The 52,524-nt window shown below is 45.5% G+C and overlaps 3 protein-coding genes, 1 non-coding gene and 1 pseudogene across 11 annotated transcripts; 3 read left to right on the top strand and 2 right to left on the bottom strand.

Moving 5' to 3' along the window:
* Window positions 1-5,401: 5,401 nt before the first annotated feature.
* On the bottom strand, window positions 5,402-5,510 carry LOC136514580 (small nucleolar RNA R71). Its single transcript, XR_010773735.1, has one exon. It is a non-coding gene; the product is annotated as a small nucleolar RNA R71 (small nucleolar RNA).
* Window positions 5,511-13,783: 8,273 nt separating this feature from the next.
* LOC136512844 (E3 ubiquitin-protein ligase MBR1-like) lies at window positions 13,784-21,774 on the top strand. Of its 8 annotated transcripts, none has more exons than XM_066506855.1 (8): window positions 14,608-15,444; window positions 15,538-15,714; window positions 18,914-19,029; window positions 19,156-19,797; window positions 20,437-20,906; window positions 20,988-21,086; window positions 21,182-21,328; window positions 21,454-21,774. In XM_066506855.1, the coding sequence occupies exons 3-8, from the start codon at window positions 18,948-18,950 to the stop codon at window positions 21,598-21,600; spliced, it is 1,587 nt and encodes a 528-aa protein (XP_066362952.1). In that variant the 5' UTR covers window positions 14,608-15,444; window positions 15,538-15,714; window positions 18,914-18,947; the 3' UTR covers window positions 21,601-21,774. The 8 variants fall into 8 exon arrangements, with proteins under 8 accessions (XP_066362956.1, XP_066362953.1, XP_066362952.1 ...); XM_066506858.1 differs by having other exon boundaries at window positions 15,538-15,722; window positions 19,177-19,797; XM_066506854.1 differs by having other exon boundaries at window positions 15,538-15,722.
* A 995-nt stretch (window positions 21,775-22,769) lies between these two features.
* On the top strand, window positions 22,770-24,108 carry LOC136512846 (fasciclin-like arabinogalactan protein 11). Its single transcript, XM_066506860.1, has one exon. The coding sequence runs from the start codon at window positions 23,098-23,100 to the stop codon at window positions 23,887-23,889; it is 792 nt and encodes a 263-aa protein (XP_066362957.1). The 5' UTR covers window positions 22,770-23,097; the 3' UTR covers window positions 23,890-24,108.
* Window positions 24,109-25,313: 1,205 nt separating this feature from the next.
* On the top strand, window positions 25,314-29,647 carry LOC136513353 (PHD finger protein ALFIN-LIKE 1-like). The gene is made up of 5 exons (XM_066507348.1): window positions 25,314-25,558; window positions 25,644-25,676; window positions 25,767-25,989; window positions 28,830-28,959; window positions 29,037-29,647. The coding sequence occupies exons 1-5, from the start codon at window positions 25,441-25,443 to the stop codon at window positions 29,292-29,294; spliced, it is 762 nt and encodes a 253-aa protein (XP_066363445.1). The 5' UTR covers window positions 25,314-25,440; the 3' UTR covers window positions 29,295-29,647.
* Window positions 29,648-30,846: 1,199 nt separating this feature from the next.
* On the bottom strand, window positions 30,847-37,340 carry LOC136513352 (arginine--tRNA ligase, cytoplasmic-like; annotated as a pseudogene).
* Between the last annotated feature and the right edge of the window lie 15,184 nt (window positions 37,341-52,524).

The following is a 52,524-nucleotide window of genomic DNA, read 5'->3' as shown; positions in this document are numbered from 1 at the left end:
GCTCAGGGCTTGTCTTCTTGTTCCTAGGCCTTAGCTGTCGTTGGTGGTGGGGCAGGAGCTAAGGGCCAGAATGGAGCGTCAGCATAGATCGGGTGCCTTAGGGCTCAAGCGAGCCCCCAAGCCCTAGGCAGAGGTCACGGCAGAATCAGGCCTGCCCGGGTTTCTTCTTAGAGGGTGCGCATGAGCATACCCGATGGGTATAGCCCTTGAGCCTCCAGGCACTCCTGGAGGGGTCAGTCGAGGGGTCTTCTTCGTTCGGGAACCATTGGACCCAAGGCTTAACATACCCATATATTAGGATCTCGTCACTATCCTACTAAAAATGCAAGCCACCTACCAACAATTATAGTTAATTATGATCACTCTGCACTCAAGGGATATGTTGCTACTCTCTACACTAGTTGAGCTAGCTAGAAACTAAATACAACTAAGAAGCTAAGCTACACAACTAGCTACAACTACCACAAGCTCTACACAAAGTAAATACACAATGTAATAAAAGAGAGTGGTAGAGGAGATATACCGCTGTGGTAAGTGATCAATCAATGAATACCAAAGAATACCAAGGAGACAATGATGACACAATGATTTTTCCTCTGAGGTTCACTTGCTTGCCGGCAAGCTAGTCCCCATTGTGGTGATTCACTCACTTGGAGGTTCACACGCTAATAGGCATCACACGCCTAACCAGCAACCAGGTGCCGCACAACCAACACAAGATGAGGATCCACAAACCATGCGTAATCCACTAGAGTTACCTTTCGTGATCTCCCACGGGGAAGGCACAAGAACCCCTCACAAGCTCAATGATCGGAGCCGACAACAATCACCAATAGCCGCTTAACGATCCACCAATCACCGGGCCATCTAGGTGTCAGCAAACACCAAGAGTAACAAGTTCTCCACCAGCCCAAATGGCCCAACTAGTGCCACAAGATGCTAGAACACTAAGCAATGCACTAGAAGCTCTCCAATATCACTCAAAATGATGAAATCAAGTGTACGAGTGGAGTAGTTTGCTCAACTCCCAAAGAGTGTATGCAGGTGTTAGAAGTGCCAAGAGAGTGGCCAAGGCCGGCCACCACCTCTATTTATAAGCCCACAAGCAAATAGACCCGTTACCCCTTTGGAGCAGCTTCTACGAGGTCACTGGTGAAAGGTCCTTGTTTTGGTTTTCGTAAATTGAGTGATAACCTTAGGTGGACTAATATGTGTTTGAGTAAGATACACATGGGTGATTAGTCCACAAGTACATCATGTGTGAGCAACCTATGCCATAGAGGTGAAAATGGCTTGGATTTGTTACAAGGCTCACACATGTGATGAAGGAAGCTCATTGCATATAAGACATGACATGGAGTCATAGTGACTAAGGTGGAGAAGATTCAAGACAAGACTTGGCTTGATGGACCGGTTGCAAGCGTGAAGGGCAAGTTAGGGGCTTTGGAGCGATGGACCGCGTGGCGGTGAAGCTTGAGCAAAACTTGGCGCCAATGGACTGAAGGCAATGGTGAAAAGCAAGTGAGGTCAAGATTGATGAACCAACAAGATCACAGTGATGATATGAAGTGGATCATATCATTTGTGATTGGTTGGTGCATGTGTTGCATCAACATTGGTGGAGATGGAATGGAATGCGCAAGGCAAAGGTATATTTATAGGGCATTTCATTTCATCGGTCATAGGTGTGTAGAGAAGTTTATGACTAGGTTTAGGATAGATGGCCGTACTATCAAGAGAGGGCAAACTTAGTTTGCATATTAGGTCATCTAGTGCCACTTGAGTGATCTAACTTTGCGTTGTTGCTAGGATCGAGTGGCGTGGTGAATTGAGTGATTAACTCCTTAAAAATGGTTATGAAAATGCTAACACACTTGCACATGATTAGTGTACACTTGGTGATATTGGCATATTTGCAAAGGAGAAGTTGATGGAGTTGAATTGGATCAACTTGGAGAAGAGAGAAAGGTTTTTCAGTATGCTCCGAACTTTGTGATGGTCCTTGGATTAGAATTCTGCATTGATCCATTATTCTTTGGATCAAATATGCAAGTGGGATGTGTATCCCTTCGAGTAAGCTTTCCAAAATGTCCAAGATCATCGAAATCGGACTCTAGAGCTAAGAGTTATAGCTATTTTAGTGTTGAAAGGTCTGTGACCGGACTCTGCAACCGAACGCGTCTGGTCAACACCTGTGAGTTCGGTCACAGAGTCCGGTTAGTGTTTCTTTCATGTGCAAAAGCGACTGGATGCTAGGAGAGTCCGGTTAGTGATGACCCGACACGTCCGATCATCAAAAGAGCTCTCTGGAACCTCTTTGGAAGTGACCAGACTCTAGGAGAGTCAAGTTCGGTCATAGGAGAAAGGGGAGTCCGACCAGTTGTGCAGAGACACGTTGGTGACCGGACTCAGTCTCGGCACGTTTGGTCGCTGGACCTAGGAGCGTGCGGTCAGGAGTATGTGCGTGTGAGAGCTAGCTATTGGCGAGCAACGGTCATCTTCGAATGGCTAGTACACATGGCCCATGAGCAGCGACCGGACTCTACGACCTGCACATCCGGTCACTGCAGCAGCGAGTTCGGTCAGTACAAAAAGTACCTAGTGAAGGGGGTAACGACAATTGTAGCCTTTGGGGAAATAAAAGGAGTGTGTGGATGGCTTTGGCACATGCTTGGCAACCTTGGGACTTAGTGTCCATGCTTGGGGAGTGCTAGAAGAGCCTCTAACTCACTTGTGCTTGCAAGAGTGCGAATCAATTGCGAGGGAGTGATTCTAGCGCGATTGCATTGAGAGATTGCATCGAGTGGCACTAGGTGATTGAGTTGCAAGCTGGTGGTGCTTGTTACTCTTAGAGGCTGCCACCTCCTAGATGGCTTGGTGGCGGTCTCTGTCAAAGCACGCAAGGAAGATTGTGCGGTGCTCTGAAGAAGGGATTGTGAGGGGTACCGTGCTCACCTCACAGGAGCCGCGAAGAGTAACACTAGTAGAGTGTGTCATTGAGCTACCTTCACTTGTGGGTAGGTTCTTGTAGTGCCCAACGTGTGGGCTTGGTGGGTGATGCCAATTAGCCATCGAACCACCAAGTGAGCGATCGACACAACGAGGATAAGCGTGTTGGCAAGCACGTGAACCTCAGGAGAAAAATCACCGTGTCAACATTGTTCTTCCCATTGGTTTGCATCCCCATTTCACAAGCTTGTATTTACTTTCTTGTACTTTGTGCTTATGTAGTTGCTCTTGTAATTAGTTTGCTTGTGTAGCTTGCTAGTTACCTTCTTGCTTGTGTAGCATAGAAGTAGCTCCCATGCGCAACTAATTTGGCTTGAATAGTCGTTAGTTGCATTGTGTTGACGGTCACTAACACCTATTTTGACCATCAACATTCCACACAAAAGCATGATACAAGTGATGTAAATCATCATCACATGTGTAGAATTTTGTTTAAATTTCACCTAGTTCCACTTGTGCTTATAGAATTATTTGTATGCAAGAAATATGGCAAAAATAGGCCAAAATGGTGATAAACATGGACAAAGCAAGCAAGTAGGACATGGCAGGGCCTCCTAGGCCCACAGGCTAGCGCCGCCTGGTGCCACCTAGGCACCGCTCGGCCCCACCAAGTGCCAACTTATCACTTTGCCATGTCACCAATCCATGGCAGCTCCTCTAGAAGCAATACCAAGCGTTGATTCAAGTTGGTTCCAACCAATGGTCACGATGAAGAGGCCATGGATCCATGGGCCCATTTTCATAGATGTGGAGCCTCACCAACTGACTTACCGGCCAAGTTTCACCACGTGTTGTCTTCACAACCGTCATTGAGGAGCAACCAACACCCTTGGATGCAAAGGTGGTGCATCTAAGGGCCAATCGGCACCCTCCTAGCGCCGCTCAGCGCCCTAGGTCCTCCACCGACCTTGCCACTGCCTACAAATACCCCCCATGCCTCTCTACACTATAAATAGAGGGTGTGGAGCTCGGTGGAAGGATGCCCCATTCAATTCCAAGCTCTCCAAGCTTCTCTTAGCTTTCTTGCTTAGCATTAGCTATAGAGTAGTAGCCTAGTAGTGGAGTAGAGCAAGAGGGAAGTTGCTCTTAGAGTCTGAAGAGTCTTCTGGGTCTGATATAGCTCCTTTGTAATTCTTTCATTTCAGCATTTACTTTATTCAGTATTATTTAAGTACTTTATTCTAGTATTATTACTTTGCTTTACTTTAAGTACTTAGTCATTAGTGTTCATTAGTGAGCTTAGGTGCTTGTTGTTTGATATTAGTAGCATAGGTTATCTTATAATTAGTAGTCTTTCGTTAGTACTGGTTCCACCGTCTGGTTAGGGTGCTTTGATCTCATTTCATCGGAGCTCGGATCGAAGTAGTAGTTTATAGATTAAACGTGGTGCTTAGGTTATAGATTACTTGCGGATACGGCTAGGCCTTAGGAAGATTGTGGTAGGTGACAAGTGGTGATAGCCTTGTCCATCCTCTATATTCCACCATGATAGGTCTAGTTATTAAATCGTAAGGGCAGACCTTGTCTATTTAACTCTCCTAGTTGGTAGGCGGGTTGTGCCCGAAGTACTATCACATTTCTCCTAGTCATCTGTTTACCCTTAGTTATTAGAAAGATAAATCGCTCGCTCTCCCACCTAGCTATCTCTAGGTTAGCTTGTATTTAGTAGTTTAGTTTAGGTAGTTTACATTCATCCTTCACTATCATTCACCTATCTAGGATTAACTTTAGCCTTCTTTTAGCAAATCCTAGTTCAATTATAAATTTTAGCCTTCTGCCTTCCTATGGGATAAATTATAAATTCGACACTCGGTACTCACCGAGCGAAGTGCTACGTGATAGTTCTGTGCGCTTGCAGAATCCTCCAATAGTCGTTAAGAAGTATCAACAAGCATTTCTGGCGCTGTTGCCGGGGAAGACAACTGGCCTTGAATTTATAAGGCTAGATTTGTTAGCTAGGTTATTTTTAGTTATCCTAAGTAGTTTATCCTTTCTTCCTCAAATCCTATCACTACCCTCTACGACCATGGGCGACAAGTCCATTCATGATTTTTTCTGCACCCTCGGCTGCTAATGTAGCCACCTGACCCAATGTTATCAATGGGGACGCTAACTTTGAGCTTAAGCCAGTGTTAATTATGATGGTTCAAGCTAGGCCATTTTGTGGGAAAGCCCACGAGGATGCAAATGCTCATCTCCAACATTTCTTGGAGATTTGTAGCACCTTCACCATTAAGGGAGTGAGCCAAGAGGCTATACGTCTTCTGCCTTTTGCCTTTCTCTTTGTTAGGAAAGGCTAAGCAATGGTTTTACTCTAACCGCAATGCTAGTAGATACCTAGGACAAGTGTTCCAACGCTTTTCTAGTCAAGTTTTTCCCTATGGAAAGACTAATGCTCTACACAATAAAATCTCTAGTTTTCAACAACTAGCAGATGAATCGATTCCCAAAGCTTGGGAATGAATGCAAGAGTACGTCTCTACATGCCCACACCATGGCATGGAAGACTAGCTTTTGATCCAGAACTTCTACCATGGATTAGTGTCGTTAGATAGGAGCCATTTAGATGCTGCTGCTGGTGGATGCATTCTTTTCGCTAAGTGTTGCAGATGCTAAGACGCTGATCGAGAAGATGGTCTCCTACCAAGGATGGAGCGACGATCGACTCCAACCCCATAAACTGAGGTATGCATTCAATTAAAGAAATTGACATGCTTGCAGCTAAGATGGATCTGCTCGCAAAGCGAGTAGAACATTATGAGAAGGTGAGTGCCCAAGAGACACTTAAAGCCATGGATTCCCACATGACTTGCGAAGTATGTGGAGATGTTGGACATTCGGCAATTCCTAGCCCCGAAACTCAAGAGGACCTCAACTTCAGTCAACACTGACAACATGGTTCCGTCCACAACATCAAGGCTAGAATCAGCGCTCCAACAATCAGGGAGGTAACAATTATTACTCTTCGTCTCGTTTGAATAATCAAGGTAATAATAGTTATGCTTTCCTAAAAGATCTTGTTTATAGCAATGGTAGAATGACTGATAGTATTAATAAGAAACTACATGCTTATGAAAAGATGTTGGAAAATATAAATGCTAAATTGGATGAATTTTCTTCTATCTTAAAGAATCAACTTAGTTTTAATAAGATGATAGAAACCCAATTAGCTCAAATTGCTTGCTGCTATCCCATCCTATGAAAAAGATAGAATTCCTAGCAAACCTGAGGGAACAACTGGAAACAACCAACCTTGTTACTGCAAAGTATGGCTATGCTTTAAATTCTTAGGGTTCCTATTTATTAGATTCCCCATTTACCATTAAGAAAGGTGATCCCGGCACCCCCATGATTACCTGCTCCATTGGAACTCATACCTTCCATAATGCTCTGTGTGATCTAGGCTCTAGTATTAATATAATGTCAAAAGAAACATATGACAAATTGTTCTATACTACCTTAGCGCCAACTTCAGTTTACCTACAGCTAGCCAACCAATCTATCTGTTATCTCGAGGGAGTAGCCACTGATTTATTAGTTAAAGTTAGGAAGTGCCTATATTCCTACATATTTTATGATCTTAGACATGGGCAATGCCGAGGATACACCTTTAATCCTTGGTCGTCCCTTCCTTAACACTACAAATGCTTGCATATATGTGGCTTCTGGGCAAATCCAATTCCACTTTGTTGAAAGAAAAGAAATATTTGCTTTTGCCTCTGGACAACCTCTATTTGACGAGAAACAGGAAAAGAAGAAGCATCCAAAGAGAATCAAGATGAAGAAACCAAAGCCGATTGAAGAACCAGAGAAACCTATCAAGAAGAAGAATAGAAAGAGATGGCGTAAAAAAAGATATGTCCTCAAACTCATCATCCCCTGATCCTAACAAGGCCTCCGAGGTGGAACAAGAGGAAACACCTCCGCCCGAGAATGAATGACCTTGAGCCCGTCAAAAAGGTAAGTTCTGTATCCCTTGCATTTATTTAACGCATTTCACTAGTTGCATCTCATATTTAAATTTCCAATAAATTTGCTTTACATTGCATGATAGGTTAGTTGCATTTAGCTATTCTATGTTAATAAATAAAGTTTGTAGTAGCTAATGCCTGATAGGATAGATTTGCATTTAAAGCAACATATAAAAAAAGAAAAAAATATTAATCATAATGAATAAAATTCAGTAGCATTCCTATTGAATAAGTTATCTAGTAGTTATAGGTTTAGTTAGTTAGTTATTTATGCATTTTAGTAGTATTAGTTAGTCAATAAAGAAAAGAATCAAAAGAGCCGCCAGAAGACATTCCAACCTATGCAAAAGGCAAGCTTGGAGGAGATATCTCTCCCCGCTCAGGTATGAAGATCTTAAACCCTCTCTTTACATTCATATTTGCTTTACATTTCAATATTCATGATCATAGAATGTAGAGAGGAGTGCCTTTAAATTTATCTCGTGAGAAACTCTGCTCTAATAACATGGTGATAGAATTAATTGGAGATGATGAATAGTTGCTCTATGATACTTTGCAAAAGCTTGTTATACAACCTTATACTTCTTAAGTTTTGAGCATGATAAACTTAGAGTTCATCCTAAGTTAAATGCTTTTGTGGGTTGCAAATGCTAGAACCAAGAATAGGCTTTGGTAAGATCTTTGAACCTATCTGAGGAATGGTAAAAACAACCTAGAGTTTTGTTTTGCCAAGAGCTAAAACTCTTTTGCTAGAAGTTCCTCAATGGTGATAAATTCCTACCAAAGCCAAATAAACATCCATTCATATATGATAAAGCCACCATAAAAGCTGCTTGTTTGTTTTGAGCTTTTTCAAGCCTTGTTGATCTGAGTAGAGAAACTTTTCATGCTTTTTGATCAAGATCACGTACACCCACATATTTATGCTATTCCTACACTAGAGATACGCAACCTCATATCCTTTCCATTCATTATTGCTTTATGAGAATCAAAGTTACCTCTCTAGCTGTCTTACATAAAAAAGAGAGGCACGGGCTACAGAAAAAAAATGAGAGAGAATAAAAAAGCAAAAAGCTCTAGTGTTCAGTAAAAAGAGAGAGATAGAGAGTGAGAAAATGAAAGTAGCCATGTCCTCTCAAAAAGAAGCTAGAGAAGGGAAACTTCTCAAAGAGTACCACTTCCATCAAATATACCACACACATGCTCCTTGTGATCCAAGTGTTTGACTTAGCAATATATTCAATTCAAGTAAGCTATGCTTTTAACCCTACCTTGAGCTCCACATAAGCTTTAGGGTAGAAATTAAGGCTCAAATTCATGGTCTTGGTGAGGATTTCAAACACCATTGAGTGACTTCAGTGTACCATCTGAGGAACTTAGGCAAGTTTTCTTCTCAAAATTGATTGAAAACCTCCAGGAAGTTTGAGCTAAACCAAAGTAGGCAAAAAGTATCTATCTAGCTACATAGTCTTGCAATTGCTTGTGTCAAGGTGAAAGCTATAAGTCCCACATTGCTAAGACTAATGGTGAAATTTCTAAGTGCTAACATGTTCAACTCAAGAGATAGTATTTGTTTGTATACAAGTCTTTGCAGGGCATTACATAGTATGCAACTCCTGATCCAACACCTATTCCATGCTAAACTCACATCTTTGCTGAGGACAACAAAGGGGTAGCTTGGGGGCGCTTGTTGACGGTCACTAACACCCGTTTGGACCATCAACATTGCACCCAAAAGCATATACAGTGAGGTAAATCATCATCACATGTGTATAATTTTGTTTAAATTTCACCTAGTTCCACTTGTACTTGTAGAATTATTTGCATGCAGGAAATATGGCAAAAATAGGCCAAAATGGTGACAAACATGGACCAAGGAAGCAAGTGAACGTGGTAGGGCCACCTGGGCCCACAGGATAGTGCCACCCAGCGCCACCTAGGTGCCGGCCGACCCCACCAAGTGCCAACTTGGCACTTTGCCACATCACCGATCTGTGGGAGCTTCTCTAGAAGCAATACCAAGCGTTGATTCAAGTCGGTTCTAACCAATGGTCACGATGAAGAGGCCATGGATCCATGGGCCCATTGTCATAGACGTGGAGCCTCACCAGCCGACTTACCAGCCAAGTTTCACCATGTGCTGCTGTCTTCACAACTGTCATTGAGGAGCAACCAGCACCCTTGGATGCAAAGGCGGTGCATCCAAGGGCCGCCCGGTGCCCCCTAGCGCTTCCCGGTGCCCTAGGTCCTCCACCGACCTTGTCACTACCTACAAATACCCTCATGCCTCTCTACACTATAAATAGAGGGTGTGGAGCTCAGTGGAAGGATGGCCCATTCAATTCCAAGCTCTCCAAGTTTCTCTTAGCTTTCTAGCTTAGCATTAGCTATAGAGTAGTAGTTTAGTAGTGGAGTAGAGCAAGAGCGGAGCTGCTCTCGAAGTCCGGAAGAGTCTTCTAGGTCTATTATAGCTCCTTTGTAATTCTTTCATTTCAACATTTACTTTATTCAGTATTTATTTAAGTACTTTATTCTAGTATTATTGCTTTGCTTTACTTTAAGTACTTAGTCATTAGTGTTCATCATTAGTGAGCTTAGGTGCTTGTTGTTTGGCGTTAGTAGCATAGGTTATCTTATAATTAGTAGTCTTTCGTTAGTACTGGTTCCATCATCCGGTTAGGGTGCTTTGATCTCATTTCATCGGAGCTCAGATTGAAATAGTAAGTTTATAGATTAAACATGGTGCTTAGGCTATAGATTACCTATGGATATGGCTAGGCCTCTAGATAGATTGTGGTAGGTGGCAATGGTGATAGCCTTGTCCATCCTCTGTATTCCACCATGATAGGTCTAGTTATTAAATCATAGGACTCATGGCAGACTTTGTCTATTTAACTCTCCAAGTTAGTAGGCGGGCTGTGCCCTAAAGTACTATTGCATTTCTCCTAGTTATTTGTTTACCCTTACTTACTAGAAAGATAAATCGCTCGCTCTCCCACCTAGTTATCTCTAGGTTAGCTTGTATTTAGTAGTTTAGTTTAGGTAGTTTACATTCATCCTTCACTATCATTTACCTATCTAGGATTAACTTTAGCCTTCCTTTAGCAAATCCTAGTCCAATTATAAATTCTAGCCTTCCGCCTTCCTGTGGGATAAAATATAAATTCAACACTCGGTACTCACAGAGCGAAGTATCAACACATTGCTTAGTTTGTGTAGCTAAGTAATTTGCGCTCTCTAATTTGGCTTGTGTAGCCTTGTTTTTGAGCATTGCTAGTGAGCTTAGGGACTTCGTGCGCTTTGCATCACTAGTTGTGTAGGAGCTCTCTCGGTTGCTTGAAGTACTAGTTGCATAGGTTTGTGTGATCTTGTAAGCTAGAATTGTTTAGGTGAGCTCTAGCTAGCCTATCACCTTTGTTGTCTATTTAGGATCTTTGTAAGGTGCTTGAAACTTAGATAGTCTTGGCTTGACCGATACTTTTAATTCCGCATTTGTTTCGGTTAGCCGACGCGTTTAATTTTTAGAAGGTACTATTCAGCCGTTCTAGTCCTCCATCTCGACCTTACAACCGGACATGGCGGTGAGCCATCGAACACGGGGTGGTGATGACCACTCGGCCAACCCCTCGAAAACACTAGTCTCTGGATAAAAGGGGCGGTGCACCGCCATGGGGTGGTGGCGACCGTGGTGGTGCCTAACTCCAGAAACCCCACTCTCTTTTGAAATAGGGCAGTGCCACTAGACAGGGTGGCGGTACCCTCGGCGGTGCACCATCGCACCTAGGGCGGTGCACACTGCCATGTGCGGTGCCAGCTCCCACGCACTTGCTCGCTCTTGGCCGAGTACATGTGGGCACCGTCCTAGGTGTGGTGGTGCCATCGGACAAGGGGGCGGTGCCTGCCCAAGCACCTCCCTCTCGACCTGGCTTAGCCGGTCACTACCATAGGGGTTGTGGTGCACCAGACAAAGGGGTGGCGGTGCCCTAAGGCAGCACCCCGAGCCAAGTTTTGCCTCCTTTTCTTCCCCTTTTTGACCACCTTTGCAAATGTGCTAACACTCCAAGTGTTTCACCATCACGTACAATTGTGTTAGCATTTTCACAATTACTTTTCAAAGGTTAATCACTTTTCTCACCGATTGTGCACTAGGCCTAAAATACATATGCAAGTTTTCCAACACCTAGTGTCACTAGATGATCGAGTTGTCCGATAAGAGCTTCCCCTCTTAATAGTACGACCTATCTATCCTAAATATGATCACACTCTCTATAGTGTCTTAATCACCGAAAACAAAATGTCCTCTATGGATATCACCTTTGCCTTGAGCCCTATTTTGTTTTTCTCTTTCTTCTTTTCCAAATCCCAGAGCTTGATCATCATCACATGTTCCACACCACCACCAAGGACTTCATTTCATGTGGCCATTTCCATCCATGAGTGCCACCTAGCTCCTTCACTTAGGTTGGACAAACCTATCTCAAATCCACACTTAGAGTATAGGGTTAGTCCAAATAGGTTTCATCAATTAACCAAAACTAAACTAGGGCTTCATCACGTTCAACCATGACGGAACCGACTTGGGAAGACTCTAGAACACTCCAGAATGCAACCACTGCAACCTAGCCTGAGCCTCTGCCATGTGGGGCCAGCCAGCCCCACCTGCAGGCTGGCCGGCCTATGGGGCCCCTATGTTAGCCTCTCCTCACTATGTCGGTTCTCCACCGCCTTAAAGATCAAATCTGTGCTGTTGCTCAAGGTCAATTTGATCCGAGGGTCCAGATTTGACGTTGCCCCCTATATATACGCCCATGTACCCCCTCCAGCAGAAACATCCTGAAACCCTAATTCATATCCTCGTCATCAGGATCAGAGTCAGCAGTCAAGAGAAGATTAGTCCTCCAAGATAGGATCTAGTCTTGTAAATAGAAATAGTGAGATAGAGAGTGAGGGAAGAGATTGGAGGAAGCCTGTCGGTGCTCTCTCTACGGCTCCTTGGTGGAGTCAAGTTCTACTTGAGCTTACTTCTGAGTTTTCTCTAGTAATCAACTTCTAATTCAAGTAAGTATCGTATTTATATCGTTCATCAGGTTCGTGACTCTCTTTTGAGTTCTTTAATCTATAGACGCTCTAGGTTAAAGTATTAATCGTAAGTATAAGCATGATGCTTAGACTTGGGTTAATCATGGATGCACCCTGCATTCCGGACTGGTGGTAGATCACGAGTGTGACACTCTCGTTGAGTCCTTTGCAGTCCATCTCCCGTCTGTAAGCCAAGTAGGACCCGGTTACTACGGAAAGCATCCTCTATTGGCGTCTTTCCTTAGTAATATCCCCAATTAAATAGTAGAAGACATAGCTTACCTAAGTTAGAACTAGAGAACCTTAGTAATCCTCTCTACGCTCCTGTTTATCCTTAACCTTGTTGCTACCCTTAGTTAAGTTAGACTGTAGTTAATCTCACACATTTCCCTATGGATACGATACTCGGAATACTCCGGGTGAAAGCTACAGTGGCATCCGTACGCTTGCGAATTTATCTGTGTGCATCTTAAATATACCAACAGTGTGTCGGCTCGTCTGATTTGAGAGTTGAATTCTCGTTTTCAGCTTTTCCCTCACTTAGCTTGGGTGCCCCTTTTCGTTTAGTTTAGGTCCTGTTTGGCAACGCACTCAAAGCTAATTCTATGCTAAATCCAACAAAAGCTCTTGCAAACAGTTTTTCAGAGAGAAGAAATTCTTTGCTCATTACATGAAGTGATTCTCTAGAGCTGAAAAAAGTAGTTTCTCTTGATTCTGTGAAGTGATTCCTCATTGTGATTCTGAGTTTATGCTAAAGAATAAAAAAGAATCTCTTTCAACCACTTCCATTAGAGAATCAACTTTCATAGAAATCAGAATTAGATAGAGCTCTAGCAAACAAACCCTTAATCATCACCTACATTGCATTCTAGGTGTATAAAATTTACTCTCCTTGAATGAATGTGTGTTCCACCTGAAATGCATGATCATTTGAGGTGTGTATTTTTTTGTTGTACATATATAAAGCTTTTAGTTCCACACTTCCACTTAAATTGCATGCTTTCTTCGAGATGTACACATTATTTGTTCCCCTTTCTAGAATTTATTCCACATGGACAACATTTGTTTTAGCCAAACAATTTGTTCCCGAATGTACAAATTACTTGTTCTCCTTGTCTAAAATGTCATTCCACCCAAACAACAGTTAAGAAGAGCTTGCACTTCGGTAGATCAGAAACCGCCTGTGATCCGGCAAGTGAAAGAGACATGGATCATGAGACTTATCCTAAGTCAAATAATCTTGTGTTTAAGTTTAACCAAGTTTATACGGATCAAAAACGAAATGTCACTCTTTGCTCGACAGATCAGTGAACGGAATAAGAAATAGTACTATAACAGTATATGCAAGGGACGACAAATTACGCAGCGCACAACCTTCCAAAGAGAGAAACGTGAAAGAATAGCAAGAGCACAAGGAACCGTGCCGCCATGGTCTTCCTTCGGTGCACAGAGACCGCCGCCGAGGCCACGTTGGCCGTGTCCGGTGCGGCACGGTCGCGGTCCCACCGACGTGGGCCCCTCAGAGCCGACCTAAAAGACGCATCGCTTGCCGCCTTTTGAAAATCTCATCTCATCAAAAGACCACCGAAAATGCACCCACGTCCCACCGACCGATGGGCCCGCCGTCCGTCCTCGGCCCACAAACCCCAATCCCGCACCTCCAGCTCCGCCTTATAAATAAGCCCCCCCGCCGCCTCGATCCCCCTTTCCTTTGCCCCCCGGAAGAAGCCTCGCCAAAAGGAACAATTCCTCCGCTCTCTCGAGGGCGGTTGCGTGCTCGCGCGAAGAAGCCCCGAGCCCCGGAGCCCTCCCGCTCCGACCGGTGGGGGAGCGCCGATTCGAGCCGCCGATCGGCCGTCCGCGAAGGTATACCCCTCCGATTCGGCCCCCAGCCCCCGCTTAATCTGCGTGGTACTCGTATGCATTCGACGGTAGCGGCACTGTGTGGTTTGATCGGCCTTTTTTTTTTTGGTACAACCCATCCTGTGTGCGGGTGGGATCAGTGGGCGGATGCTCGTGGATTTAGGGGAGTTGCAGTCGTTGCACTAGGCTGGGGTTCTCCCTGCTGGGTCGCGGTCAAAGTAAAGGGGGATTTGGGGTCGCTGTTCGCTCGTCGCCGTCTTAATTACCCGGATTAGTGCGATTTGAGCGGCACGGTGCATCGATTCTGCGTGCGGAAGCGTGGCGGTTGCTGTGACATGGATGTGCCCCTGAATCTCCTAATCCGTGGTGGTCCCATCACTTCACCTCATATTGTCTGATTTGTATTCTAGCTGTTCGCTTCATCTCTATCACCAAACCCGGAAACCCCTGTTCTCTCCGTAAAAGGAATAGTCCCACATTTCAGCCTCTTATTATGTGTTTTCAGTGAATTGATTGTTACCCAAATCCATCACTTACTCCAGCTTCTACAGATAGGTCATGGTCTGAATCAGTTGGGCTCTTGAGCTATGTCATTTAGGCTGGGAAACAGAGTCTCTGTAAATGGGGAATGCTCCTGATTCGGCAGTATGGAAACTTGTTTTATGTTAGGGTACCCTTTATGGTCATGGTTGGGTGTGTCCAAACAATCCCTACTACCAGGTGATCAACATGCGTCCAACATGTCTTGGCTATCCCCTTGTTATCATCTGTTTTGATCATTGCCTCTTTCATGTCCCTTCTGTTAATTGACCATTCTCCATTTACAAAATTATGTTACTATGGTTCAGCTTATATCTATATCCTTCTTCAATTGAAGCTCTCTGACAGGTATGGATGACTAATTGGTGTCTAGCAGTTTGAGGAATCATGTTTCCTGTCCCAGTTTACTTACTCTGTAGCTTAGGAACTCCAATCCACCTTGGAGCGCATTCATGACTGATGCTTTTGACCTTTGAAGCTTATGAGTGGGTAATTCTTTTCTGTATCCCCCTTATTGTTTATTAGCTGGTAGCAGAAACCGACAAATATGTATCCATACTACAGATCTGAATCTCGTTTATCTCCACTTGTCAATCTGTGATGCCAGGATTTATCATTTTGTTTAACACACTTTCTCATAATTTAAAAGCAATGCACTAGAATTTCAGGTTATGCAATCTCTTAATATGTTTGTTCACAAGAAAAAAAATATCATATGCATGACTTGTGCTATATCTCAGACTTCAAATGTACCTTCTCCCTGTGACACTCCTACAGCCATTAAATTATTGAAGGTGCCCTTTGATGCTTCAATCTGTATTGGAAATATCTAAATTCCATCAGACATAGAACATATAAGTTCTACACTCAGTTTTTCTTTAGAAGAAGAAGCATTGAATCTGTTAAAGGTACAACACTGTTGTCCTTTGATTTGATGGTAATGCATGAAATTCAAACACCGACGTGTCTTCTGCGTCTTCAGGTATCTTTATTGGTATTTAAAGACTATATTATACAGTATTCTATTTTATCAGAAATGGCACAAAAAAAACTGTTATTTCTTATGGGAATGCAGGTTTAGTGAGATCTGGCCTCCGCAATAGTCACCTTCTTGAAAGCAGATGTATAAGGCTTATTAGAGTTGGAGTTCGATCTTTGGGGACATGAATTGATTCTGTTATTTGTTTGACTCCAATTTGGGGCAATCACGGGCTTTAGGTTGGGTGAGGAATTGTCGTTTCAACGAATTCAGGTACTCAGGTTAGTGATAGTTTCAGAATATTGTAGTTACATATTTGTGGCGGTGAGTAAGCTATGAAGTCATGATGAGAACCTTAATTCATTGGGTACCACATTCACTCCTTTTTTTGGGAAAAATATACATTCACCCCCTAGCTTAATATGAGCATTTCCTTCTCTCTAGCTCTTCCATGGTCCAACTAAACCTTGGAAGTTCTTCTGGAGAATTATCTCAGTCTTTTCAGATATTTGCATTTATTACTTCAATCATTTGAATTGTTCGACTAATGACTTTGCAGGTACTATTTGAACACTGCACTAAAAAATGGAGTTTCTTTTCTTGTTTGACATCTTGATGTGCCAAAATCAAGCTCGCATTAAAGGTCAAACAAATGGGCAAAATTTGGGCTCCTTGATTAGTTTTATCATTTGAATTATTCGACTAATGACATTGCAGGTACTATTTGAACACTGCACTAAAAATGGAGTTTCTTTTCTTGTTTGACATCTTGATGTGCCAAAATCAAGCTCTCATTAAAGGTCAAACAAATGGGCAAAATTTGGGCTCCTTGATTAGTTTTTTCAGTGTTAAGCGATGAATCTGCTTTGGTAAATGGGAGAGCTGATCCAGTTTGTCCATATGCCTTGTGAGGACTATTTGTCCTCAGTAAGAGCATATGTTCAACATCACTGTTGGACTTCTGTTGCCCTTAGAATGAGATGGTGGCTTCTCTTACAAGATTGTAACAGCCTTTTAACAGCCCAAGAGACAAGAGAGGCCCTCCAGTTGTGAGTTTTTGGAAGAGCCAATTGCTGCTAACTTCATATCATTCTGAGGACTGGAAAAGGTGGACCAGTGCCACTCTTAGCATCTACCACCTAGAACTTTTAGCCCATTGGTGGTTGTATGGTGAAGTTCATCAAGTATAAAGGCGAGAAGGGTAGTTTCATGGCCCACTGTTAACTTATAGGGAGAGAAATATTGAGGTTTGTGGAAATATTGGCTGGAGCAGCATGATCACCCACTAGTCCTGATTTTGGATGGTAGATTTAGGTTGGCGTAAATGTGGGATAAGGAACTAACAGTTGTTTCACACCAAATTAGTTGATCTGAAGATCCTTTCCAAGTAAAAAATCAGCTTACCATGTAGAATTGGCTACGGCGAGGGTAGCTTGGCCCATGAAGTAACAATTCTTTTGATCACACTGAGAGGATGCCATTTGCAGATAGCTATTCAATGTTGTTGGAAGGAGAAAGATGCTAGTTGAAAATAGGTGAATTGATGATGTTGGAAACAAGATGCATTTATTCATAAGACGAACAAAAGGACAACAATTTCGAGGAGGAACCTTTAGCAATCTTGTGTGTGCATCTGTTATTCATACATGGGCATGTGTGTACCTGAAATGCTAGTGCTATATCTACCTGCCTTCATATTTCCTCGGGCTTCTGGAGCTGATAGCTAGTGCCATACTTTCTGCCTTATATGTCCATTTCCTTTCTGTTTAACAGAATTATGTACAATTTATTATTAGGTTCTCTTCCCATGACTAAGCTCGTTTGACGGGCTTTTCATTCCATGTAAAGAATTAGAAGATTCTGGCCAATCTTCTTATGTTCAATAGAATGTAATACGAACTGTACTGTTTGATAAGTGCTGCCATATAATTTAGTTGCACACTGTTTCAACTTCTTTGGCTATTACTGTATTCCTGTTGTTACAGATGCTGTCAATAGGTTCTTTGCCTTTTAAAATTGGTCCTTTCACCTGGTGTTGTACAGAGTCCTGGTGTATACTGCTTTACTGAATTAATGTGGTAAGGCTAGTGTCTTTGTAGGTTAGGTATTAGGATTTTATACTTGATACTGAACTATTAAAATATCATCTGTAATTTGATCCTAATATCAATGGATTGTATAGCTGCTTATCTATTATTTTCTATCACTTGGAGAGAAGACAATGCAGCCTTGATATGCTGCTTGTAATTATCTTGTATAAAGCCTGTTAAATGTAATCATATTTAATGGTGCAGTATCAAACTATCGATTTATATATCTACTAGCCTCTTTGTTATCTTCAAACAAACATCCTCTTTTTATACTGTTCATGAACAACAATACAGCAATAAATATTCTCCAATCCGGGCCTGGTGCAAGCGGTAGAGTCTTACCGCCTGTGACCGGAAGGTCCCGGGTTCGAGTCGCGGTCTCCTCGCATTGCACAGGCGAGGGTAAGGCTTGTCACTGACACCCTTCCCCAGACCCCGCACAGAGCGGGAGCTCTCTGCACTGGGTACGCCCTTTAATTGACCGTGCTGCATTTCTGATTTTTTTTTTTTTTTGTTTCTTTCATCTTCCAATATTTGAGTGCAAATAAACCTTTACGGAAGGTAAAATTTGTTAGTGCCAGGCACCATAATGACATGTATACATAAAGATTCTCTTCCACTTGCATGTACATTATTGGCATAACATAGGTATCCTCTAGCTGCTTGGTGACCAAACATTAGAGAGTAGTATTTTGTTGTTTTCAAAAGGTTAGAATTTTGAACTATTCATCATATGGGAAAATCCTATGCTCTATCATTACTTACCAGGCCCAGTTTGGTGACCAAACATTAGAGAGTAGTATTTTGTTGTTTTCAAAAGGTTAGAATTTTGAACTATTTATCATATGGGAAAATCCTATGCTCTATCATTACTTACCAGGCCCAGTTACTGCCATCACCAAAGCTATAAAAGTTTCTGATTCTTGTATTGAGGTCTAAAAGTCAGGTTTCCACCCTATATATTTTATTTTGTAGCAGACTATTATACAAGTACGATGATGATGCCTTCTCTAGTTTAATTTATAAACTAAATACTGTGGTCAAAACATTTTATGTTTGCTTAGTTAATTAAGTCGGCATGGTTTCTAGTCTTCTTGGATATGACGAGGATTTCATTTGTGTTGTGTGTGTTGTACCAAAGTTAAATAAGACACTGGATATGATGGAATCTTTGGGGTTTTGGCACTGGCAGCTCTAGCCTGTGTGATTGTAATCTCACATCTTGCGGTTCTAAGGTTTGAATGATCCTTTTTAATTTGTTCTGGAAGTCTTAAGTATTTGTGATTCTCTTTATATTACATTTTCTTTTCTAAATCTACATGTATATTTGCATCTACAATTTGTTTTTATAGAATACTAATGCCGAGCCTATAATTTTCCAGGTTAAGCAAAATCAAATCCCTCTGTTCATGTGTTATGGCGGGACATCATCATAATAACACACATGCCTCCAGGATGGATCATGTGAACAGGTTCCAGAGTGAACCACAGCCTTTTGGTATATGGACTTCCACAAACATACTAACTTATTGTTTATTGTACATTTCAATTATTGTGAACTCATCCAATTGCACCCCTGTTATGCCAGGTCCAAAGTTACTTATGCATTCTAGAACTGATGCAGCGAATGGAGCTCTATCAACAGGTTATGGGGGCGCACCAATAAGATCAAATGACATTCCATCCTCAAGTCACACTGGGCAATCTCATATTCAGCACAGTGATGCTCCTGGAACCATGCTTGCATCCTATTCTGGCTATCCTCATGCTGGAAGCTCCAGTAGCATCTATGCACCACATAATACTCATCATCCGCCTTCTTTGAGTTATCCACATAGGTCTGAGGATAACTTCATTCTGAGTTCCCATATGGATGACAGAAGCGTTACACTGAAGCGGAGAAATCCAATTATTCATCCAGTGGATGGAGTCAATATCGGGAGCTGTTATGCTGGCAGTTCATCTAATCCTCAGTTCCCTCGCTACATTCCTGCTCCTGAATCCTGCCCTCCTCGAGTAACTTCAAATATGGGTTCAAGCTACTGGAGTGATCATCCCTTTGGTAGCCATGGAGGATCTCAGAGGAATGTGAGAGGACGCCATGATCACAATCCGATCCATTTGGGACACAATCCAGGTGTACCTTGCGCATCAAGCAGCACTCATGGGCCACAAAACCATACTAATGTAATTGGTCCTCCTCGAAGTACAGCAGTGCCACAAGATAGAGCACATTTTTCTATACCTCCAAGAGTGACTGCCCCAGGTTAATTTTGATGCCTTTTCTTCTAGTAAATTTCATGATTGATATTACTTTCAAGTGTTTTGTTGCTATAAACTGTATACTACCTCCATCCCAAAATATAGCTACTTCTGGGTCTGTCTTTAAGTCAAACTATTTAAACTTTGACCAAGTTTCTAGGAAAAATAATTAACATCTATGATATCACATAAGGACATTCTGAAAAATTAATTGATAGTTGATCTAATAACACTATTTTAGTGTCCTAGATGTTGATATTTTCTACGATAAATTTTGTCAAACTTATCACATAGTTTTGACTCAAAACAAACCTAGAAGTGGCTATATTTTGGGGACTGAGGGAGTAACTGTTTTATAGTTCTATTATAGTACCATCAGTTGCAACATAGCAATTTTCAATTGCTTTTTAGTGCTGTTGTTGTTTGGGACTTGATTGCTTCTGCTGGGTTCACGTGCCTAAACCTTGATTGCTTCTGCTGGGTTTCAACTCTAGCCTACCCCAACTTGTTTGGGACTTAAAGTCTTTGTTGTTGTTGTTGTTGTTGTTTTTAGTGCTGTTCAAAATGAAATGATAGATTGCCAAGCACCCCGTTTTTTCAAATTTTGTTGTTATTCAAGAAGTTAAAGCTTTCTGTTCTGCAGGGACCGATGGAAACTCTAGCATGGCCTTCAGGGAGAGGCCATACTATTCTGCTCCGCAGAGGACCAACATAAATGCCCCCCCTATCCCAACACCTCCTGGTTCTTCTTATAGTCTACATTTTGTGCATGGTGGGTATGCCCCCAGAGCAGTCCCCCCTAACAGCATCAGCCCATATCCTGCCCCAGCTTTTGCGACTTCGAACAACTCGGTGACAGTCACCCATGAGCCTGATATCTCTAGCTATCGGCCTGCTGTCCCTGGCTACCAGCCTGCTGTCCCTAGCTACCCGCCTGCTACCTCAGCAGCAGCATCAAGTGTTCATGCTGAAGCTGCTGCATCTTCAAGACATCTGGGGCATGTGGCTCTTGGTTCCAGTGGTAGTGCAAGGAGTAGAAGTCTGAGGGATTCATACCATGCGTTCCGTCCACTGATTATTGAAGAAAATAACTTGAGAGGACCAGCAGCTGAGGTAGATGGTGTTGATTATTTTCTCATAATTACACTAACATGAATTCTTGCCCTGTAACTAATACAATTGCATTCTGTGCAGCGGGTTATGATGCTGGATCAGTTAGTTATCCATGAGTCAAGAGAAGATTCTGATCCTCACTGGGACATGAGGCTGGACATTGATGATATGAGTTATGAGGTAGTAAGAAAGAACCTACAGTCGATAATTATTATCACAAATCAGCACAGAATGTGTTCTGTAACTAATATAACTTTCTATGCTGTTATCTGCAGGAGCTGCTGGCTTTGGGAGAACGAATAGGCAATGTCAACACTGGCCTAGCTGATGAAAAACTTTCAAGCTGTGTGATGGAGATAACTTGCTGCAGCTCTGCCCATACCCATGGTGACACTGAGAGCGCAAGATGTGTAATTTGCCTGGTAAGATTACACCCTTGCACAACATCCGGTTTAATGTTACACTTGCAATTCCTGTTATATATTATCTCGAGCTGTTATCTACTATTTCAAGTCAATGCTTATCAAACACCGGTGGCTGGCTGCAGGAGGATTACAAATTCAAGGACTCTGTCGGAAAGCTGAAATGCGGTCACGACTACCACGCTGACTGCATCAAGAAATGGCTGCAGGAGAAGAACGCTTGCGCAGTCTGCAAAGCTTCTGCGGCAGACGACAGCCGAGGCACCGAATGAAGTGGCCTCCTGATCCCGCCCCATTCACCCTATCTCAGGGGAAACTGTATCTATTTGCTGATCTGGTTCTGCTGTGTAAATAATGGTCCTGAAGTGAATTATTTGTGAGCTGAATTTGAACTCCGACATCTAAATCTATCCTCAAGCTAGTTGCTAATCGATGGTCCATTGATTCACATACCGGTTTGATTCTGCGGCTGTCCTTTTGCGCCGATGGAGGGGCCGGCCGTTAAGAGGTGCTTCGCAAGCCAGCTTGGCCTCTGCTCCATGGATGGTTCGGTGTTCATGTCAGTGATAATACGTGCGATCTCGTAAGTTGCTTGCCTTGGATAAAAAATCGTCCCATGGTGTATGAACAGTTTTGTTTGCTGCGGATGGATGCACCACCCTACTGATCCAGATGGTTGGATGCAATGTTGGCATCTGCATGTTGCTGGATCGTGACTAGCAGCTGTATGCATGCTAATCGCAAATTGCTGTCTCTGTAACCACTCTTTAAAGGATAAAAAAAGACTGCAGTTGAATTAATTTCATTATTATAGATGATAGAAGTTTATATAAACATAACAATAGTAAAATACGTTTTCTTTGGCCCATTTGGATGTAAGACAGGATTGGATGAAGAATTGCATTTAAGATGACTCCGAAGATTTGTTTAGACAATACATGATAGTTTATTGATGATTTGAGAAATTGTTCATTCTCTTCCCATATACTACGTATATTCGGTCTGAGGTCGTGCTCGAGAATTGTCCCATCGTGAAGGAGATCGCGATCTGACGGCCATGAGGAGCTAGCATCACCACGTACGTGAGGCACCATACACACAGTGACGGAAAATCTTCATTGGTAGTAGCAGTAGGCTCCATTCCGTTGCTCCACCTTATACGCATTTTCCCTCTGGATCCAGCATTGCAGGCAGCATGTCTGAATATCTCGATTCCATTCACCTTCACCATGCATGTACAGCTCGGACCGAAAGCTCCACCGATGGATGCAGCAGGTTGTTAAATGTTAGCAACTCTTTACCCGATCACTGTCCCGATTTATTTAGTTAAGCCGTCTTTACGACGTCCATCTCCACCTAATTAAATTACAAAAAATTCTCTAGCTCTCACTCGCGCACAGGAGTCTTAGAAGACGGAGAGATCCGATCGATCCCAAATTCCCAGTGCAACCCTCAGCGGAAACCCCACAATGCCAGTGGAGTTGCTGCTCCTTGAAGCAAACCACCACGCCACCTGCTAATCAACGTGCCATCTTCCAGCTCGACGTCTAGCTAGCTAAGCTAGCCCCCTCCATGGCAGCATGGCATCCCACCATTTCTCTCTCCATCCCCTCGCTCGCTCTCACTCCGGCCTCGATCGGCAACCTCGCTCCTTGTATATATATAACCCACTGATCGCCTCCATTGCAATATGCACATATCAAGAATCCAACGCTACACTACACACAAAAGCTAGTACTCCTAGTCCTAGCTAGTACAACTAACCCATCATGGCGTCTCGCCTCGCCTCCGCCCTTCTCCTCGCCGTCCTCATCGTGTCGTCCGCCGCTCCGCGGGCGCGCGGCCAGGCGGCGTCGGCGCCTGGCCCAGCCCCCGCGGCGCCCAAGACAATCACGGCGATCCTAAGCAAAGCCGGGCAGTTCACCAAGTTCATCCAGCTGCTCCAATCCACGCGGGAGGCGGAGCAGATCACGAACCAGCTGAAGGGCAAGTCCTCAAGCGGCGGTCTCACCGTCTTCGCGCCGCCCGACAGCGCGTTCTCGGCGCTCCCCAAGGGCACGCTCAACTCACTGTCCGACCAGCAGAAGACGTCGCTGGTGCAGTTCCACGTGGTCTCGGCGGTGCTCGCCGCCGCGCAGCTGGAGACCGTCAGCAACCCGCTGCGGACGCAGGCGGGGGACACGGGGCGGGGCAAGTACCCGCTGAACCTCACCGCCGACGGCACCAACGTCAACGTCTCCACGGGCGTGGTCAACGCCACGCTCGACGGCACGCCGCTCTACGCCGGGGACAGGCTCATCGTCTACCAGGTCAGCAAGGTGCTCCTGCCCTGGGCGCTCTACGGCCCGCCCGTCCCCGCGCCGGCGCCCGCGCCCGCGGAGAGCAAGAAGAAGAAGAAGGCCGCGGCGGATGCGGTGGCGGACGCGCCCGCGGCTGAGACCGCGGCAGGGACCACGACGACGGCGTCGGCGGCGACGCGCGCGCGCGGTGGCGTCGGAGCTGCTGTTGCTTCGTCCTGCGTGGCGGTCGCCGCCGTGGCTGCTTTGTGGTGGGCCATCTGACCACCACGTACAGTAGAGTAAGGATCCATGCCATGCGTGTCTTTGTCGTCGTGGAGCTTCTTTTAAATTTCGGGAGAGATGTTTCTAATTCATCAATCAGTTGTTTCCTTTTTTATATAAAAAAAATGTATTGTGGATGTATTTGGTGGCGTTTTGTAATGTTTGTGTTGTATACTTTGAACTGTACATGATGTTGAGTGGACGTATATTGTTATCCAATTGTTTAATTTGGACATTATAATTTGCTTATTATTACACAACACTTTACATTGAACCCAACACGTATGGGATTGTCTTTTATAGCGATGCCCCACGGTCCTGGGTGATGGGTCATCGCTAAGACAAAAAGTTCGTTAGTTAACTTTTTTTATATAAAAAGTACTCCTACATTCATGTCCCGTTCATTTCTCTTATAATCCGTCTTTTTCAGGCTTGTTTTTTCAGTCGGAACAGTGTTTTTCTCTCACAACAAATCAACCGGAACAGTGTTTCAGCGTTTTTTTAGCGAAGCAAACGGGCCTCAAAAGGAATAAATTTTCTTCCTCCTCAAAGTTAAGACTCATCTAAGTTGTGAGCGGAGCTCAAATATCAGTTTACTTCTACAATACCCTGGAGCTCAAAATATTAATTTATATATATGTTTTTCGTTGTCTCTTTTCATTTTTCCCCTATTTTCATGATCTATTAGACATACAAAAAGAATTAATTTAACTAATAATAGTAAAAAAAATGTGAACCTTAAAACAACTTATATGTTTAGATTGTAAAAAATAATCATATAGATATACCAAAATATACTAGAAGTTCACCTTATTTATTTCCTTCTATATGCAAGAAAATTATAATCTCTTGGAAAGAATTTCCTCTTATAGTGTCGTTGGATGACAAAAAGTTTGTTACCATACAAGATCAGTAGACGACCAAACGCCATATGTGCCACACGCAAATAGAAGAGTCTTCGTGTAGAGCCAACACTAGATCCAAGAATATTGCAGTCTCATAGATTGAGTTTCCTCTCAAACTGCGCTAGATGACAAAAAAAAAAAAAGGTTTGACATTTACCGTTGCGCTTAACGAAGAATCAAACCATTGCAGTAATTTTCAACAAAGCAATAGTATTTTTCTCTTACAACAAATCAGCCTCAGCAGCAGCCAAATTTAGATGAAAAGGGTCCTTAATCGTCTTGCTGTATGACTTTATGATATATATGGATTAATAAGGAGCCTGATTTTACTATTCCGGTCACAATACCATCTGTACCTTTGTGGCTTTTATCCTTAATAAGATCCTAATATGATTGTGAATTTGTGATCCCACCGAACATTCTCCGACTTGATTTAGCTCCCGTGATTTTGAACAAAAAAAAAAATCTTTGTCCAAGCTCTCGTAGACTTTAAATAGATGATGAGGTTTGCTTCCATCGTAGGACAAAATAAAAATCTAGACATCCGCAGGGGCTCCCGACCGCATCGCGATCAGTCATCTCCTCCCTTCCCTCCTGCGGTCTCGCTCTCGCCGGAGATCAGACGCACACGCGCCGCCCCGGGCCGATGGACGCCTCCTACCGCCGCGCCGGCGCCGGGAGCGGCTCCGCTCCCCGCTCCGTCGACGACATCTACAAGGACTACCGCGCCCGCCGCTCCGCCATCCTCCGCGCCCTCACCCACGGTACGCCCCCGGGGCTCCTGCTTCCCGCCACGCTTGTGAAGGTTCCAGCTCTAACCCTAGCCCCTCCCCTCCTCTCGCTTCGCAGACGTCGAGGAGTTCTACGCGCTGTGCGATCCAGGTCAGTCTCCTTCCCCTCGCGATCTCTGGCCTTCGATTTGATCTGGGTGCGAGCTGATCCGGTGTTTGGTTGGGGGTTGGGTGTCGGTAGACAAGGAGAACCTGTGCCTGTACGGGTACGCGAACGAAGCGTGGGAGGTGGCGCTGCCGGCGGAGGAGGTGCCCACGGAGCTGCCGGAGCCGGCGCTCGGGATCAACTTCGCGCGCGACGGGATGAACCGTCGCGACTGGCTCGCGCTCGTCGCCGTCCACTCCGACTCGTGGCTCGTCTCCGTCGCATTCTACTACGCCGCGCGGCTCAACCGCAATGATCGGTACCACACCATTCCTCCTCCATCTCCCAATTTTCGCCTCTGTTTCTCAAGGTCCGAAGCTTGCCTTGTTGCGGTCGCCTGCTCCTCTTGGTGTGTGCTGTCTGTGCTCATTGACACATATGACATGCATATACATGTGCTGAGGCTGTCTCAGGAGTATTCTGTGAGTTGAAGTGGATGTCAGGGTATGCAAGGTGTGCTGTGCCCTCTGTATGCATGTCCTGGTGCTGACGTGTTCGGATCCAACATTTGATTTGACAAGTAACTGTTCAGATTTGGGCCTTCTGGTTTCGTGGAATTTGCCAATTTTCGATTTAGAAAGCAAATGAGTTTGTTCCCATGTAACAATTTAAGGAGCTGCTCTGTTGAGCAAATGAGTTTGTTCCCATGTAGCAATTTAAGGAGCTGTGCCGATGAATTGTTTACTATAATCATGCGAATTACTAAGTTATATTAGCTTACAAAGCAATATTTTGCTGAAGTTGGGGAGGATATCTATTATCTGTGCTGTAGTTAGTTTGATGTAAACTTCTGAGCATGTGTGTGTGAACTGAAGTTTTATTCTTCCCTAAGATGTTAATACTGCCCTAATGAAAATTAGTGTTGTTTATTCATGTGGAAAGCTTAGTGGAGACCCTTCCTTGCCATCAGAATGTTCATATTTTGCTGAACTAAATATGCCTCAGAAATATTCAAATGCTTAAAGCCTGCTCTGTCGTTTTAAGTAGATTCCATTTTTGGGAATGAATTTCTTCCATCATGTATATAAGTTATTGCAGCATAAAGATATGAAGATACCTCCATGTGAGAAATTTCCAGCTTGTTATTCCTGAAAGACTTCTTGCTCTGACTTCAAGGCTTTGAAACTTTTTCTGTGATGGTTATACTTAGTTACTTACAAACTTTTTAGTTAAAAAGCATGCAAGTGTGAATTCATGATTACGATCTCTTCTGGCTTCCACTTGTTACTCACTGAGATTGTGCTTACATTTGGATTTGGTGGATGGTTCTGATTTTGTGGTTTGCTTAAGTACTATACTTCAAGCTTGTACTAATATTTCTGCCGAAGTAGCTATTGATGACCGTGGCCAGCCTTTTAGTCCCGAGCAGGCTGGCACAGGCTAGAGATGGAACCCAGCAAGAGCCATAGGAAAGTGCAAAAAAGAAAAGAGGGATTAGTAAGAGGCACAGGCCAAATCTGGACTAACTGCTAACTAGTATGATTTGACAAGATTATCCTGTGGTTTGAAAATGTGCAGCACTGCAATATCTCCCATGCTAGACTGAGTTAATTGCTCATTGTTAAGATCATTTGTTAGTCTCCAACAGTGGAAAAAAAGATTGATGATGAGTATAGGGAGAGACGATTTTTTTTTTTTGAGGTTGGGGGGGGGGGGGGGGGGTACAATTGTATGAAATCTGTCTTATAATATATGTATTTTCCCATATTCAATAACCACTTCTAGAACTAGAGCAAGCCCTCCTGATTATTCATTGCTATGATATATAATGACTGCAGATTACTAAACAAGAGACACAACTATTAGGTACCTGACAACATATTGTATTGTTTCTTATAATCAAAATCATTGCACATGTAATCACCACCTTTCTATACAACCTGAATGCATACTCCATTTTGTGTAAAGGACATGGATACTGACTGAAAATTGTTTGGACTTGATGTCATATAATACATCCTCATGTAGGTTGTTTGGAATAGGTTCCATTTTCTTATGTATCTCCAAATTTATTGTCCTATGAATTAGCTGATTTCTGATTAAAATCTGGAAAGGTGGTGGTATCATATATGGAGTTGGTAACTGAAGTTTGTTTGGAGCAAAAGCAGCTCATCCTTAAATTGCTTTGCTTACTAGTTCCATTTGTACACTTGCTTTTAGTTTGTACTCCAGATACATTGACATTATTTAACTTTTGGACTTGTTGTCAAACTGCTAATATTTTATAGATTTGTTTGAGGCAACATTTTCCATGAGTATTTAATGAGTTAAGTGTTTTCATCTTCACATGTGCAAGCTAGTTTGGTCTTACTGCTTTATATCTTTTGAGGACTTTGGGACAATACTGTGCACTCAAGTACTTTCGTAAATAGTATATAGCTCCAACTGCTCAACTCCTGTGCAATGTTGCCAAATTAAATTTATGTTTAGCTAAACTTCATGATTTTAAAAATATGTAGGGTAGCTTGGTATATTTCCAGCACTTTATTTGTTCTTTCCCAATGATACATTCTTCATTTGAATAATCTTTGTTGTAGACCAAGGGTTTTTTGAGAGCAGTCAGTGATGAGTACAAGTGAATTATTTCCTTTACAGCATGATGAGTATTGGGACCTTAGTCACCCAGTAAAATCACTTGTAGTTGTAGACATTAAGACACTTAAAACAACATTAAGGCCCCGTTTGGTAGGGCTCCTCTCTGGCTCCGTCTCGGCTCCTCCGGAGGAGCCCTACCAAACGGTTTAGTAGGAGGAGCTTTTGGGGAGGAGCCCTCCCAAACACACCCTAATATTGGCCAGTTGCAACTTGCAATCTTATAGTTGTGGCATTGTTTTTTTCATAAAAAATGTTCTTACAGTTACCTTTGGCTAGTCAATCATACTAAGTTAAAAGGTATTAAGCAGCCTTGACTTGAACTACAATGGAAGTGAAACATTTCATATTCCACCCTGCAATTGTTTTTGGTTGTTGTAGCAGGATCCAGTAGCCCATGACACAATAATAACAGATGTTACTACAATCTATATAATTTAACTGCCATTACAGAAGTTGATATTGCGGTAATCATTTGTGTAATGCTTTTGCTTTCAAATTGAGCAGGAAGCGTTTGTTTGGCATGATGAATGATCTGCCAACTGTGTTTGAAGTCGTCTCCGGTGGTGTGAAACAATCTAAGGAGAGGGACAGATCCGGTACTGACAATAGTGGTAGAAATAAACTGTCAGCAAAGGTAACAAGAATCCGCCTTTGTTTTTACCACCTCTTCTATTGTCATGTTATGATGTTGAACTTGATCTGTCTCTCCAGCAAACAAGCGAGCCACGATTAGAAAATAATGCCAGGGAGCCTGACGAGGGCTATGATGAAGACGACGGTAACCACAGCGAAACCTTGTGCGGGACATGTGGTGGAATATACAGCGCAGACGAGTTCTGGATCGGGTGCGATGTGTGCGAGAAGTGGTACCACGGCAAGTGCGTGAAGATCACCCCCGCGAAGGCGGAGAGCATAAAGCAGTACAAGTGCCCGAGCTGCTGCAATTCAAAAAGACCTAGGCCGCTCTAGGCCTGTAGCACCGCCCTCCTCACGGGGAGGACGACCATGGATGGAAGACTGAACGAGCAGGGAGGTCATAGCTGTCCTCGCGCAAGGTTAATACCGCCTTGCGATGTTTACTGTATCTTTTCGATTAAGCTTACATATGACGAAACGATGGCGATGCTAATGTGGGCGGGAAGATCACACATATTGATTATAACCTTGTTGTGGTTTCTCCATGCCATGGAGAGTTATGGTAGAGTTTGTATGTTGCCGGAGAAGGAATAGGGGCAGAGGAAGCCTTTGTAACGTTTATAAAGGTGAATTGGTCAGCTTAATAATCCGCGAGGTTTATGTTAATATATTTTATTTACTACCAAGACTGATGGTTTGCGTCACTAGACATGTGTGATTACGTAAGCTACCACCCACTTTGTGATAATCCTCGTCATCCGCTTCAAAAAGAGTAACAAACAGATGCACTTCGACAACGATTTACTACTAGGCTAGGCAATTTCCCTTAATGCGGACAGCTTTCTTATATTTTGTTGCCTATTTGACCAATTGTGGACAACATTTGCTTAATCACCCTCTTAGTGTCATGTTTTAAAAAATTAGCACGGGATGGTTTCAGTGAATTCTGGTCGACTATCACAAAACAACTCCTTAGTTCTTACAACTTGTTAGTACTTACAGGGGAACTTCTCCAGAAAATCAGCTGCTATTGTGATCAATTTATTTATTTATTTTTAGCAAATTGTGATCAACGTTCATGGCTTACTATAGATTGTTGTTTCATTGCATATGGGTACATAGCAAGCTACCAATAATTCTCTGGAGACCGCGGTTATCACTACCTTAGTCAGACAGAATAGCTACACAAACATTTGCTATTCAAATTCAACTTGTCATATCATTTATCACTTGTAACATCCGCTTCCTCTGTCCAGAGAAAAATCACGAAAGTGCTCACTTTCTGTGGTTTACAGTGACACAATGACCATTCTGAATTGATAGCATCAAAAGAGATGTGCAATGTGGCTGGCAAATGCTATGAGAAAGTATGAAGCCAAACCTTTATATATGTGCGGGTCCTGGTACAGATAGCCAGCAGGTTCAGGTTCAGGTTATAGCCATCAGGTCAGGTGAAACTTCCAACTAGCTTTTGCTGTTTTATTTCATAGTAATCCAACACTACCAGGAACAGAAATCATAATAGCAATTCAACACTAGGAGGAACAAAGATATCATACCAGTAACTCAACACTGGGAAATCTCCAGTCATCAGGATATTGCAGGTTAAAGGACCCATTCTAGTCAGGACAATGACCCCAATCCGCTATTTTCAACTTGAATAGAGAATATTTTCGAAGAACCCGAAATGTGAACATGTTGTCTTCTGAAGAATTTGGAGTAGCCAAACCCAGTTTTACCTCAACAGGGGAGCACACAGAACAAGGGTGGAGTAGACAACGGAAGATTAGGGTTTGCGGTCTAGGATCATAACCTAAACTTGCCTACCGGCACGCTTGCCATACAGCATTGGCTGATAAGCTGCCACGAGGGAAGACGAAACACAAAATACATAATGGAAGGGATCAATAGAAACTCTGCAAGCATATTTTGCTACAACCTTTTGACTTTGAGTATGTTAGCTGCCTCAACTAGGTTACAAGACCAAAACTGCAACCTTCATGAATTGGGGTTTCTAAGTAAAGCGATGTTCGACATGCAGCCGATCACAGCTTGTAGACTGGTGTGATCCCGAGCAGGTTGAAGCACTGTCGCATGACGACAGCAGTCGCTTGGCAAAGCAACAAGCGGCTCGTCTCCTCCGGTGACCCGACCACCTGTTGGGATCAATGCAGAGTGAGAGTGGTTAAAGAGCATCAGGTCATCAGCACAGTATTACTGTTGTATGGAAATAAACGGGTCTTTTTGCAGTTTGTTTGAGCTGATGCTAACCTAAATAGTAAATACCCAAGAAACAGTGTAAGGTTCATTTGAAGAGAGGAAGAGTGATGCAAATGGAAAGAAGTATACCTGGCAGTTGGTATAGAATTTTGTGAACATTTCAGATAGATTGTACAAGTATTCACACACAACATTTGGAAGTAGATTCGTGCAGGCCTCTTCAACAACCTGAAACATATTGCAGTGCAATCAGAAAAGGCAAATTGTAGTAATTTCAGTTAAACTAGATTGCACCTGAAGCCAAACAGAAAATTGTTCTTGGAGTATACAACAAGAAAAAAAACATTCTTGCAGTATCCAAGAAGGAAAATCATACAGCAAAAAGCCAAAAAGATCCCAACACCCAAATACGCCTTATAATTACCATGTATGCTCTTCAGATCAAAACCAGAACTGACCAGCGACTCAACATTGGCATTGGTATCCTGACTTCCACAAACTTATATAAAATAAAGTTCACTAATAGTGAGGAAAGGTACCTCTGCAAATCGGATAAGATATAGCCCCAACACGCGCTCATCTGGATGGTCGAGAGAAATGGCTCCGCTCTAGAAGAAAACAGTAAGAAATTTTCAGCTCATGACTGATAGCAAGGAGAATTGGTGCTAAACCTTCACCAAATTAATGATATCTGCACGAGTAAAACATAAAGCTTACCATCTTCAGCTCTTCCACATCCTTGTTGGATTTCCGAATAATGGAACAAATACGAGCATGTGCATACTGAAGGTACACAGCAGTATTTCCCTGTTCACATGGAAGAATGAACATGAGCATAATGATGATCATGTCAACAAAATTTCCACAGTGCATTCTATGAAAATAGTTTGAGTTTTACCTTATCGCTCAGCATCTGTTCAAAATTAAATGTGTAATTAGTCAGCCGATTATTTTTGAGATCAGCATACCTGTAGTAAAGTTACAGAAATTCATTATGATAAATTGGATTATCCCTAAAATACTTAGTTATTTCTTAGTCAAATCAAGAGATGCATCTTTCTAAAACAAGACATTTCTGAACATACTTCACAGCACCATATCCAACTGCCTCTGAAGTTTGCTCTAATTCCTCATCCGTCCAGTCAACAATTTTGCCTGAACAAAAATAATGATCATATTTACCTGAAGGATAACAATAAGGTTCCGAAATAGTCCAATTTACCATTTTCATTGAGCCGTTGTTGTAGTTCTGATTTGCTCCGAGATTTAGCCTCATCAAGTAGCTCTACCAATCGAACAACCTCAGTACTGCGGGTTCGGAACCGCTTGCCATCTGAACCAAGAACAAGACCAAATCCAACATGGCTTGTTTTCAGAAACTTCTTTTCACTTGGATCTGGGAGCCAACCGGCCATCTTTGCAGCCTGTAGAAAGACAGTAGAAGATTAAATAAAAGCACAGAAAATGGATAACACCTTAGTGCTACTCCGTGCTTACACTGAAAAACATGTCAAAGTGCTGCTGCTGACCAACATCTGTCACATATATGATCCATTCTGCCTGCTCAACATTGAGCCGATACCTCCATAAAACCATGGACAGAAAAATATTAAATCCACACTAGATGCATCAATTACACAAATACATTCTGTTTGCTTCAATAGAGAACAACTGAATGAACCCTCAAAAGCACAAGCACTTACCAAAGAGCAGCTAAGTCTGTTGAGGCATAGTTGAAGCCACCATCACTCTTAACCACTATCAAAGGGATTTGATGACCTTGAATAAATATAACTCGGGCACCCTCACTCTCCTTGATCAAGCCTTTGTTATTCAATTCCTCCAGCACTTGAGGAATATAAGGATTATAGAAACTCTCCCCCTGAAAGGTGCTACATTAATTAGCCTAAACCAATAACCTGGTCAGCTGCTTCATTGAAGAGGCAAACTAGCATAAACATTCAACAATACCAATTCATCAAACTTTGATTAACAAGGGATACAAATGCTCCAGTTAAAACGCAGATATGCATGTACTTTTTCTGTGAAAAATTGAACATGGTAGAAGTTGATGTGAACAGGAATGCTGCCAAGACAATGCTAGAAACCAAAATTTAGATGTGAATCAAAGCCCAAAATATCCATGAGTAATTTCACCTCACACCTAAATTCTGTTGGCAACCAACCTTTCCATCAAAAATATACTCCCTCCGTTCCTTAATATAAGCCATATAGTTTTTAGCACCAATATTAACGCACGGCTTGGGGAAGGACGTGAGACCGAGGAAAAAAAGGAAAATCAGGCCATCTTCTCTCTTCCAATCAGATTGCTTCCTAAATCTAAGGCATTGGTTCGGGCATGTGCTATGTACGGTGGGAAGGTTTCCAAACTAATCGGCGTGGGAGCTGATACGTTCCTATATTTTGGAATTTTCTTTAGAAATCTATATGGCTTATATTAAGGAACGGAGGGAGTATGTTTCAACTACAATGTATCGTACCTTTTCTTCAAGCACCACATTTAGGCGCTTGTAGACCAAGTCAAATTCGCTCCTGCTAATGTCACAAATCTTTTTCCATGCTTCTCGATATTTTTCCTCCCCTCCCTACAGATAATACAACGCTTGGATGAGAACATGTCAACCTTCCCAGAGTCGACATCCAAAATGATGCTCTCACCTGTAGCCGAACAACTCCTTGTTGAGCCCTTGCTTTAAATTCTGCATCTGTCAAACTTATGCTTGGATGCTTTATAGAAAATCTGTGTCATATAACCAAAGTTAAAATGTTAAAATGTCAGTCCCAACAGCAGGAATAAGACACGTTGTCATATGGCAAAAAAAATTGCCAATTCCCAGCACTTATTTTAAGGGATCCATTGATTTTGAAACACACAAGTGCTTTGATGGACTATGAAGGAAAACAGGCAACCAACTATGAAGTAGGTAGAAGGATGCTCAACTTATAACAAGAAACTACCAACAAAAAGAAAAATCCAATGTGCTAACCCAGATACACACGTTGAGGAGATAAATGTAGTGGATTTTAGAATGACACCACAATACAATCACAACAGTAATTTACTAATTTATGACACTGACAAGGCATAAGCCACCACAGCAATAATACTGTGCATAACAGTTGAATAAGCCTAGGGACTCATGGTGGGTTTCAACTCTAGCCTACCCCAACTTGCTTGGGACTGACAAGCTTTGTTGTTGTTGTTGTTGTTGAACAGTTGAATAAGCATTTGGGTGTGGTATTCACAAGTGCTACCATGAATACAGTCAGAGCCTATTAATTTTGACCAAAGATCTATTGTTAAGTGATTGGATATATGGTTTGAGTTAATATTTCACAGAAATACTTTTGTCATTTTATCCTAATAACTTTTTTAGTATATGACAACAAAACTTAGTGGTCAACTTGGTATCGAATTTGGCTTTCATGTTTGCATGTTTTGTATGCAGAGAGCTAAGTGATAAATAATTGCATCATTGCACTGAACGTGTTACCTGAAGGTCCCCAATGGCCTGGCTACCTATCTCCTTCCAATTTGGAAATTTCTCAAAAAGATATTCTATTAGCATCCCGAACTGCATGAACAGAAACAATAGTTAGCATGCTGCATGTGCTGCAGTAAACAGTCTCAATCTTTCAGGCCACCTACAGGAAACCAAGACACAAACTTCTCCAACAGCCCAGCCAAAAAAATCTTTTAATCTAAGCATGATTTTACTTCTTACAAATGAAAATGTGTTAATAGGAAATCCTGGATACAGAAATTACATGGCAACTACTACACATATAAAAAAGGTAGTCACAATGTTAAGGAAAGTGTGGTGATGCTTCCATAGATATAAATAAATTGCCAAAGTGGAAACAGACTCTGGGTATCCGGTTACAAAACAGAAGGTGATTAACACAACACCAGCAGAACCGGTGCCAACTGAACCTTTTGGCCAATGAAGACATAGACAATTGCAGATGTATTAAGCAATGGTAGGCTATTAAGTAGGTATAGAAAAGGTTGGGTACCAGAGAAAGTATTTTCCACAAGAATCAAGTACTAAAGCAGTTCAACCATAAATATGTAAAAACATTTTGTTTCACCAAAAGCAAGTAATAAAATGTTTAGCACACAATACAAGGCCTGTTACCTGTGTACCCCAATCTCCCACATGATTTCTTCGCAGAACATCAACATTCGAGAACTCAAACATGCGTGCTAATGTATCTCCAATAATTGTAGACCTTAAATGTCCCACGTGCATTTCCTTTGCAATATTAGGTGATGAAAAATCAATCACTGCCCTCTTTACTGGCAGAGTTGGTGCCCAAGTCTTGATACCATTAACAAGCATGTCTTGTATTCTCTGCAATAATGTAGCTCATTGAAAATTTGCGGAATAGATAATGGCACTGCTAATGCTAGCATAACTTGTAGATAAAAATCTCAGTCAAACCTGTGCAACCCAGCGGTTTGATAAGGTAATGTTCACAAAACCAGGTCCAGCAACAGATGTGGATTCAATAATATCAGAAGAAGGCAAGTTCTTGGCAATGGCCTGAAAAAATGTGAAGAGAACAGTATGTCGTTAATGTTAAAGAGCTTGAGCATGCATGAAAAAAGTGAAGCGGATCATAAGGAATATTAGTTCCAAATCTTATGAGAAAGTTCTTAACGTAAGTCTATAAAGAATAAAGATAGACAAATACCTGCCCAATGGCATTAGGGTTTTTGAAACTTGTTCCAGATCCTTTAACCTTTGACCATAATCCCATAGCATTGTTGCTGCACATGGTTCAGCAAGAATCAATCAATCAATTGATGAGAACTTGGAAGAATTATGATAACAACTAACAAAGGACCAACAGATACTCAGATTGTATGAGGGATTGATGCAGCAGGTAAGGCAACATGCAAACAACGTACCACTGGTAGTCAGCAAACTTTGCTGAAACTTCAACCATTGGTTCTACCTCCACATCAGGCACGGTAGCCCGGAGGGATGAAAGGACCAGCCTGGAGAGCTGTTGCTTGACACTCCCAGCCCGCTTGTCATAGTCAAATTCAAATCAAGCAGGGAAACTGGAAAAAGAAATTAAGCGATGCAATCGTCTTCAGAGGCAGCAGCCCACTCAAGTGCACTCACCACAGTGGAGTCCTGCTCCTGGGGGGCAACGGAGGTTGAGGTCTCATCTCCCATGGTGGCTGGCACTGCACGAGAACCGCACAAGCCTGGAGGAAGAAGCGGCTCTACAATGACCTGGCTAGGTAGACAACACCAGAACAAGAAAACAAGTCCAAATTAATCAATTAATCAATGCAGTGAGTCTGAACTGAAAAGGAAGCATAACAAGTGCAACGCTCCTGACAGCGAATCCTAATCCGCTAACAATCCAAACCTAGTGCCCACACTGGTTAATTTGAAGCAAATTAAGAAATCAAATGAGCACAAGTAACCGATAACGTACGAGAAAGCAAGCCCAAATTAATTAATTAAGCAATGAAATGAGCATAAGTAACCGAACCAAAAGCGTAACAAGTTCAATGTTCCTGACAGATAATCCCAATCAGCTGATGCAGTCCAAATCTAGCGCCCTCACCACTCGCCAGTTATTAATAGTTTTAAAGCAATGTTGGTGATGAACCTAACAATTTATTCATCCAGAAAAAGCGCACGTGAGCCCTGACGCTACACTAATCTCCGCTGATGCAACGGGGTGGAGAGGGTGAGCCCCAATACAGAGCAAATCTATAAACCCAACCTCACCCAACATCCAAACCTCGAGCCCCCTCTCAAAAATCCACGGGAAACCCCACCACCATCCCTAACAGAATCTAACGCCACCCTGACCACCAAACCCTAAACCCCAAACCGCGCGTCGCGCTCACACCCAGACTGACCCTAAAATCCCCTCCCTCCCTGTTTCTCCGCGCCGAGCAGAGGCGGTGAGAGCAGCGGGCTCGGGGAGGAAGGCGTGGCGGGGGAGCGAACTCACCGGAGCGCGGGGCGCGGGGGAGGAGCGGGAGACGGAAACGGAGGCGCGCGGGGGTAGGCGCCGCCACTGCAGTTGCTGCTGCCGCGAGAGCTCGCATCCTCGGCCCGCCGTTAGTTAAATACCCCCCTCCCCCTCTCACGGTCACGCGTGGCACGGCTGGGGGAGCTGCAGCTGCTAGTGGGGAGGCGACCGCAGCAGGTAACGTAGGGTGCGCGACACCCAGGCACGGCACAGACACAGAGGCTGTGTTTAGTTGGCAGAATTTTGGAAATTTAGCTATCGTAGCACTTTTGTTTTAATTTAATAATTATTATTTAATTATAGATTAATTAGGCTCAAAATATTTATCTCGTAATTTCTAACCAAACTGTATAATTAGTTTTTTTTCATCTATATTTAATGCTCCATACACGTATCATAAGATTCAATGTGATAGATATTGTAGCATTTTTTAGAAAAAACTTTTTGAAACTAAACAACGGCAAACATAGACACAGACACAGACCCCCCACCACGACAGGGTTTTTTGGCTGGAAGGTGAAATCCTTTTTGGCTTGTCCTTTTTTCTCGTTTTATCTCTACAACTAAAAAAATAAAGCGTAGATTTTTTTTTGTGCGATATTTGTTTTGAATTATCCATCTGCCAACGCGTGCAATCCCGCGCCCGTTGCTCCCTCGGTCTGCCTTCCCCTACGATCCCCTGCCGCTCGCTGCGCGACCGCGTCCACGCCGCATCGTTTTATCTCTACAACTAAAAAAATAAAGCGTAGATTTTTTTTTTGTGTGCGATATTTGTTTTGAATTGTCCGTCTGCCAACGCGTGCAATCCCGCGCCCGTTGCTCCCTCGGTCTGCCTTCCCCTGCGATCCCCTGCCGCTCGCTGCGCGACCGCGTCCACGCCGCACAAAAGGGAACCGCTCCTGTGATTCAGCCTCGGTCTCATGATTACTCCGCCCGCCTCCCCATCGTCGCCCACCCGCAGTTGGCCGTGGCGCCACCGCACCCACCCGTAGCCCGCGCACGCCCCTCCTCCAACGCCGCCCCATTCGTGCCCCTTATCCCACAACGATCAGGTGAGGTGCTGGCATGGGCAGGGAGCAGGAGCTCGGCATGGGCGCATGGCCTTCAGTGGATCTAGAGTAGGAGGAGGAGGAGCACAGCGACGGGGGGCAGGATGCACGTGTTCGGTGGCCGGTGGAGTCAGGCGTCGGCCGAGCGAGGCAGGGAGCCCTAGCGCCATGGGAGGGGCGGCGCAGCCACCACGCGTGCATCGTCCAGCTCTGCTCCTGCCTGTACGCACTTCTCCCTTCCTCCGATCCAACCCTGTACGCACTCATCCCTTTTTATTTTCAATCAGTTCTTGATTTATAATCGGGTCTAATTGGTTGTGAACAATGGCGGAGTTCCATTTCTCGCCGCATCATGGATAAATTTTCTTACAACATGTTCCTACATCTGGCACACGTTTACTCAAGTGTGATGGTTCCCTTAAGTGATTCTGCCCTCCTCCTACATGGGAGGGGCGGCGCAGCCACCACACGTGCATCGTCCAGCTCTGCTCCTGCCTGTACGCACTACTCCATTCCTCCGATCCAACCCTGTACGCACTTATCCCTTTTTATTTTCAATCAGTTCTTGATTTCTAATCGGGTCTAATTGGTTGCGAACAATGGTGGAGTTCCGTTTCTTGCCGCATCATGGATAAATTTTCTTACAACATGTTCCTGCATCTGGCACACGTTTACTCAAGTGTGATGGTTCCCTTAAGTGATTATGCCCTCCTCCTATTGCTTAGAACTCATTCATATTTAAAATTGATTTATCGTTGCAGATATCCAAATGAGATTGGGATCCACAACAGCAGGAAAGAGTTTCCACCGGTTCCTATAGTACCTATACTGCACACCACCCCCTTCTCCTCACCCATCATCCCCTCAATAATGTGAAACTCATGGGAAATAAGAATGTTTCTAATTCAGTTTACTGGAGTCCTAATTTATATTTTCTTTTCGTCTATATAAACTTTATAAAATTGTGGTATACTGTATACACTACTATGTATGTGTTCTTAATGATTAAGGTGTAGACCACATTTGGCTTTTCAGAATAACGAAACACATCTCTACAGAAGGGTCAAGAGGACTGGCAGAGGGCATATGAGAGAATATAGACTCCTAAATCAACCAAAAGCTAATGAGGTTAGTGAGGACAGAGCCACCCTTTATTCTAAAAACACACATACTTATGCTTGTTTCATTTGTGTTTTTGGGTCAACAGATTGCTCAAATAGGACATAATGAATACTTATGCTCATTTTATTTGTGTTTTTGGGTCAATAGATTGCGTAAATAGGACATAATGAATATGTTGTAGGATAGAGAGGACATGGCCAATGCTACTTACAAAAAATTATGGGCATTGTTAGTATTTTGTTATCAAATTAAAACTAAGTTCACAGTTCATCGTTTCATTGACTTTATGGTCTTTTACTTTGCTACATGTACAATAGTGCCTTGCTGTTCATTGGTCAACAAGAGGCTTTCATTTGTATTTGTAAATGATATAGAGCAAGTGATGAGTGATCAACAATACTAAATTGGATCTTAATTCCAATGATCTGTAAAGATGCTTTTAACCTCATATTTATTATGACCTCTCATTTGAATACTCTTAAATAAAAGTGAGCGCAAGCAACCTGATTCGGTGGTTTACTTGGTTCCAAGTTAGTCGCCTATTATCTTCCCTGCATTCCCATTTACTTATTTGGTCTTTGAATCATTCATTGATCTATGAAACTATAATGAAACAGTAGTAGTAGCAGCAATTTATTGGTACTTTCGGTGCCTGCCTGAGATGATTTTTGAATATGCACTTTTTAAAACGCCTATTTTTCTGCGCCGATCATGTCAATAAGATTTGCAATGTGTTGCTGCAGCAACTGGTGGAGCTATTCAAATTTATGTAAATAATGTCATCGATGAGGTAAGCATGCCATTTTTCATTTGCTTGTCATATGTTCAATTGTCTGTTTTTGATGGATTATTGACTAAAAATTTAGGATTAATGTCAGCTACCTGGTGCTGAGTGCTTTTGCTATAGGTGGTCGATGCTTGTGTACTGGAATGCCATGCTCCATTTAATAAACTAATTTAGTTGTGGTTTCTATCTGTTGTTAGATTTCCGAACTCATTATTTCTTTGCAGATCACTTTAGCATTTAGGCTGAGGCGCTATAAATGTTTTATGATTATATGATTTATATAAGATAGACTATTAGGTTGTTGCTTTTAGAACGACAAAATATTCAGAATGATGCAAGTTTGCCAATTGCTTTCAAGCATGTCCTTTGATGCGTTAGTTGCCATTATAACTTTCTTAACTTTTTTCTTTGCCGTGTGCAAGACAAAAGTTGCCTGACAATTCTATCCAAATTACTACTTCCAAGGTGCTAATTGCCATCATAAAAATTGTGGTTTTCTCAAACCTCCCTGTAGGTTTCAAGGGCTAATTCCTACAGCACATGAACACATGAACATTGGTGAAACATTTATCACAGATGAATCCCTGTATTCAGTTTGCACAAATTTGAAGGTGTGCCTCTTTTTTTTCCCTTGAATCTCAAGTACTTCAGTTGCAAATAGCTGCACAAATCTGAAGGTGTGCCTCTTTATATTTTACTTCATATGTTGTTTGGCATTTTTGTCATAGCTTAAAACTATGCCCTCTGGTATTCTCAGTAAGGATCACCCCTGCATTCTAAAAGCTTGTGCTGTTCGTATCAGGATGTAGTTCTTTTTTAAAAAAATTTCCTTTTCAGGACTTCCAAGAACTTAGGACCAGCCTTAAGGACTAATATTAAGATGTGTCACTTAGCTTAAACAATTTTGAGGTAATTGCCTTGAAGCATTCATGATTTGTAATTTATGTTCTATGGTAAATTTCTCTTTCAAATATCTTTGAATATGTTCACATTAACTTTAAGATGCTATTGAATATGGTGAGAAAAAAGTAAGTGGAGGAGAATACAAATAATGGCTTGTCAGCAAATTGGGGAACTTGAACCTAAGAAGCTACTTAAATGTTTCCCTGCAGGTTTCAAGGACTATTTCTTCAAATTGGAGAAATTGAAAGTAAGAATTAAGGAGGTCAACACTGTAGTCAATTAGTATAGTTGCATGAATGACTCAATTAGCAATAAATAGTACTTTTGTATGATGTAGTTTCTAAAAGCTGGGCAACGAGTACCTTTGTACGAGTGTTTTTTGGATTACATACATGATCATATACAATTGTGTGCAACTTAAACTGTATAGAAAAAATATCGTTGTTCGGTTATTTTCATGTGCATCCCTGAAATAAAAGCGTGGTGTTAGCACGAGAACTATACTAATTTGTTTATAGGCCTACGCAATCGTCTGCTTGTTGATGAAGCCAGACGTCGCCGAGTTCAAGAATTTGCTAAGAACATCGTGTCATGTCTCATAGATTTAGAGAACTAAATAATATTGAAATTATTTACACGCTTGTGACACGCACTTTGAATAGATGATGGACATGAATTTAGTTTAATATAATAGTCATTTTGTGCATTTTCATTGGTCAAACAGGTTCAAAATATGTGGATTGAGCAATGTTTGTCTGACATATTTGATGGCTTCATTTAGTTTGTAATATCTGAGACTTCTTGCCGATATAAAACATTATTTTAGCCGTATCACAGAAAGGTCTATATAGTAGAGTTTGTGAGCCTACGGTGTCGTGCTCTTAGTGATTGGTATTTTCATAAACTTTGCTTTTTGGATTAAATGTCAGTTTAATGTCTTATAGTATTGCTATCTTATCATGCGATCCGTGTGTTTTAGTACAAAAGTTTAGTTGTCCCGTAGCAACGCACGGGCACGCTATATATATATATACAAGAAAAAATACAATTCTAGTATAGTGTCACATTGTACGTAGTATTTTAAGTTTCACCAATTATAAATGGCATTGTCTTTGTTTCAGGCGGTCATAATTTTATCCAACCACACACACCAGTCCATCTACAGGATCGGAAGGCACGATTTCTTCTGCCGCTTAGCCTAGCGCATGATGCATAGGTCCCACCGTTTTTACCCGCTCTCCATAATCCTTTCGTTCCCCAATCCCCATCTATTTCTCCTCCCCTCTCTCCCCCTCCATCCCTCCCGCAAACTCATGTCCCAATTTCATGGCGATTTTGGTGCTCCAATTGCTAGTAGCTATTACGGGTGATCAGGGGTGGATCCAACGGTGGGGTGGGCGGGCAGGCGGGGGGGGGGAGCTCGAGCCCCCCCTACCCGTACCGGAGCAGTGGAACCCTCCTAGAGCCCCCATAAATTTTTAGGCAAAGTTCTATAGTGTAGGTGGGGCTGAGACTTAAGATCGAGTAGTAGTCGGAGGTATGTGTTGTTCAGCCCTCCCCCCAAAAATTTTTCCTGGATCCACCGCTGTGGGTGATGAGATAGGCTCTCAGCCTACTCCTCCCCTTCTCCCTCCTCTCAAATTGAGACATGGCTAGATTACATTGCAAAGTGCAAAACATTTTAATTTTTGAACCTTTTTCAACATGCTAACTCCAGATGATCTCCCACAAAGTGTGATCAACACCAAGACTTAGGGTCTGTTTGGCTAGTTGAAACGTTTCAATTTCTCGAGTGAATCCGGAGAATCGGCTCCAAACGGCTTTGTCGGAGAGGAACCGAAACATCGCTTGAATCTATATGCAATGCAAAGAATAACCAAACAAGTGGCACTTGATAACTATAAAGTAATTGAATTTTCCCCTCTTAATAGCATGGGTGTCTATTCTATGAATCCGGTGATTTTACATGCTCTAATCACCTCAGACCGGCAAAATACAACCCCTATGTTATAGTTATATCTTTGCCTTTATCCTTGCCTTGACCTTTGCATTCTTGTCATCTCCTCCATGACATCCAAGTACCTCAAAGCATTCTTGTGGGCTATGACTTTAACCTTCATGTATTCACATGAAATGTTATTCCATATGTGTTGTCATTAATTACCAAAACCTAAATAGGGGCCTAGATGCTTTTATATGGGCTCAGGATGCCAGGCATATTATGGAGCTTAGCATGCTCTACCTATCCAACGACCTGTTTACTTCATCAGCGAAGTGCTCTCCGAGACCAAGACGCGCTATCCCCACATCCTTAAACTAATCTACATCGTAGTCTTGGCTCGACGCAAGCTGCGTCACTACTTCGAATCACACCTGGTAATTGTGGTGTTGTCTTTCCCCCTGGGGGAGATAATCCATAACCGGGAGGCCTCGGGTAGGATAGCCAAGTGGGCCGTTGAACTCATGGGGGAGGCTCTGTCCTTTGCGCCTCAGAAAGCGATCAAATCCCAGGTCTTGGCCGATTTCGTGGCAGAGTGGACCGACACCCAACTGCCACCTGCCCCAGTCCAGGCGGAATGCTGGACCATGTACTTCGATGGGTCCTTGATGAAGGCCGGGGTAGGCGTGGGCCTACTCTTCATCTCGCCCCTCGGAGTACACATGCGCTACATGATTCGGCTCCACTTCGCCGCCTCCAACAACGCAGCTGAATATGAAGCCCTCGTCAACGGCTTGCAGATCGTTGTCGATCTTGGAGTACGGCGCCTTGACGTGCGGGGTGACTCACAGCTTGTCGTCAATCAGGTGATGAAGGAGTCGAACTGCCATGACCCTAAGATGGAGGCGTACTGCAAGCTGGTACGTCGCCTTGAAGACAAGTTTGATGGTCTCGAACTTAACCACATCGCGCGTAAATTCAACGAGGCCGTAGATGAACTGGCAAAGATGGCGTCGGCGTGGACCCCGGTCCCCCCGAATGTTTTTGCCAGAGACCTCCACAAGCCTTCCATCAACCATGTCTTAGTGGCAGGAGATGGCCCACCAGTCGAGCTCACCGTAGGGCTCGATGCCCCCTCCATCGCCGAGACCCCTTCGGTCGAGCCCGAGGTTATGGAAGTAGACGCAGAGCCTCTCGAGGCCAACTAGGGCACGGACTGGTAGGTCTCGTTCCTTGATTACCTCATCCGAGGAGAGCTCCCTACAGACAAGATTGAAGCCAGATGGCTTGCGCGATGAGTCAAGACTTACGTCCTCAGCAACGACGAGTTGTACCGACGAAGCCCATCTGGCGTCCTCCAGCGATGCATCACCACCGAGGCAGGCCAAGCCCTACTTTGGGACTTGCACGTAGGGGCTTGCGGGCACCATGCGGCGCCTCGGACGCTCATTGGAAACGCCTTCCGCCAAGGGTTCTACTGGCCGACGGCGGTCACCGATGCCACCAAGCTAGTACGCTCCTGCAAGGGATGCTAGTACTATGTGCGGTAAACGCACCTCCCGGCCCAAGCCCTCCAAACCATCCCTGTTACATGGCCCTTCGCCGTATGGGGGCTGGACATGGTTGGGCCTCTACAAAAAGCCCCCGGGGGCTACACCCATCTGTTGGTAGTAATCGATAAATTCTCCAAGTGGATCGAGGCTCGTCCAATCAATCAAATCAAATCCGAACAAGCGGTGTTGTTCTTCACTGATATCATCCATAGGTTCAGGGTCCCGAACACCATCATCACTGACAATAGGACGCAATTCACCGACCGCAAGTTCCTGACATTCTGTGACGACCACCACATCCGTGTGGCCTGGTCGGCCGTGGGACACCCTAGGACAAATGGCCAAGTAGAACGTGCCAATGGCATGATCCTATAGGGCCTCAAGCCAAGAATATACAACCAGTTGAAGAAGTTTGGCAAGAAATGGCTTGCCGAACTCCCGTCAGTCATCTGGAGTTTGAGGAATACCCTAAGCCGAGCCACGGGGTTCACACCGTTCTTCCTGGTCTATGGGGCCGAAGCCATCCTCCCCACTGACTTGGAGTACGGTTCCCCGAGGCTTCGAGCCTATAATGAGTAGACCAACTGCACTACCCGCGAGGACGCCCTCGACCAACTGGAGGAAGCCCGAGACATTGCGTTGCTACATTCGGCCAAATACCAGCAAGCTCTACGGTGCTATCAAGCCCGGCGCATTCGAAGCTGAGACCTAAAGGTGGGTGACCTGGTGCTGAGGCTAAGGCAGAGCAACAAGGGCTGCCACAAGCTGACCCCGCCATGGGAAGGACCGTACATCATCGCCCAAGTGCTAAAGCCCGAGACCTACAAGCTAGCCAACGAGAAGGGCGAAATCCTCACCAACGCTTGGAACATAGAACAGCTACATCGCTTTTACCCTTAAAATTTCTAAGCATTGTATACATTGTTTCTCGGAATACAATTAAGAAGCGTTCTTTAGTTGTTCTAATTTTTTGAGAAACCCACCGAGCCCATCACGGGCCTCGGCATTACGATAACACCAAAAGGGAGACTCAGCTCTGCCTCTACAGAGGTGCCCACTACGGGGCTCGCACAGGACACGGCTCTGCCTCTGCAGAACCGAGCCTCCCTCAGGGGCTAGAAGGGGGGACTCCCCCCCTAAGTCCCATGCACCATTTTTAGTCATTTTTCAAAAAAAAATCCTACGCCAACCTCTCTAGCGTGCTCTGACAAGTCGATTATGAAAAAACCTAAGGATCGAAAGACTGTCTCAAGGCTAGAAGGCTGGCTGAGTCGCGAGACGGCCTACGCCTCCGAGCTACGGCACTCGCTCATCACCTTTTGCCCGAGGGGCAGCTTGCGCTCCGAGGAAGTTTTTTGCAAGAAACTTGTTCAGAAACGAGACAGAGGGCAAAGGCTCGAAAATACAATAAAAACGATTAAAGAAGCGTAGACGCACGATTGCTTTAAAAAGGCCTCAATGGCCGCCAGTGTTATGGTAGGGTAACATAATCCCTAATCTAATTACATGGCCTCTTAGGCCTAGGTCAGCCTCAGGGTCTCCAGCATCGGCGGACGGCGTAGCAGGGACCACCTCCTCTTCGAACAGCTTGGCCAACGCCGTGCCGGGGTCCTCCGCCGCCTCCATCAGCTTCACTACCTCCTCGTCGGCCTCCCTATCATCATCAGGTAGGACATAGCCATCGCTGATGGCCTTGAGGTCGACGCTGATGTAGTGCGAGGCGATGACAGCCAGGGCGCGCTTAACGCCCGTGTGCAGCGCCCCTCAAAGTCGCTCGCGCACTTGGCCGCTCAACGCAATCAGGTGGCTCCCGAGGGAGCTTCCTAATTGGATCCCCTCAACTTCCAGGGCCTCACAGGTGGTACGGGTGGCACTCTTCAATGCATCATGCTCCCCGATCTCGGTCTCAAGCACCGCCTGCACTGCGATGGAGGCCTTGGCTGCCCGGGTGACCCCCTTCTCCAGGTCTGCGCCAAAAGCAACGGAATGGGGTTGAGCGCAAAGGAAAACAAGCCAAATAGGGGCGGAAGCCTACGGGACTCACCCTCGGCCTTCTCCTCCCAGCATCGGGCCTCGACCCGGGAGGCCTCGGCTTTCTCCTTCCAGCGATGAGCCTTGACCCAAGAAGCCTCGGCCTTCTCCTTAGGCGCTGGACCTCGACCCGGGAAGCCTCAGCCGCCCTGGAAGCCTCTCCCTCCAGCTCTATATCACACCAAGGAGTTAGGGGCTAAACACAAGAAAAACAAATAAAACAAGGGGAATAAGACTCACCCTCGACCTTTCCCCTCTAGACCACAGCCTCGGTCCGAGAAGCCTCAGCCGCCTTAAGGGCCTCATCCAAGGTGCCTTTCGTCAGCTGGTGCACACCCTGCTCTGTCCCTAGCTATTCAGCAAGGGCTTTGACAGAGGCTGTGGCTTCTCCAGCCCGGGACCTGAAGGCGTCCCGATCACCGGCCACGTGGGTCAGCTCCTCCTCCAACTCCTTGACCTGCGCCACCAAGGGGGCGACCTGCTCCTAAGCCATCACCGCAGCAGCCTTCATATCAGTACCATGTAAGTGGAGTTCCTCCACCTCCATGCTCCATGCCGATAGAAGCTCGTTGGCATAAGCGAGCAGGTCCTTCTGCCGCTAGAGCTGGTCCTAGACGTCCCTCTCCCACCAGAGAAAGACTAACTTCCCAAGAGACCAGGTCTCGAGCTCCTGGGTAAGCAGAACAGGGGTCATTCACTATAAGAAAACTTGGAAAAAGACGACACCACATGAGAAAAGAAGGCGCGAACCTGGGCGACCCCGGGTAGATCGTCGGCCACCACGGACAGCGCCGTCCACAATGACCGCTCCACCAGCTAGCGGTATTGCTTGAAGGTGTCCCAGTGCCCACCCTTAGCCACATCCTCGAGGGCGAATAGAGGCTCCCCCTCAGGGTCATCCCGGCTCTGCCACAGGACACGCGGGTGATCCTACCCGCGGGGCTCAGGTCGTACCCACACGAGGGCCAAGCTTCCCTCGCCCTAGGTCGGAGCCGACTGTTCCATGGTGCCGGCCACCTCAACGTCGACCATCTCCTGTGCCTAGAAAGTATCGTCGGAGGAGATCGGATGGACCTCCGCCTCCTGGGCGCTCTCCCACAACAGCGGCAGGCCTTGGACCAGGGGCACCACCGAGGCCCCCGCCACTTTCATCTCCACTTCCTGGGCCGACGGCTTCACCGTGATCACGTCAGCCTCGGTGGTCCTAGGGGCTCTGGCTTCTGCCATCGTGGCCTCGGTGGTCCCGGGGGCTCCGGCCCTCGCCGCTGCGGCCTCGGTGGTCTCGAGGGCTCCGGCCCCTATCGCTACGGCCTCGACGGTCCTAGGTGCCCCGGCCTCCGTCGCCTCGGCCTCGGAGGCCTAGGGGGCCTCGACCTCGGTGGCCTCGGTGACTGAGGGTGCCTTGGCCCCATCTGACTCACGAGCCTCGGCCTCACAGGGCGGAGGCGCTCCCTCCCCCGTCCGTGTCGGGGTCGCCTCGGCAGCCCCTCCTTGGGCGACCGACTCCTTCGGGTCAGTCCTCGCCGACGCCGCACCACGTTGTATGGCGGCTTGCGCCTCCACCCCCAGTGGGCGGTGGAGCTAGGGCTCACCTTGAGCTCCTTAAGTGGCACCAAGGTGGGCACCTCCGTAGGATGCTTCTGGCTGAAGAAGAGATACTTATGGGGTCAGCATGAGACCAAAGAACGAACGGAAAATGCTGCAACTCTGCCGAAAATACGCTTACCTTGAGCAGGGCTGTAACTGCTTCAGCATGGTGACCGTCCTCTACGAAGGTGGTGGCGGCGGCAGAGGCATGGCCTCTGTATCCGCCGGCACCGGCCGGTCCTCGACGGACCCTGGCGCCCCCTCGGTCCTCTGCGGGGGCAGTTGCGTCGCCCTCGCCGCCACCTGCTCCACCGCTGTCGTCGAGCCCACCAGGCTAACGGCGCACTTTCCCAATGCCCGTGCCTCGGGTGTGTCGGCCTCAGCCCCAGGGCGGGCGATTGCCGGCCCCGAGGCGTCTCCTCCTCCTCCTCCTAGGAGCACCGGGCTGCTTGCCGACACCCCAGGCACCGTCGCCCCGATGTCAGGGAGATGGTCTAGGGGACCCCGCCCCATCTCGCCCTCGTCATCTCCATCCGAAGCATCCGTTGATAGTGACGGCGATGGGGATGCCTCCAACGGGAGACCGTCCTGCCTTTGCTACCGGCGGCGCTTCTCCAGTCCCACGCGCGCATGGATTTTCCTCGTACGCTTTGCCTCCTTGGCGTCCTTCCACCTCTTCTACGCCTCGGCATGTGCCCGGTTCACCGCTCGCTGCGCTGCATCCTCACGAACGGGCGGCTGGGAGGCTCACACGTCCCGTATGCCCTGTAGGAACAGTGAACGCAAATAAAGGACCAAAAACAGTAAGGAACGAGGAGGCCTCGGGGGCCGCAGTAGCGTGTGACTTACCAAAGAAAAGTACCCCCACGATGGGCGCATCGCGATAGGGGCCAGACCACCGCTCCTTAGCTTCCCATCCACCATCTCTCTCACCCGACATAGAATCTCCTCGTCGGGGAGGGCGGAGGTGGACAGCCGAATGCCTTCGATTGGTTCATCTGGCCTCATCTTGAACAAGTGCCGCCGCTGAGCCATCAGCGGCAGCACCCTCCAACGGTGGAAGGCCGCCACGACCACAACCGTCGTAAGGCCACGGCCGTGCAGCCTCTCTAGTCCCTCTAGGAGCGGCTACAGCTTGGGATGATCCTCCTTCGGGATGCCATACCTCCACTTCTCCGAACAGCTCTCCACGATCCGCCTAGTGTAAGGGGGAAGCCCGCCGTCATCGTTGCAGAGGTAGAACCAGCTGGTATACCAGCGGTGATTGGTCAAGGTGAGCGGGGCCGGGATGTAAAGGTGCTACCGATCCTGGCGCACTTAGAGAGTGTAGCCACTGGCCCTCACCGCCCTCCTCACGCCCATCGTGCCTGTCGGCTTGGTGGTATGCCCCGCCTAGAAGAGGTGGAGCCACAACTCCCAATGGGGAGCAATCCCTAGGTACCCCTCGCAGACGGCGACAAAGATGGCCGCCTGCATGATGGAGTTGGGGTTGAAGTTGTGGAGCTCCACGCCGTAGTAGTGCGGGAGCGCCCACATGAATCGATCCGTCGGCAAGCCGAGGCCACGCTCGTGAAAGGACACGAAGCTCACGACATAGCCGTCGCGTGGCCTTGGCTCCGGCTCGCCCGACGGAGCGATCCACTCTGGCCTATTGGGGTCGGTAACCGAGCGAAGAAGTCTGCCATCGACGAGTGATTGAAGCGTCTCCATGGTGACGTCAAACTGACCCCAAGAGTCTGCCTCAACAACAACGGCATCGGCCATGGGTGCGATGGAGAATACGACTATGATGGTGAGCCTCTCTCGCTCTCTCTACCTTGCCTCTCTCTCTCTCCTTCTCCTCGGCGCTCTCTGTTCTAGCAACGACTCAAGAGCGGCAAGGGCAAATGCAGTCAAGGTAAGGAGGGGAGGGGCGGGGCTCATTGCGTATTTATGCAGGAAGAGGGTGAAATGGGCGGGCGATGAAATCGAGAAAGTTTCCCCTAGATTCGGCACAGTTAATCCAGATCTGATTTTACCACCCACGTACCCACCTTTCCCTCATTAATCGTAGGAACAATTATGTTCCATCCACTGACGCGACGTCACGTCCGACCGCTACAGTGGCAGGCGCTGTTCTGCCTCCCTGAGAAAATCACCTCAAAAGGCACGCCTGCTGTTGTCGAACCAATGGAGGGAGGGGATATCCCCCACCTGATTCCTTTCAGACGAAGGAACTGGGCACCGAGCCCGCTATGGTCCAGGGGTTCAAAGCTTGGGCCCTCAAGGGTTTCGACAGCCACCCTAGGGCAACAGAGTTAGGGACGACTATGGGCGAGCTCATACAGGGCCGAGACCCAAGCAAGCGAAACGCTTGGGATGCCCTAAGTCATGTCCGAGACCGACAGGGAGGTCTCCGAATGGGATCCCACCATAGGGAGGCACCGAGCCACCGAGGCCCAGCGAATGGCCCTGGCACCCACTAGAGAAACCCTCTGGTACTCTTGGAGTGCGTCTCTAGACCGCTAGCCGACCCCTAGTGAACGGGGCACGGGCCTCCACTTGGACTTACCCGATAACAACTCACTGAAAGTGTCACCGCTCGCGCCCATCGAGGGTAGCCTGGCATATTCCACCCCTCCTTCTGAACAAAAAGGATGCGCAAGGGTCATACAAAAAGCTAGGAGAACCCCTGACAGCCCTCTCGCCCCGTGCAGAGGCTAAGGGGCTCTTCCTGCAACCTTGCCGAGACCCAGCGACCCAGGCTCGCACTCGAGGGGGCTCGGCAAACAACCCCTCCTTCTGAACAAAAAGGATGCACGAGGGTCGTACAAAAAGCCAGGGGAACTCCTAACTGCCCTCTTGCTCCATGCAGAGGCTAGGGAGCTCTTCCTGCAAATATGCCGAGACCCCGCGACCCAGGCTCGCACCCGAGGGGGGCTTAGCAAACAAACCCTCATGCGCGAGGGGCGCACAAAAAAGCCAAGGGAACTCCTGATCACCCTCTTGCTCCGTGCAGAGGGTCGGGGGCTCTTCCTACAACCTTGCCGAGACCCAGCGACCTAGGCTCGCACTCGAGGGGGCTCGGCAAACAACCCCTCTGTCCGAACGAAAAAGATGCGCGAGGTAGCTCGAAAAGCCAGGGGAACCCCCGACCGCCCTTTCGCTCCGTGCGAAGGCTTAGGGGCTCTTCCTGCACCCAGGACGAAGACAAGCAACCTAAGCTCGCACTTGAAGACCCAAAAAAACACGATAAAGGGCATCGAGCCCGTTATGGTCCAGGGGTTCGAAGGCTAGGCCCCCGAGGGTTTCGACAGCCGCCCAGGGCAGCAGAGTCAGGGACAACTATGGGCGAGCCCGCGCATGGCCAAGGCCCGAGCAAATGATTGCTCGGGACGCCCTAAGTCGTGTCTGAGATCGGTAGGGAGGTCTCCGAATGGGATCCCACCGTAGGGAGGCATCGAGCCACCAGGGCCCAGCGAACGGCCTCGGCACCCACTAGAGAAACCCTCTGGTACTCTTGGAGTGCATCTTTGGACCGCTAGTCGCCCCTAGCGAATGGGGCATGGGCCTCCACTTGGACTTACCCGATAACAGCTCACCGGGGGTGTCACTGTTTGTGCCCACCGAGGGTAGCATGGCACCCTCCACCCCTCCTTCCGAACGAAAAGGATGTGTGAGGGCCACACAAAAAGCCAAGGGAACCTCTGACGGCCTTCTCGCTCCGCGTAGAGTCTAGGGGGCTCTTCCTACAACCTTGCCGAGGCTCAGCGACCTGAACTCGCACTCATGGGCCCGGCAAACGCCATAAAACTCCTCTCACAACGCAAGAAAAGCCTCTAGAGGAATAAATTCACTCCTCTAGGGCCTTGGGGGCTACACCCGGCGAGTGCGCTCATGCGCACCCACCGAGGCCTCGAGTACGAAACACCATCCCGCCAGGAGTTGCTACAAGCCGAGCCTCGTCAAAACCTCAAAGAGAGTGCTCATACTCTCCCTGAGGCTCGGGGGCTACTGTCGGGTACCACGAAAAGGGGTCCCCTAAGCAACAATCGAAAAAATTGCTTAGACTCTGTCAAAGTCAAAGCCAAGGGACAATTGTTGGCTAAACCCCAGCCATGTCCGAAGGCACCTACTCTCTGCCTTGCTAGAGGCCTCGCATGAAAGGCCTCAGAAGGTCTACCAATTTTCCGTCTCGCTCGAGGCCTCGCGAGAAAGGCCTCGGCCGAGGAACCAATTCTCCGTCTCGCCCGAGGCCCCACGCGTACAGCCTTAGACGAGACACCGATTCTCCGCCTCGCTCAAGGCTGGCTCGGCAAAACAACCCTGTCGCTTCCGCCTCGACCAACTTCCCGGATAAGACGTC

The sequence above is a fragment of the Miscanthus floridulus genome, chromosome 16 (genome assembly GCF_019320115.1).
Source record: "Miscanthus floridulus cultivar M001 chromosome 16, ASM1932011v1, whole genome shotgun sequence".
Lineage (NCBI taxonomy): Eukaryota > Viridiplantae > Streptophyta > Magnoliopsida > Poales > Poaceae > Miscanthus > Miscanthus floridulus.
This window is presented reverse-complemented; position numbering and strand designations above follow the sequence as displayed.

Coding starts and splice junctions, on each gene's coding strand:
- LOC136512844 (XM_066506852.1), top strand. CDS start 18,948: ATGGCGGGACATCATCATAATAACACACATGCCTCCAGGATGGATCAT. Junction 19,798..20,436: donor TCCAAGAGTGACTGCCCCAG/GTTAATTTTGAT, acceptor TCTGTTCTGCAG/GGACCGATGGAAACTCTAGC. Junction 21,087..21,181: donor TTGATGATATGAGTTATGAG/GTAGTAAGAAAG, acceptor TGTTATCTGCAG/GAGCTGCTGGCTTTGGGAGA.
- LOC136512846 (XM_066506860.1), top strand. CDS start 23,098: ATGGCGTCTCGCCTCGCCTCCGCCCTTCTCCTCGCCGTCCTCATCGTG.
- LOC136513353 (XM_066507348.1), top strand. CDS start 25,441: ATGGACGCCTCCTACCGCCGCGCCGGCGCCGGGAGCGGCTCCGCTCCC. Junction 25,559..25,643: donor CCTCCGCGCCCTCACCCACG/GTACGCCCCCGG, acceptor CTCGCTTCGCAG/ACGTCGAGGAGTTCTACGCG. Junction 25,677..25,766: donor CTACGCGCTGTGCGATCCAG/GTCAGTCTCCTT, acceptor GGGTGTCGGTAG/ACAAGGAGAACCTGTGCCTG.